The 72,089-nt window shown below is 37.0% G+C and overlaps 2 protein-coding genes and 1 pseudogene across 2 annotated transcripts; 1 reads left to right on the top strand and 2 right to left on the bottom strand.

The window, feature by feature from the left end:
- The first annotated feature begins 5 nt into the window (after positions 1-5).
- LOC149937629 (large subunit ribosomal RNA) lies at positions 6-1,058 on the top strand (annotated as a pseudogene).
- Positions 1,059-45,259: 44,201 nt separating this feature from the next.
- On the bottom strand, positions 45,260-50,524 carry LOC149937628 (uncharacterized). The gene is made up of 10 exons (XM_090153884.1): positions 50,498-50,524; positions 49,909-49,942; positions 47,268-47,457; positions 47,061-47,201; positions 46,748-46,990; positions 46,331-46,684; positions 46,166-46,243; positions 45,798-46,000; positions 45,521-45,680; positions 45,260-45,438 (listed from the first exon to the last, which is right to left on the bottom strand). The coding sequence occupies exons 3-10, from the start codon at positions 47,455-47,457 to the stop codon at positions 45,260-45,262; spliced, it is 1,548 nt and encodes a 515-aa protein (XP_090010010.1). The 5' UTR covers positions 49,909-49,942; positions 50,498-50,524.
- A 1,747-nt stretch (positions 50,525-52,271) lies between these two features.
- Positions 52,272-58,223, bottom strand: LOC149937627 (methyl farnesoate epoxidase-like). Its single transcript, XM_090153883.1, has 4 exons — positions 58,100-58,223; positions 54,346-54,601; positions 52,352-52,542; positions 52,272-52,303 (listed from the first exon to the last, which is right to left on the bottom strand). The coding sequence occupies exons 1-4, from the start codon at positions 58,221-58,223 to the stop codon at positions 52,272-52,274; spliced, it is 603 nt and encodes a 200-aa protein (XP_090010009.1).
- Between the last annotated feature and the right edge of the window lie 13,866 nt (positions 58,224-72,089).

Below are 72,089 nucleotides of genomic sequence, written 5' to 3'. Positions count from 1 at the left end.
ATGTAAATAAATAATTATAGAATTAAAGCTTGACTCTAGTCTGAATCTGTGAAGAGACATGAGAGGTGTATCATAAGAGGGATGTCGCTTGCGGCCGCCGGTGAAATACCACTACTTTCATCGTTTCTTTACTTACTCGGTGAAGCGGAGAGTGAACCGAAAGGTTCACCTTTCTAGCTTTAAGCTCCGGCTTCTCGCAGTTTGACGAGATCCGCTCCGAGGACAGACTGAGTGTAAGGCGGGGAGTTTGGCTGGGGTGGTACATCTGTCAAAAGGTAACGCACGTGTCCTAAGGCGAGCTCAGCTAGGACAGAAACCTCGCGTAGAGCAAAAGGGTAAACGCTGGCTTGATCTTGATTTTCAGTATGAATACGAACCGCGAAAGCGGGGCCTATTGATCCTTTTGACTTTAAGAGTTTTAAGCAAGGTACCAGAAAAGTTACCACGGGGATAACTGGCTTATGGCGGCCAAGCGTTCATAGCGACGTCGCTTTTTGATCCTTCGATGTTGGCTCTTCCTATCATTGCGAAGCAGAATACGCCAAGCGTTGGATTGTTCACCCACTAATAGGGAACGTGAGCTGGGTTTAGACCGTCGTGAGACAGGTTAGTTTTACCCTACTGTTGACATGTCGTTGCAATAGTAATCCTGCTCAGTACGAGAGGAACCGCAGGATCCGACACTTGGTACATGTGTTTGGTCGAGCGGCCAGTGGTGAAAAGCTACCATCCGTAGGATTATGACTGAACGCCTCTAAGTCCGAATCCTGTCTAGTCGCTGCAATGATATCGTTCGTGCCTTTAGCGTTTGTTGGCTACGTTAGTCGAGATGCGTTTCGGCGCGGTCTCGGCGTGGTCTCGGCGAAAAAGCCTCCTTAAAATAAGCATTGCAAAGCTTACAGAGTTTCGCGGCTTTGGCTTATTGATTTTTATCTTCGGAGAAACGTTATGGCACCAAATCATCCGTAGACGACTTAGGTACTGGTTGGGGTGTTGTACTTAATAGAGCAGCCACCATACTGCGATTTATTGAACCTCATCCTCTGACTGGAGGGTTTGTCGCCGCGAATGGAGGTATCGAATCTTAACCTTTTTAAACCGAATTCGGCTACGGGGAAGAGCTAACTTGTATTTAATGCGGACTTGTTTCAGTATAAGTGTTTTAATATTTAAGTTAGGTTATGTTATGTTATGAGCTATTTCAAGTGCCAGAGTCAATTTGGTTTTTTGTAAAGTTTAAAAGGACCTCGATTGAGGTTTTAAAAACTAAATTATTGAACAAGCCAAAGCCGCGAAACTCTGCAGGCTTTGCAATGCTTATTTTTAAACTAAATTCGGCTACGGGGAGGAGTTAACTTGTATTTAATGCGCACTTGTTTCACTGTACCTAGCCAAAAAATATTTACTACTATTCACTTATTTAACCACATATCGTGTACTGTATATGTATTCGGGGTAACACTTCTTTATTTATTTTGTTTCTTTTATTTCGACTTGAGAAACGAAACATAATTTTTTTTGAAAATAAAAGCTCTCGAGAACATATAAAACATAATTTAAATCACTAAAAGTATTTAATATTTACCAAATAGGAGATTACTGCTCTCACGTATTTATTTCACTGTTCTGTAATTCAAAGGAAAAATTTTACAAACTAAATATACCTACGAGCAAAGGACTGTAATTTTTTTAAACCGAAGCTCATGTTATGAATATGATACGAGTGTAAAAAAGTATTTAACATAATAAACCATAAGTTATTGTGTTTTTCTGGTAGACCCAATTTTTTAAATTATGTTTTAGTATAAAACTATTAATTGTAGATATAATATATGCAAATTCGACGAAAATATAATATAATATTTACAGAAAGGTAACTAAGGATGACCTGATAGCATTCTTACATCGATTTAATTGTTATGTTAAAAGATTGTTAGTAAATCAATTTTTAGGTGCACGCACATATCCGTTTTAGTATAAAACTATTAATTGTAGCTATAATATATGCAAATTCGCCGAAAATATAAGGCACTTATTAAAAGGAACTTTTTATCATATCAAAAAGTCTTTAATAAAGGTCTTATTTATAATTTAGATTTGTTTTTAAAGAAAAACCGGTCAAATTTCGAAAATTACGTTATCAAATAGATCCTGAATAAAGAGGTATATGATAAGCTTCACTATTTAAATAAGTGCCATAAAAAAAGATGTCTATATGGTAAAATTTCTTAAATGATAGGAGCATTTCCCTTTATTTTATTGAAAATCCAATGAAACGCATATGTGCGTAAGACATTAAAAATGTTTAAAATAGTTATTATCCCTTTAAAACTCACTTATTTTCTTAGCTATATTACTATTGTAGAGAATAAATAACACACTAATCAATAATAAATATATTTAATGCAATTTTCACATGGTTTGTGAATTACGAAAATATCTAATATTTCGATTCGAATCAAGTTCCGTTTCTTGTAAAGTGAATCGCTCTGAAATCTAAAAATAATTGATTTTTACTTTGGTTTTAACCTTGCTTATTCGTTAGAAAATATAATTTAATGAAACTACACAATACCATTGCATTAGAGATGACCTTCGTTAATGTTTTCAATTATTTAAAACGTTATTAATTAGTTTTAACACTTTCAAATATCGCTCGAATTATGAACGCACTTGTGCGTTTTTCCTCAAAAAAAAATTTATTTATTATAAATATTTTAAAATTTACAGAAAGGTAACTAAGGATTATCAATTTTTAGGTGAACGCACATATCCGTTTTAGTATTAAACTATTAATTGTAGCAAATTCGCCGAAAATATAAGGCGCTCATTAAAAGGAACTTTTTATCATTTCAAAAAGTCTTTATTTAGTGTCATATTTATAATTTAGATCTGTTTTTAAAGAAAAACCGGGTGAAATTTCAACAATTACGTCATCAAACATATCCTGAATAAAGAGGTATATGATAAGCTTCACTATTTAAATAAGTGCCATAACTAAATTTTCTTAAATGATATGAGCATTTTACGTTGCGATAATGTAACAATCTCTATATGGTTCGGTGGTTGGAAGAGTCTTTTTATTTGGCGAATCGCGGCCGACTGAAAAACCGCGTTTCCTATTTTAATTAATAATTGACACTTTGCACTATAAATCTAACTATAACTCGGTTTAATCTGGTTTAAATAACTCAACTCTCAATATTTTAAAAAACTCAATTTCATCGACCGTTTCACTCCTTTCAAAACAAATTATCAACTGATAAAATAGAATTTTCAAATACTCTTTTTGAGCGTGGAGTGAAAACGTTTCACGCACAAACTTAAACAATTATTCCGCGCAATTTCGACAAATACATTACTATTCAAAAGTATACGATACATAACAATAAATATTAGTACGTGATACATTTACACAACTATTCAATACAGTTCAAATATATAGTAATTCTTTTACAATGTTTTACATCTTAAATGTTTATATATATATTAACGTTTCAAATATTTTTATTTTGGATATATTTATTATAGCGAAATTCGCAACCTTCCCCCGCGAAATACAGTGTTAAGAGCGTGTATTCCTCTTTTTAATTTGGCACTATTTCATTAAACATCTAGTTCCAAGGCATAAAGCAATTGAATCGGTCTTCTAATGCTAATACCGTTGTTCGTTCTCAAGATACACGAACGCACCTTGTTATCGCGTCTCTTGATCGTCTCTGTTACAACGCCCATGCGCCACATGTGCTTGGGGCTTTCTGGTCGTGGATTAACATGACGTCTCCTGGTTTCACTACGGCTTCGGTCTTAACTATTTTACTACAATGGGCGGATTTTAGCTCCATAAAATATTCATTTTTCCAACGACGCCACAGTCGTTCCTGTAAATAAATTCGTTATTTATTCTCTTTATTATGTCGCTTTTGCAAGTGCTTTGTTCTCTCGTGGTCGCTCTTCGTTGGTAGGAATGCTGGTTATTCTTCTTCCGATTAACAAATGCGCGGGTGTTAGAGGAGTGGGTTCGTTCACGTCAGAAAATTCGTAAATAAGCAGTATCGAATTGACCGCGGCTTCGATTTCGGTCAGCACGGTCTCCATCTCTTGAAAATTGAGGAGGGAGCGGCCTAGTGTTTTTCGTAGCGCAGTTTTAGTTGAGCGCACCATACGCTCCCAAAATCATCCCCACCACGCTGCCTTCTCCGCAATAAATTTCCAGTTTATTCCTTTTTTACCAAAGAAGGCCATACGTTCGTCCGATTTTAGGGTTTTTCACAATAATTTTAAGTACGCATTTGCCTTGGTAAAGTTAGTTGCATTATCCGTGAATACGTCGGTTGGCAAACCTTCTCGATACCATTCTGCGGAATGCCCATATGAACTCTTCGGCATTTAACAATAGCACAAACTCTAGGTTAATCGCTCTGCTCACGGACTAGAGTGGTCCCGCAAAGTCGATTCCGACCGAATGGAAGGCTGGTAATTCTCTCCCTAGGGAGAGGACCACTGGAACGTTCCAGTGGTTTACTTTTAAACTTCTTACACAAACTACATTTTTTCAGTTGCGATCGTATCAATTGCCTTCCGGCAGTAATCCAAAATCTTGACCTCAGTTGGGTGAATGTAGCTTGTACTCCTCTGTGATATGCTCGCTCGTGGCTTTCTAACATTAACAATTCGGCAAATCTCTGTTTTTTACCATAAATTATCGGAGATTTTTCTTCGTATGTCATGTCCGGATGTTTTCTAATCTGCCTTCAGCGCGCACAAATCCTTCTTCGTCGAGAAATGGTTTCAAGGTAGCAATGTTAGAATGTTTCTTAATTAACATTGGTATTTCCGATCTCGTAGCTGGGTTATTGTTCTCGGTGTTTTCTCTTAGCTCTACAATCTCCTTCTCGTAATCTTCAAGTTTAATTGCCTTAATCCAAATTTCTTCCGCATTACGGAGTTCTTCAGCGCTGAGTGGTCCTGTTCGAATATTTTTCATGACGCGATCGATATAAGCAGTGACTGCTAGAAGTTTGTACATTGTACTCTAGCTGGTTGTATCAACTAAATCTTGAATCTTCTTTTTCTCTTCAACTCTCACTCTGACAACCGTCTTTTTTAGTTCTGATTCAATGTCATTTAATTCCGTGCCCGTTGGAGTGGCGACATTACTGGGCCAATACGTTATATCCAATTTCAACAAGGTCGGTCCGTTCCACCATAAATTACTCTACATAATTCCGGAGGCTGAAATTCCTCTTGTCGGAAGGTCAGCGGTGTTTTAAGTGCCTGGGCACTGCGACCAATAATTTTTTTTAATTTATTGATGCTATATTAAATATTTATTTGGTTACAAGTATTTTTATGGGGCGCCAAACCGGAAAAAACTAAATGAACTAAATATACACTTTTATAACCAAAACTCGCGTATTAAGAACGATATTTGTCATTTATTCAGAATGAGACTCGCGTATCGAGAACGAGATTATTCATTTATCCAGAACGAAATTTTTCATATACCCAGAACGAGATTTTCCATATTCCCAGAACGAGATTTTCCATTTATTCAGAACGAGATTTACCTTTAGTTTTTCGGCTTATGCGATCGTGAGTTTCCCTTCAACGAAAAAGCTCGTAATGATGGCTTAGGCGGCTTCTTTCTGTTGACGGACCCGGCGTTGTTTCTTTCGGTACGTTACCTTTAGATTTTCGGCTTACGCGATCGTGAGTTTCCCTTCAACGACGAAGCTCGTAATGATGGCTTAGGCGGCATCTTTCCGTTGACGGACCCGGCGTTGATTATTTCGGTACGTTACCTTTAGTTTTTCGGCTTATGCGATCGTGAGTTTGCCTTCAACGACGAAGCTCGTAATGATGGCTTAGGCGTCATCTTTCCGTTGACGGACCCGGCGTTTATTCTTTCGGTACGTTACCTTTAGTTTTTCGGCTTATGCCATCGTGAGTTTCCCTTCAACGACGAAGCTCGTAATGATGGCTTAGGCGTCATCTTTCCGTTGACGGATCCGGCGTTGATTCTTTCGGTACGTTACCTTTAGTTTTTCGGCTTATGCGATCGTGAGTTTCCCTTCAACGAAAAAGCTCGTAATGATGGCTTAGGCGGCTTCTTTCCGTTGACGGACCCGGCGTTGTTTCTTTCGGTACGTTACCTTTAGTTTTTCGGCTTATGCGATCGTGAGTTTCCCTACAACGATGAAGCTCATAATGATGGCTTAGGCGGCATCTTTCCGTTGACGGACCCGGCGTTGATTCTTTCGGTACGTTACCTTTAGATTTTCGGCTTACGCGATCGTGAGTTTCCCTTCAACGACGAAGCTCGTAATGATGGCTTAGGCGGCATCTTTCCGTTGACGGACCCGGCGTTGATTATTTCGGTACGTTACCTTTAGTTTTTCGGCTTATGCGATCGTGAGTTTGCCTTCAACGACGAAGCTCGTAATGATGGCTTAGGCGTCATCTTTCCGTTGACGGACCCGGCGTTTATTCTTTCGGTACGTTACCTTTAGTTTTTCGGCTTATGCCATCGTGAGTTTCCCTTCAACGACGAAGCTCGTAATGATGGCTTAGGCGTCATCTTTCCGTTGACGGATCCGGCGTTGATTCTTTCGGTACGTTACCTTTAGTTTTTCGGCTTATGCGATCGTGAGTTTCCCTTCAACGAAAAAGCTCGTAATGATGGCTTAGGCGGCTTCTTTCCGTTGACGGACCCGGCGTTGTTTCTTTCGGTACGTTACCTTTAGTTTTTCGGCTTATGCGATCGTGAGTTTCCCTACAACGATGAAGCTCATAATGATGGCTTAGGCGGCATCTTTCCGTTGACGGACCCGGCGTTGATTCTTTCGGTACGTTACCTTTAATTTTTTCGACTTATGCCATCGTGAGTTTCCCTTCAACGACGAAGCTCGTAATGATGGCTTAGGCGTCATCTTTCCGTTGACGGACCCGGCGTTTATTCTTTCGGTACGTTACCTTTAGTTTTTCGGCTTATGCCATCGTGAGTTTCCCTTCAACGACGAAGCTCGTAATGATGGCTTAGGCGTCATCTTTCCGTTGACGGATCCGGCGTTGATTCTTTCGGTACGTTACCTTTAGTTTTTCGGCTTATGCGATCGTGAGTTTCCCTTCAACGACGAAGTTCGTAATGATGGCTTAGGCGGCATCTTTCCGTTGACGGACCCGGCGTTGATTCTTTCGGTACGTTACCTTTAGTTTTTCGGCTTATGCGATCGTGAGTTTGCCTTCAACGACGAAGGTCGTGATGATGGCTTAGGCGGCATCTTTCCGTTGACGGACCGGGCGTTGATTATTTCGGTACGTTACCTTTAGTTTTTCGGATTATGCGATCTGAGTTTCCCCCCAGTAAGTCGGTTATCCCCGGGTTTCCAACCCCGACCCGACTCAGGGTTTTTTAGTCGGGTTTTCCTAATCCCCCAAAAAAAATAGAATAAACGCCCAATTCGCACTACTTGGTCCGTTTCACGTGGGGGGTAAGTGAATTCATCCCGGCAAATGAGCTCCGAACTAAGGAGAACGATAGTTGGAGTAACTGAGACGGAGAGAGGAAACGAGCTTCTAGGACGTCCGTTTCTCTGAGCGTGTTAACTTGCGTCTTCAACTTTTCCGGTGCAGACAATGAACGAAGAGGTGATCTTCGTTTCCATATGTAATGTAGCGGGTCGCTTTTATTCCAATAAATGATTTTTAATTGGAATTATGTGATTAAATAACATTTGTGTTTTCTTAACAAAATTATATAAAATTTAAATTTTAATTATTTGATTAAATAACATTTGTGTTTTAGTAACAAAATTAGATAGAATTTGAACTGAGGGAAATAACCTTGTGCGAACGGCGGTTGTACCTCTTACTTGAGCAACGGACGGGAATAAAACAAAGAATGTGAACGGAAATCCGTCTCACTGGACGGGGTGAACTCACCCCCTTTGTGAAACGGATCAAGTAGTTCGAATAATGTTTAGCTTCACTCAAAACGGGGAAGGAGGGGGCAAGCCAGCTTGTTCTCTCAGCGACTTCTCTAGTTCGAAATTACAAAGTTCTCGTCGTTTTGGGTTTTAAATTTACTTTTAAATAGTCGGCCGTTGAAGTGACTACTCTCGTCCCGGCGTCCGCGACTCCGCCCGTTTGCGGTTACGGTTATAGGCTGTTGCTTCAATTTCGCTGTCAAAGTCAGTTAAGCGACTTTTCTTTTCATTTTGAAAACCAGACTCTACCGAACGACCAAACAAAACTGCAAAATGTATACATTGTAGAAAGACCGTTTTAGTGTCCCATTCCAGATCTGACAGGTTTTGGAAATGATAACGTCTTAGATATCACTTTTGTAGTTAGAAAACGCTTAAAAATAAAAATTCCAAAAAACCCCGGACCGACTGAATAACGTGCATCCTGATTTACGTGGAAAATTTACTAAAACCTGAATAGCGTGGAAAAGATTCCTTTTGGCGTTGCTAGAAGTCGCCCTTAACTGAATTTTGAAGGCGTCGTTCTCCATATAACTAAGTTGGTTGAATCGTAACCATAATTTCACTTGCTGATTTCTTCAGTGTAACATTAAATATTTCTTCCGCTCAGGGTGTGCTTGTGGTTATGATCCGGCCGATGCAGACCACTACTTATGGACTTGCCCTCTTACTGAGGGATTTATCGATCGCCCTAGCTTCAAAAATAGTAAATCCGAATTATTCTTGTCTCCGTCCAATCGTTCAAAATTAACCGATTTAATGAAATTTATAACTTATAATTTTAATATTTTGAGGGATAACTGAAAAAACTTTTTGGGGGCGTGCGCTCAAAATTTTCAACTTGCCTTCCTTTTTAGTTTTAACGTTCATTCTTGTTTATTTATTAAAAAAAAAAAAATGTTTTGGGGGGCGTGCGATCAAAAATTTTCAACCTGCCTTCCTATTTAGTTTTAATGTTTGCTTTAAAAAAAAATAAATAAATAAAAAAAAAAAAATGTTCCATCTGACATTTCAATACAAACTTTGAGACTTTGAGATCTCCTCCTCGAGACCTTATGACCTCACTTCCTTCATTTTCGCGCTATATAAAAATATATATATATCATCATCAACACACAACCTTCTAGTTCTTCACATCAACACCAACTTTTTCGAGACCCTTATTTCAAAATCTCTTCATCTTTTCGCGCTATAAAAAAAAAAAACAATTAAAAACCACCTACCTTTGTGCTCCAAGTTTCGAGACCTCCTCACCATCATCATCAACACACAATCTTCTAGATTTTCACATCAATACTAAATTCTTCAAGACCCTTAATTCACAATCTTTTCAACTTTTTCGCGCTATACAAAAAAAAAAGACCTACCTTGTGCTCCAAGTTTCGAGACCTCCTCACCATCATCACCGACACACAACCCTCTAGATCTTCACATCACCACTGAATTCTTCAAGACCCTTAATTCAAATCTTTTCAACTTTTTCGCGCTATACAAAAAAAAAAAAAAAAATCACCTATCTTTGTGTTACAAGTTCTCAAGACCTCACCATCATCATCAACACACAACTTTCTAGATCCTCACTTCAACACCAATTTCTTCAAGACCCTTCATTCAAAATCTCTTCACCTTTCTCGCGCTAAAAAAAAAAAAAAATTAATAAACCACCTACCTTTGTGCTCCAAGTTTTGAAACCTCACCATCATCATCAACACATAACCTTCTAGATCCTCACTTCAAGACCCTTAATTCAAATCTTTTCAACTTTTTCGCGCTATACAAAAAAAAATAATCACCTACCTTGTGCTCCAAGCTCCGAGACCTCCTCACCATCATCATCGACACACAACCCTCTAGATCTTCACATCAACACTAATTTCTTCAAGACCCTTAATTCAAATCTTTTCAACTTTTTCGCGCTATACAAAAAAAAAAAAAAAAAATTCACCTACCTTGTGCTCCAAGCTCCGAGACCTCCTCACCATCATCATCGACACACAACCCTCTAGATCTTCACATCAACACTAAATTCTTCAAGACCCTTAATTCAAATCTTTTCAACTTTTTCGCGCTATAAAAAATCACCTACCTTGTGCTCCAAGCTCCGAGACCTCCTCACCATCATCATCGACACACAACCCTCTAGATCTTCACATCAACACTAAATTCTTCAAGACCCTTAATTCAAATCTTTTCAACTTTTTCGCGCTATACAAAAAAAAAAATCACCTATCTTTGTGCTACAAGTTTTCAAGACCTCACCACCATCATCAACACACAACTTTCTAGATCCTCACTTCAACACCAATTTCTTCAAGACCCTTCATTCAAAATCTCTTCACCTTTCTCGCGCTAAAGAAAAAATAAAAAATAAATAAATAATAAACCACCTACCTTTGTGCTACGAGTTTCGAGACCTCGCCATCATCATCAACTCATAACCTTCTAGATCCTCACTTCAACACCATTTTCTTCAATACCCTTCATTCAAAATCCCTTCACCTTCCTCGCGCAAAAAAAAAAAAAAAATTATAAACCACCTACCTTTGTGCTCCAAGTTTCGAAACCTCACCATCATCATCAACACACAACTCTCTAGATTCTCACTACAACACCAATTTCTTCAAGACCCTTCATTCGAAACCTTTTCTTCGAGACCTTCATTTCTGAACCTCTTCATTACCTAAATTCAAAAAAAAACAAAAAAAAAACCGACTACCTTTGTACTCCAAGCTCCGGGACCTCCTCACCATCAACATCAACACACAATCTTCTAGATCTTCACCAGTTTCTTCAAAAATTACTTCGAAATCCTCAACTTTTTCGCGCTAAAAAAAAATAAAAAATTAATTACAAATGTGCCCCAAGCTTCGAGACCTCTAGACCTCTAGAGCTCTCCACCATCATTATCAACTCGCTAACTTCTAGATCTTCACATCAACATCAATTTCTTCAAGACTTTCATTTCAAAATCTCTTCAACTTTTTCTTTCTACTTCAAGCTTCGAGACTAATTCACCATCATCATTCACACTGGATCTTCACATAAACACCATTTCTTCGAGACCTTCACTTATGTATCTCTTCATTTCCACGCTCTTAAAAAAAAAAAAAAAACTCTTTAAGCATCGAGATCTCTTCATCATCAACACTATATCTTTTTGATCTTCACATCATCCCTAAATTCGACGAGACCTTCTCCAAAACTTCATCTTCTTCATCACCTTAACGCTCCAAACGGATAGGAATAACAGTCAATCTCTCTTCAACTTTCGAGTTCTATTCAGCATTAAAACTTTATCTCATCATATTAATCTCCTTTCTTTCTCTCATGTTATTTAAAAAAAAAAAAAAAAACAATTTGTACAACATCACTTATTTTCTAATAAACTCACCGGTGGCTGTGGGTTTCCTTCCGCCTGTGTTTCGCCTCTTCTGTCTTTTCGTGGGGTCTGGCTGTGTCGGGGTCGGCTGGGGCTTTTTTCCCCGCTGTCCTTGCCGGTTGGTTCTCTTGTCAATGTGTTTCGCTAATCCTAAAATTTTAATTTTAATTCTTTGCTCTGCAGTTTTCTTTACATTTCCCTTTTCGTATTTAATAGCTACTTCTTTATTCCAACCCCCGGTATGTTTTTATTTAACGGTACGGGGGTATACAAATCTTTAGTGCATGCTGATTTCTTCAGTGTAACATTAAATATTTCTTCCGCTCTTTTCTCGACTTTTTAAGAGGCTGTTATTTTCTAAGACGATGTTCGCGGTGGTGGTGATCACTTCACGCCGCCTCCTCCGACTTCGGTCAGGAAGGGGCTGGTAACTGGGCGTCGGCTCAGGCTACCGGAGTGGGTTCAGGCAAACTGGCCGCCTTGAAGGATTGGGTAGCCTGCTGTGGGTCTCCGTATGAGGCGCAGAGGTCCTGTTTCCCGGCTTTTTGGGGCTACAACGGGTGTCCGGTGCCAACTGTGCCGGGTAACGTGGCCCTCTGTGTACCTGCCGTTCCCCTTTGTAGCTCTTTCTGTAGGGTATGGTTTTCTACATACGAGGGTAGTGTGTTGGATGGAGTTGCTAACGCATTCCCACTGCTGTGTGCGAAGTGAGGGGTTGGTCGTCCCATTGTTGCACCTTTTGCTGGGTTGAGTAGCTTGCGTCGAAGGTGAGACCGTCAGCGGTAGGGTTCTCTACCTGCCTTGGCTGTTCTGTCACCTGTCCGGGCTGTGGACGCTGGCGTAAGGTATTATGATGATACACTATAAAAAAAAATTGTTCTAATTTGAACAAACCGCCGTTCAGAAGGTTGTCCCTGTAACCGAACGCTTTGTCGTTCGCCGTGGATCATTTTCTCGTTCGACTTGGAATGCTTTATCGTTATCCAATACAGAGAGTACATAAAGTTATTGCTTTCAGCATTATAGCTCATGTCTCCTGCCGGCGGTTCATAATGTTATATTAATAAAAGTAACCTTACCTAACCCATTGCCCACTGAAAAGGATAATCAGGCCTGAAACTAGATTATTTGAATTTAGTTCCAACCTCAACTACAACCAGCTTAAAACATCTATCACGAAAGTGATATGCGTAAAATAAATAAAACCTTTTCATAGCGCAAAAGATATAACATTCTATTCTCAAGTGAAGGGCCGGGAACTAGTAACACCGATTTTAGAATTTATTTTTATGCTGAAAACGTCAAACCAAATTGCAGTATATTACGAAATATTTTCTTTACATTTTATTTCCAGAACTTGGGAAATTACATTTCCGAACGAATTTCGTCTACCTTGTCAATCAAATAAAACTATACTTAAAAAAACGGTGCGTGTCCTATAAATTCGGACCTTTCACAACCCTTTTTCGTTTAACACTTCGTTAGGACACGGAGGTTATTTATATCGTTATTTGTGTTATGTTTCTTTTCAATAGGTGGGGTAGTTTCTGAGAAACAGCGTTACAGACCTAACTCCAGCGTTTGAGTCGCTAGTGAAGGAGCTACGCTCCAACAATGAAATTGAATCTTCGGTAAATTTCCAAACACACTCACCCTGTAAATAAATTACTACGAGTAATAGTTTAATCATTCAGTACACTAACTTAAAACAACAATAATGTACGAAAAACTACCTATAACAAAGCACACTCTAAACCACTCATTTATTACTTTATGGAAGTTATATTTGTTTGTTACTTTTGTACATATGACTTTTTCCGCAAAATAGTGTCACACTTATTTGTTACTACATGTACCTGAAACCAATACAAAGAAATCCATATAGGATTGTGTGTAAAACCTGTTCTAAAATATCTTGAACACACCGTTCTCGGTTACATACCTTTAGAACGCTATCGTTCATTTTTGAACAGCCTGTTCTAAGTTGAACGTCTTCTGAACGAATTTTATTAACCGTGTAGACCTCCGGCGGCTGCGGTTAGACGGAACGGCTAGCTGCGGCTGCGGCGGTTTGGATCACCGGTATATAAATTCCGACCACAATGCTGCGGCTGGACGGCAACGGCTGATTGCGGGTGCGGCTGGCGGCAGCTTGGAGCACCTGTATATAAATTCTGACCACATGGTTGCAGCTGGACGAACGGCTGGCGTCGGCTGCGACTGGACGGGAACGGCTGCCGGCGTCAGAACTCGTTGTAGAAGCGGGCGGCTTATTAGACTTGGAGTCGGACTCGTTCTCCCTCCCAAATGTTTTTTTTTTATAAATCTGATTAGGAATTTGAGAAAGTTCTAGGTCGGAAGCTATAGCGTCGCGGCTGGACGGGAACGGTTGGCAGCGGTTGCGACTGGACGGAAAGGCTAGCTACGGCTGCGGCTTAACGGAACGGCTGGCGGCAGCTGTGACTGGATGGAACGGCTGACTGTGGTTGCGGCTGGTGGCGTCAGAACTCGTTGTAGAAGCGGCTTATTAGACTCGGAGTTGGATTCGTTCTCCCTCCCAAATATTTTTTTTTTATAAATCTAATCAGGAATTTGAGGAAAGTTCGAGGTTGGATGTTATAGCGCCGTGGCTGGACCGGAACGGTTGGCGGCTGGACGGGACCGGCTGACGGCGTCAAGACAGGGACATTCGACGGCGACAAACTCGTTGTAATTATTTTTTGTTTTCTTGTATACTTTTGGTAATAGTGTTTATATCATAGATAAAAACTAGCCCACGTTGTTTAATAGTAATTCAAATTCAAATTAACTTTTAACCTAAATAAATTTCGAGCGATACATAATAATTAAATATAATTGCCAATTTTACAATTTTTGAAAAACAAATAAAAACTAAAGATGGACCTAATAGTCATTCAGGGAAGGTGTGCAGTGTCGAAGCGGCATTACCTTGTTGAACCGCGATGGCGAAGCGCTGAATTAAGTAGGAAACTGAGTGACGGATCGAATCCTACGACCTATAGTGTTGGTCAGTTCCAAACCGAAGGAGCCAAGAGTTTCGATGGCCACTGCTTTAAACATATAGCGTTACTCAAGCGCCAATTATTTGGATCTCTTCTTCGTTTCAGCCTGGGTAGCGGCCTGGAAAGGGGCTGTTGAAAAATTCAGATTCCCACTGATTTAGATGGAGTCCGTATAAAATTATCTTAGTATTCATTAATTCTTTAAGAATATGTATTGGTAATTTATATTCCCTTTTATAACATATCTAAAACGAATTGAATTTAATAAAACTTGGGCACGGAAAGTCAAGAAAACTCGACGACATCTAACAAGTGCTGAATGTATGAAGTATTTTGAAGAATAAAAACTTCAAATAGAAACGTTTGCCCGAGAAAAGGAAGTGTAAAAATATTAAGGCCGGAGAAACCGTGAGCGAAAATTTTGAAGAAGAAAACCGTTAAATCTAAGCGTGGAAAACGATGCGCTACATGTGATTTACTTCACGAGTACGAGGAAAACGAACGATGAAGGATTAAAGTGCAAGAATTGTTTAGACTGGATTTGTTTCACTTGTTTGAAACCATGTGAAGGAAACTGTGAATAACTGCCTAATTAAAAAAATATGGTTTTTTATAAAATAACACTATAAACAATTATTTTTAATTTCTAAATATTAAGATTCTGTTTTTAATTGATTCTATGATCTGCATAAATTAAATTTATTATGTATCGCTCGAAATTGATATGGGGTTAAATGTTAATTTTAATTACTCTTAAACCACATGTGCTAGTTTTTATCTATTAGGGGTTGGTTAGCGCTTTCGCCTCGCAGCAAGAGGAGCCGGGTTCGATCCCAGCTTGTGGCACTGGGTGAAAACTCGGAACTACTCCTTCTGCGTTGAGTTTGCAAGTTCTCTCCCCACTGGTTAAAGGGGTTTTCCCCCAAGTTCTTCGATTTCCCCTTCCATAAAAACTTGTAGAGGTTAACGGTTATAGTTAGTGTAGGGAGCTGTTGGCTCGCGTGGCATGTAGGGCTTGCCACCACCCTCCTACGCATTGTAACCCGGCCACCTGTTTAAAGGCATTATAAGTCGCTAGATGACTTGGGTATTAGCCTAGCTTATTATTATTATTATAAACACAAATGGCAAAAGTATACAAGAAAACAAAATTAGTACGAGTTCTGACGCTGTACACTCTGTTTAAAAAGTCTCCAGCAGGTGATATTTTTGCGCTCTTTTTAATTCTGCTAGAAAACTGTAATAGATCGATGAAACCAATTGCAACTATTATTTATTTTCCAATATCTTTCGTTATTTATCGGTTTCGTCCGCCAAAAATTGGTAGTTTTTGCATGTACCGTCAAAGCTCATTTTTGACAACTTTTTAAATATTGGTTCTACGGCACTAACTCGCGTGTTTTTGAATTAACAATTGTCGATTCATATTTAGAGAGTGAAAAACCTTTCCCTCTACAACCAACGGTTGAGAAGTTATCGCGTTTACAAACTTTCATCGAAATTGGGAAACACCTAAAATGCATCAAACGATTATTAATAACGCAACTTCGACAGCGATCCAACAACATATTTAATTAAAGGCTATTTGATAACCGCCGCCAACCGTTCCCGTCCAGCCACGACGCTATAACTTCCGACCTCGAACTTTGTCAAATTCCTAATCAGATTTATAAAAAAAAATATTTGGGAGGGAGAACGAGTCCGACTCCAAGTCTAATAAGCCGCTTCTACAACGAGTTCTGACGCCGGCAGCCGTTCCCGTCCAGCCGCGGCCCGCCGTTCTGTCTAGTCGCAGCCGACGCCAGCCGTTCGTCCAGCTGCACCCATGTGGTCAGAATTTATATACAGGTGCTCCAAGCTGCCGCCAGCCGCACCCGCAATCAGCCGCACCCGCAATCAGCCGTTGCCGTCCAGCCGCAGCATTGTGGTCGGAATTTATATACCGGTGATCCAAACCGCCGCAGCCGCAGCTAGCCGTTCCGTCTAACCGCAGCCGCCGGAGGTCTACACTGTTAAAAAAATTCGTTCAAAAGACGTTCAACAATGAACGATAGCGTTCTAAAGGTATGTAACCGAGAACGGTGTGTTCAAGATATTTTAGAACAGGTTTTACACACAATCCTATATGGATTTCTTTGTATTGGTTTCAGGTACATGTATTAACATATAAGGGTGACACTTTCATGTATGACCAAAAGTAACAAATAAGTGTGACACTATTTTGGGGAAAACGTCATATGTACAAAAGTAACAAACAAATATAACTTCCATAAAGTAATAAATGAGTGGTTTAGAGTGTGCTTTGTTATAGGTAGTTTTTCGTACATTATTGTTGTTTTAAGTTAGTGTACTGAATGATTAAACTATTACTCGTAGTAATTTATTTACAGGGTGAGTGTGTTTGGAAATTTACCGAAGATTCAATTTCATTGTTGGAGCGTAGCTCCTTCACTAGCGACTCAAACGCTGGAGTTAGGTCTGTAACGCTGTTTCTCAGAAACTACCCCACCTATTGAAAAGAAACATAACACAAATAACGATATAAATAACCTCCGTGTCCTAACGAAGTGTTAAACGAAAAAGGGTTGTGAAAGGTCCGAATTTATAGGACACGCACCGTTTTTTTTAAGTATAGTTTTATTTGATTGACAAGGTAGACGAAATTCGTTCGGAAATGTAATTTCCCGAGTTCTGGAAATAAAATGTAAAGAAAATATTTCGTAATATACTGCAATTTGGTTTGACGTTTTCAGCATAAAAATAAATTCTAAAATCGGTGTTACTAGTTCCCGGCCCTTCACTTGAGAATAGAATGTTATATCTTTTGCGCTATGAAAAGGTTTTATTTATTTTACGCATATCACTTTCGTGATAGATGTTTTAAGCTGGTTGTAGTTGAGGTTGGAACTAAATTCAAATAATCTAGTTTCAGGCCTGATTATCCTTTTCAGTGGGCAATGGGTTAGGTAAGGTTACTTTTATTAATATAACCTTATGAACCGCCGGCAGGAGACATGAGCTATAATGCTGAAAGCAATAACTTTATGTACTCTCTGTATTGGATAACGATAAAGCATTCCAAGTCGAAAGAGAAAATGATCCACGGCGAACGACAAAGCGTTCGGTTACAGGGACAACCTTCTGAACGGCGGTTTGTTCAAATTAGAACAATTTTTTTTTTATAGTGTATCATCATAATACCTTACGCCAGCGTCCACAGCCCGGACAGGTGACAGAACAGCCAAGGCAGGTAGAGAACCCTACCGCTGACGGTCTCACCTTCGACGCAAGCTACTCAACCCAGCAAAAGGTGCAACAATGGGACGACCAACCCCTCACTTCGCACACAGCAGTGGGAATGCGTTAGCAACTCCATCCAACACACTACCCTCGTATGTAGAAAACCATACCCTACAGAAAGAGCTACAAAGGGGAACGGCAGGTACACAGAGGGCCACGTTACCCGGCACAGTTGGCACCGGACACCCGTTGTAGCCCCAAAAAGCCGGGAAACAGGACCTCTGCGCCTCATACGGAGACCCACAGCAGGCTACCCAATCCTTCAAGGCGGCCAGTTTGCCTGAACCCTCTCCGGTAGCCTGAGCCGACGCCCAGTTACCAGCCCCTTCCTGACCGAAGTCGGAGGAGGCGGCGTGAAGTGATCACCACCACCGCGAACATCGTCTTAGAAAATAACAGCCTCTTAAAAAGTCGAGAAAAGAGAGGAAGAAATATTAAATGTTACACTGAAGAAATCAGCATGTTGTCAGAATTTATAGCCCGGTGTACCGGTAAAGAGAACCACACCACCGGAGGCCTATCATCAGAATGCCCTACGCCAGCGTCCACAAGCCCGGACAGGTGACAAAACCAGCATGGGTAGCAGAACCCCACTACTGATGGTCGCACCCTCGACGCAAGCCGCTCAACCCAGCAGAAGGTGCAACAATGGGACGACCAGCCCGCCACTTCGCACACAGCAGTGGGATAGAGAACGGATGCTCTAGCAACTCCGGCCGACACCCCACCTACAAAGGCAGGGAGCCAAGCCCTTTGGAGAGAGCTCCTAAAGGGGAACGGCGGGCACACAGCAGCCCGCATAACCCGGCACAGCTGGCACCGGAGATCCCGGTGGGAGCCCAAAAGGCCGGGAGATGGGTCCGCCGTGCCCTCATACGGAGGCCCGCAGCCCCACAGCAGGCTACTCAATCCGCCGAGGCGGCCAGTTCGCCCGGCCCCTCTCCATTAGCCTGGGCCGAAGCCCAGTATCCAGCCCACACCTGACCGAAGTCGGAGGTCGGAGATAGGACCCTTTGGACGGAGCTAACATCTCCCAGTGCGCCACCGCCCTCACGGGTTACAAGAGCCGGACCCCGACGCCCCGGTAAAGCCACCAGTTATTGCACACTCCGACCCCTTGAGGGCCTGAAGAAATCAGCAAGTGAAATTATGGTTACGATTCAACCAACTTGGTTATATGGAGAACGACGCCTTCAAAATTCAGTTAAGGGCGACTTCTAGCAACGCCAAAAGGAATCTTTTCCACGCTATTCAGGTTTTAGTAAATTTTCCACGTAAATCAGGATGCACGTTATTCAGTCGGTCCGGGGTTTTTTTGGAAGTTTTATTTTTAAGCGTTTTCTAACTACAAAAGTGACAACCTCATTCAAAAGTAGCACATTTTTATTTATTTTCTAAAATATCTAAGACGTTATCATTTCCAAAATAATCACAACAACCTGTCAGATCTGGAATGGGACACTAAAACGGTCTTTCTACAATGTATACATTTTGCAGTTTTGTTTGGTCGTTAGGTAGAGTCTGGTTTTCAAAATGAAAAGAAAAGTCGCTTAACTGACTTTGACAGCGAAATTGAAGCAACAGCCTATAACCGTAACCGCAAACGGGCTGAGTCGCGGACGCCGGGACGAGAGTAGTCACTTCAACGGCCGACTATTTAAAAGTAAATTTAAAACCCAAAACGACGCGAACTTTGTTATTTCGAACTAGAGAAGTCGCTGAGAGAACAAGCTGGCTTGCCCCCTCCTTCCCCGTTTTGAGTGAAGCTCAACATTATTCGAACTACTTGATCCGTTTCACAAAGGGGGTGAGTTCACCCCGTCCAGTGAGACGGATTTCCGTTCACATTCTTTGTTTTATTCCCGTCCGTTGCTCAAGTAAGAGGTACAACCGCCGTTCGCACAAGGTTATTTCCCTCAGTTCAAATTCTATCTAATTTTGTTACTAAAACACAAATGTTATTTAATCACATAATTCCAATTAAAAATCATTGAAAAAAAAGCGACCCGCTACATCACATATGGAAACGAAGATCACCTCTTCGTTCATTGTCTGCACCGGAAAAGTTGAAGACGCAAGTTAACACGCTCAGAGAAACGGACGTCCTAGAAGCTCGTTTCCTCTCTCCGTCTCAGTGACTCCAACTATCGTTCTCCCTATTTCGGAGCTCATTTGCCGGGATGAATTCACTCCCCCCCCACGTGAAACGGACCAAGTAGTGCGAATTGGGCGTTTATTCTATTTTTTTTTGGGTTTTGGAAAACCCGACTAAAAAACCCTGAGTCGGGTCGGGGTTGGAAACCCGGGGATAACCGACTTACTGGGGGGAAACTCAGATTGCATAAGCTGAAAGACTAAAGGTAACGTACCGAAATAATCAACGCCGGGTCCGTCAACGGAAAGATGCCGCCTAAGCCATCATCACGAGCTTTGTCGTTGTTCGGGAAACTCACGATCGCATAAGCCGAAAAACTAAAGGTAACGTACCGAAAAAATCAACGCCGGGTCCGTCAACGGAAAGAAGACGCCTAAGCCATCATTACGAGCTTCGTCGTTGAAGGCAAACTCACGATGGCATAAGCCGAAAAACTAAAGGTAACGTACCGAAAGAATCAACGCCGGGTCCGTCAACGGAAAGATGCCGCCTAAGCCATCATTACGAGCTTCGTCGTTGTAGGGAAACTCACGATCGCATAAGCCGAAAAACTAAAGGTAACGTACCGAAATAATCAACGCCGGGTCCGTCAACGGAAAGATGCCGCCTAAGCCATCATTACGAGCTTCGTCGTTGAAGGCAAACTCAGATTGCATAAGCCTAAAAACTAAAGGTAACGTACCGAAATAATCAACGCCGGGTCCGTCAACGGAAAGATGCCGCCTAAGCCATCATTACGAGCTTCGTCGTTGAAGGCAAACTCAGATTGCATAAGCCTAAAAACTAAAGGTAACGTACCGAAATAATCAACGCCGGGTCCGTCAACGGAAAGATGCCGCCTAAGCCATCATTACGAGCTTCGTCGTTGTAGGGAAACTCACGATCGCATAAGCCGAAAAACTTAAGGTAACGTACCGAAAGAATCAACGCCGGGTCCGTCAACGGAAAGATGCCGCCTAAGCCATCATTACGAGCTTCGTCGTTGAAGGCAAACTCACGATCGCATAAGCCGAAAAACTAAAGGTAACGTACCGAAATAATCAACGCCGGGTCCGTCAACGGAAAGATGCCGCCTAAGCCATCATTACGAGCTTCGTCGTTGAAGGCAAACTCAGATTGCATAAGCCTAAAAACTAAAGGTAACGTACCGAAATAATCAACGCCGGGTCCGTCAGCGGAAAGATGCCGCCTAAGCCATCATCACGAGCTTTGTCGTTGAAGGGAAACTCACGATCGCATAAGCCGAAAACTAAAGGTAACGTCCCGAAAGAACCAACGCCGGGTCCGTCAACGGAAAGATGCCGCCTAAACCATCATTACGAGCTTCGTCGTTGAAGGGAAACTCACGATCGCGTAAGCCGAAAAACTAAAGGTAACGTACGGAAAGATGCCGCCTAAGCCATCATTACGAGCTTTTTCGTTGAAGGGAAACTCACGATCGCATAAGCCGAAAAACTAAAGGTAAATCTCGTTCTGGGTATATGAAAAATCTCGTTCCGGATAAATGCAATTTCTCGTTCTGGGAATATGAAAATTCTCGTTCCGGGTATATGAAAATTTCGTTCCGGATAAATGAAAAATCTCGTTCTGGATAAATGAAAAATCTCGTTCTGGATAAATGAAAAATCTCGTTCTGGATTCGCGAGTCTCATTCTGAATAAATGACAAATCTCGTTCTTTATACGCGAGTTTTGGTTATAAAAGTGTATATTTAGTTCATTTAGTTTTTTCCGGTTTGGCGCCCCATATATTTTATACATCTCCCCACTGGTCACATGAGCAACATTGCTCGTGCGTGACCGGGGAATATGAAATTAAATTTTAGATTTAGTTTCTTAAATAGTCCCTTTTTAAACAAATTCGAATAATTTTTATTATTATTTCCAAACCCTCTATATGAATCTTAAAGGTACCACCCCATCCTATAATTCCATAGGATATAACAGATTGTACAATTGAGTAGTAAACAGTTTTTAGCCATTTCAAAGATAAAAAGTTTCGCATTTCATAGAATCTTGGTATACACATTCTCATTTTTTGAATCAAATTGTTCAAATGTATGTCCCATTTCAAGTGTTCATCAATTATAACACCTAAGTATTTAATATTGGAAACTCGTTCCAATTTTATACATTCAATACTACAGTTATAACAATTTTCAGTAAAATGAATTCTGAGATTTAGATCTGGCATTAAAGAACATCTACTCGAAAAACATATATTTTGTTTTTTCCACATTTAAGGTCAAAAGATTATCATTGAGGAAGCCATATAGTTTTGTTATAGCTTTCTGGGCTATTTCAAATACACTTTTCCAAGAGTCAGACCAAAATAGTAAAGTAGTGTCGTCAGCAAAAGACACTATCTTACCGTTAATATTAAGAGAACACATGTTATTTATATAAATTAAAAATAAAACAGGACCTAATACAGTCCCTTGGGGAATACCAAAAGTTAATAGTTCAGTTTCACTTAGTACATCGTTAATTTTAACCACAGTTTTTCGATGTAATAGATAACTTTTAAGCCACAGTAATATTAAACCTCTAGCTCCAGCAGATTCCAACTTAATAAATAATTTTTCATGTGACACGGTATCAAAAGATTTTTTAAGGTCTAAAAATATTGCAAGAGATTTTTATTTTTATCAACAGATGTAAATAATTCTTTTGTTACTTCAAATATTGCGTCATTTGTATTTTTCTTCTCTCTAAACCCATATTGATTCCTGGAAAAGTAATTCGATTCTTCTAAAAAAATAGTAATTGCTTGTTAATTAGTTTTTCGATTATTTTAGATATGTTGCTTAGCAAGGATATTGGCCTATAATTAGTTAAGTCTTTTTTACAGCCTGATTTGAATATTAGAACAATAATTGTTGTTTTAAATATTTCAGGGAACGTTCCAGTTGATATTGAGAGGTTTATTATATGAGCTAGACGTATTAGGATATATAAGTTCCTTTAAGGTTTTTACACTGATACTATCGTGACCTTTCGAATTTTTAATTCATTTATAGTAACTTCTACATCTTTTGGTACTATCGGGACCAAAAATAGACTTTTGTAATTTTTTTTAACATTGTGTTTATATGTATTTTTATAATTCTTATCTTTTAATTTTTTAGCTAAAGTGGGACCTACCGAAGCAAAATATCTATTGAAACCATTTTCTACTTGTTTAGCATTTTTTGTTATATTTAAATTTTTAATTACGTTATTATTAACTTTAATCTCGTTGATCGGTTCGTAAATTTTGCTTTTTTTAGTTACTTCATTTATAACCTACCAAACATTTTTTGGGTCATTATTATTTTGTTGGATTTTATCTTTAAAATAATTATACTTAGTTATCCTAATCAGAGAATATAGTCTATTTCTATATAATTTTGCAAATTGTTTAAGGTCTGAATTAAAGGGTTCATTTTTAATTTCTTAGCCATACTATCTCTTTTCCTTATTGAATTAATTAAAGATAGGGTTGTCCAGGGTTTTAACTTCTGCTTTTAATGGGAAAATGACGTAACAGTTTTTATAGTGGCGGAATAAATATACTTTTTTTAAGATTACAACAAATTCAGCTGATGCCAACTTGGCGTCTGTTTTTATCAATACATTTTACCAGGTTTCATTTTCTATATTTCTTTTCAAGATATTTGTAGGATGTACCCCCATCTTTGGCACTTTTCAATGTAGAGGTACACGTGGGGGTCGGCACCGGAAGTCCCCGCTTCCTTCAACCTTCCGGCAGGTGGCGCGGGTGGGTCGACACTCGGGTCATTGACCTCCGCAGAGTGGCGCGCGCTGATTGGCGCGTTAACTACGCGACGTGGATACTGCGCGCTGATTGGCTGGCGCGGCGCGTGTACTGCGCGCTGATTGGCTGACTCGAAATTATTCAAAATGGCGCTGATTGGTTGGCGTTTTGGCGCGAAAAGGGGTCAGTACTCCTTTAAAGAAATTCCCAGGCTCGCTATACTCGGGCATTGTTAAGGCGGTGACAGGTTTGATTGATTACGAGCAGGTGTTTATCGAGGAATGCGCCGTTGCTAGGTTACCCAGTACGCTGTTAGAGGAAATTCTAGATTTGTATTCGGGACGATTTCGTTGTATACGTAAATTTCGAAGAAAAACTGCCTACGGTAAATAGCCACGATATTCCTTTAAAATTTCTTTCGAAAAAAAAAACGATTAATGAGTTTCGTTAATTGGAAGGTACCAAGTGTACATAAATCAGACTTGGCCGCGCAAGGGTTTTATTCGTTACCAGACAGCGTTTCGGTCAAGTGCGCCTTCTGTCCGCTAGTCATAACCGATTGGAAAAGCGTAGCCCTCATTCGACACTTGGAAAAGATACCGCTTTGCCCTTTCATGAAAGGAGAATCTGTAGGAAACGAAACGAATCTCGAGTAGGGATGACGGTAGCTTGCTTGGTAGGACGAACAACTTTGTAAATAGCAAATTAAAATAGTCACGAGTTCGAATCCCCTCCAAATAAGAGACCGTCATTCTTTTTATAAAAATTGACGACTTTTACGTAACTCTACCGAGTAACGCCTCTAGCGACCTCTATCCGGCGAATACTCAGTCAAACTTTAAAGTAAACTTGGGTCGTTCTATAACACTACCGGACAAATTTGTTGTTGGCGTGTCGGAAGTAATTTTGCCTCCCAACTGGGAAAATATCACGGATAAAACTAATAATTTTCAATTAAAAACGGTGGCAGCTGATTATTATAAAAAACGACCTTACATTTATAAAATCTCATTAAAAGTCGCTAAATTGGAAGCCGAAAAAGACACTGCCGGATTTGTCATCAAATATAGTCTGGTTAAAAAATTTGTACGCGCTATTAACGAAGGAATAAGGGAAAATGGACTGGACGCCTACATTTCGTTCAAAATCTGGGAAAAACCCGATGGACTTTATTGGATTTACGATCCGACAATACATAATCCGGCTGACCCGACCAAGAAAAAGAAGACCAATTTCGAGTTATTTATTCGTGACGGACCTTTGAACGAACTTTTATGTTTCGAGAGCAAGGATGACACGGGATATCAATCGGGGGTATATCAGCCGTCAAAACCGGTAACCCCCTATACGAGGAGCATAATTTTAAATCATCTAAATTATATTGAAATCAAAGAAAATCATCTACGCGATATGACTTTTACACGCAACGTAGAAGTTGACTGTAATATTCCGATTGGAACTTATTTAAGTATTCAAGCATAATTAGACGCCATGTCAAACACTATCCCTGATCACGTGAGAAACCTTGTTCATTTCGGTATAAACCCCAATGGCACAATCCATGTAGGAGCGGATCACGGGGCTGTGACTATTTTCTTCAAATCGAGTAAGAAAGGCTTAGGCGAATTATTAGGATTTACCGATTTCGATTTTGACCTGGTTGGTCACGACAGTACTTATCCGGCCGATTTATCTAGAGGCGCGAGTACGTTTTATCTATATTCGAATTTAATATATCTCCAGTATACCGGAGATACTTTCGCTCCTCTCATGAAAATTATACCGTTAGCGAGCAATGATCAGCCTAGTAATAAGTCTATTATAAACGACAAAATAGACTATTACCCGGTTAAAGCAAGAGGGCTAGAGTTGATCGAGATAGACTTAAAAACTGATTTTGGAGAAAATTTGATATTTAACGCGGGGAAGACGGTCGTTCGACTTCATTTCAAGAAAGATGTCAGAGAGTGACAGTTATTACCGTTACTATAAGTCTCAATATGGGGGACGAGTGTTTGCCGGCCCCGTGTAACAGAGAGGGCGTGGTTTGGGTGGAATATTTAAGAAATTAATGAGATATATTACACCGATGGTAATACCTTTACGCAGCGAAGCGCTATGTCTCGGAAAGCGTATGTTCGGTGATTTGGAAACCGGTGTAGATCCGCAATTGGCTATCCGCAACAATTTACGATTAGCCGGAAGCAATTTGTTACATAAAGCCGCTGACAGAATGAGTAAGCCCCAGTCAGGCAGTGGAACTCGTAAGAGACGCGCGCCTCCTAGACAACGGAAAAAGAAAACGAAAAAATCAAGGACGAAAGACGATTTTTTGGGATAAGAAACAATGGCGCTTCGAGAAGGCATGCTAAGTTCGTTAGACTTGTTCGAACGACCCGTGTTAAATACCAACATATTAGCTACAACCGAAATACGATATCTACCCACGAATAACATAACCGACAATGGCCCTCTCGAATTTTTTATTCCGGCATCTGATGACTTATACATTGATTTATCCAAAACTATGCTCAAACTAAAAATGAAACTCGTGCATTTCGACGTCGTGAATGTCTCTTCTTCCGTATAGGGTCAGCGATTTTGCAAATGAGGAACCAGAATTTTTGGTCAAGCAAGTGTGACCGGTGGCCTGGCTATGGCGAATTTCTAATTTATCACCCTCAATTAGGTAAACGGCGTCTAGGTCCTTGACGTCTTCTAAGGCTGCTTTAAGCTGGGGTCCTGATTCTAGTTTAACGCATACACCCTGTTTAGTCGGTTGCGGAAGACTGGATGCTACGTGCGTGGCGTAACGCCTTATATCTATCTATATATATTTTTTGGTCAAAGGTCGTTATCTTAACGCCCAAATCTCCGAGCTCAGAGAATTCTAATACAATATCGTGCCAAGTGGTATTCTTTGTGAATTTTTCTATGTCTTGGTTAGCCCCTTTCCCTGCGAATAATTGTCGAGGTTTATTTTTTTTAATTACTTTGCCGACTTTTGATTTTCTAGCGTATACTTCGGTAACTGTCACGCGATTATTTTGTTCCTCCCCCCTTACCTAGCGAGTATAAAAGAAATCGCGCAACGGTCAATTTCGCAGACGCGACGAACACCGCCCTCACTCTCCCCGACGACCAATCAGCAAGATGGTAATTATGTTTTTGAAATTTTTAAGCGAGATTAGTTTTTAATCTCTATTTGTCTTAGGCAGCCCGAGACGACATTAAGCTCGATTATGACACTCCCCCAACAGCACCAGTCTTCACTCGATAAACACCTGCTCGTAATCAATCAAACCTGTCACCACTTTAACAATGCCCGAGTATAGCGAGCCTGGGAATTCCTTTAAAGGAGTACTGACCCCTTTTCGCGCCAAAACGCCAACCAATCAGCGCCATTTTGAATAATTTCGAGTCAGCCAATTAGCGCGCAGTACACGCGCGTAGTAACCATGTGGTTCCCGCGCCGCGTAGTTACCGCGCCAGCCAATCAGCGTGCAGTATCCGCGTCGCGTAGTTAACGCGCCAATCAGCGCGCGCCACTCTGCGGAGGTCAATGACCCGAGTGTCGACCCCCCCGCGCCACCTGCCGGAAGGGGGAAGGAAGCGGGGACTTCCGGTGCCGACCCCCACGTGTACCTCTACATTGAAAAGTGCCAAAGATGGGGGTACATCCTACTGATATTATAATTTATAGTTTTTATGGTTTTAACAATTTTATTTTTTTATAGTAGTATGGCTTTGATTAATTTGGATTACAATGAAGATAGCATAGTGGTCTGTAATTACAAAATTTAAAATAACAAAATTTAAAATAATAATGTAATATTAGTCTCTAGAATATAGGAATTTATATTATTATTATCATTTAAAAAAAATATGATCAATACATGTTTTCGAGACACTTCGCGTTATGTTATTTATACATGAGACCAAACCATATTCCTGTAATATAGACAAATAATCGGAAACGTTTATATCATTATTGTTCAAAATGTCTAAATTAATATCGCCAATCCATATAATTTTTTAGCGCGTGGTGTTTTTAATAGTTGCAGATTAGGGTTTTTTAAAAATTCATTTACATTATAGCTAGGTGATAGGTAACAATAATTTAATAAATTTCATTTTTTGGTAACTTGATAATGATCACTTCCACAGTTGCATCTGACATAATTGAATAACTCTTAGTAAATGAGAGACCACGTTTGATATAAATAATAATTCCATCATTTCTATTTTTATATTTAATAGAGCAAATTGAGTCATATCGCTCTAACGCATATATTTCCTTGTCTATAATTTCGAAAGTTTCTGTTAAGACAATAACATCGAAGGAAAAATCCAACGACTCTAAAAAAACCAAAAATTCATCAAATTTTTTTTATACTGCGGATATTCAAATGAAATATCTTACAAAGATTTTTATCAGCGTTTTCAATAACTTGAAAATTTCTCGTTACAATTTGAGTATTTATGTTAGAATTAAAAAATTCATGTGAGTTTTCAAACATACAAGAAAAAAAGGAAAACAAATAAGTAAAGTAAAATATATTAAATTGATGCAAGGTCATTTAGTGATTGAATTTTATAGCGTTTAAGTTGTCATCTTTACGTAAAAATATACGTCCATCTTTGATCCATACATATTTATAATTTTTGGACTTGGCAATTTGTTTAGTCTCGTACAAATTCTTTTTATTCATTGGGGTTAGTTGTTCGTTAATATACACATTATTATTTTATAGGGAACTATTTATATCACTTGCTATTATTTGTTTTTTTTTATTTTAAATGTATAATCCAATTATCTCGAATTCGTTTATTATTAAATTTAACTCGGATAATCGAAAATTTTCTGTTTCCCTTAGGTAGTCTATAAATATCTATAATGGTTTTACTATCAAATACTATGCCTATTTCATTTGCAACATTTTTTATTATATCGTCTAAATCTTCGTTTTTAGTTTGATCAATTAGTTCTAAATTTAATTCTAGATTATGTTGTTTAAGTTCATTAAAATTCAAATCATGTTCAAGTAGTTTCGCTTCTAGTTGCTGGTTTTTTAATTTCAAATCTTTATTATCATTTTTTATTAAATTTATTTCCTGACAAACCCCATTTAGTTTAACTCCAAAATCGTCAATTTTTCGCGAACAGAAATTGATTGATGTCTCAATATCGTCTATTTTATTTAATTTCGCTTCAATTTCTGTTATCTTATTAACCTTTGTTTGTATCTCATCCAATGTATTTAATTTATTCATAATGTAGCTTACGTTTCGCATCAAGGTCTGTAGATCCGTAGCTGTTGGTTCTTCAGAAGCAGTATTAGCATTCGCCAAATTTTTGCAAGTTTCACATTTCCACACTGATTTACGAGCACCTAATTTTCTTAGATTCTCTTCTGTTTTAACAGAAGTACAAGTTACGTGGTAGTATTTATTACAAGATGTACATTCAATAGTATCTTTTGCGTTTGTTAAATTCGTTCGACATTTATGACATATTGACATAATGATTAGAGACGTGATTAGAGAGCGTAAAAATTTTCGACTGTTCTCCCCGCTTCTCCTTATCTCGGCTGTTCTATTTGAAACGAACGGTTTCTACGATTTCTCCTCTCCCTTTATTCAGTGCATCGCAATCATAGAGTCCGTCCACATGTGAGTTTTGATTTTCTCTGAAAATACGTCCTTGGTGTAGTTTGTAAGTTCAGCACCTAGAAGACACGCCATAAGCTCAAGTCTCGGAAGTGGACATATGTTTTTTAAAGGCGTGACTCTTGACCAGTGACACACCTATTGGATTCGAAACTGTGATGTAACGGACATATACCACAGCCGCGTACGCTTTGGTACTACTGTCGCAGAAACAGTGTAGTTCTTCCTAAATTCTTTCCTCGTTGAATTGGCTAAAATAACATATCTGTACTTTAATTTCTCGCAAGTCACCCATTTCCAAATGTCCTACATAAGTATTTTGGCTCGAATCACAAAGGGTGCTAGAATTCCGATTGGATCAAATATTTTGGCTATCGCACTAAGCACGTTTCGCTTTGTTTTCTTCACTTCACTCGTGACTTCTTGAATGTTAGATAAGTCAAAACCAAATTGATCCTCGTTAGGTTCCCATTGTAATCCGAGTATTTTCACTTCGTTCTCATTGGATATATTATTTTCGGTTGAAACACCAGTTTATTCTCAAGCGTCCATGAGCTCCTTCGAATTCGAACACCATTTTGTCAGTTTATTCCGGCCTGCTTCATTACTTCCTGGGCGTTTTTAGCGAGCTCGTACGCGTTTTTCACGTTTCTGGAACCTGAGAGCAAATCATCCACATAGAGGTCTCTACTGAGAGCGACTATTTCTGGTCATTTCACGTCATATTTCTTTAAATGGGTTTTAATGGTTGCGGCTAGAAGGAACGGCGAACTAGTGACACCGAAGGGTACTCTCGTCATACGCATTACCTCAAAATCTCCAATTTTGGGTGAGTTATTCTATTCTTTCGTTCACAAAATTCTCACCGCGTCTCGATCTTCCGAGAACAGTTCGACCTGTAGAAACGCCTTCACCAAATCCGCTACCACCACTATTTCGTGAATTCTGAACCCAAGCAGTAACTTCAACATATCACGGATGAGATTTGGATCGATTACCAGACAGTCGTTTAAAGACGGAACATTTCGAATATAGGAAGACGCGTCAAAAACAACTCCCAATTTGTTGTTGCGCTCGATTATCTCGTGACTCCGTGGTGTGGCATGTATTACGTGCCAGGAACGAACTTTTGTTCTTTCACCGTTTCGATGATCCCCAAATTCCGTTGTTCTTCATTTATTTCTCGGTAATCTTGATAATACTTAGGTTTTTGTTTAAACTTGTCGGTAAGATAATTCATACCCTTTACTGCTGTTCTCAGGTTATTTGGCAAATTTGTTTTCTCTGTAATCCATGGTTACCTTACTTGATACCTCTCGCTCTGAAATGTTGTGTTTTCTTCGAATAGTTTCATGACCTCATCGATTTGTGGCTCGTTATCTCGCTCGTTGTTTATACCCATCGACTCTAGCTCCCAAAATGATTGCATTACATCTGAGACTCTTTTCTCTTGAACGCTTATTTTTAGGGTATTTATCTCAAACCGATTAATTTCTATGTTGGAAAGTTTTTGTGGTCCTTGCAAGACCCATCCAAATTTTGTTGGTAAGGCGACTAAACCTTCTGTGAGGACTTCTGCCTTCATCTGCGGGATCGCAATTTCCCAGTACAGATCGCTTCCTATCATAATATGTATAGTTCTTCCACTTTTTTCTGATTCCGTAAACCTCTATTCTTCATGAAGACCTCTATTTCTTTAATAATAATAATAACCAGCTAGGCTAATACCCAAGGCACCACCTTAGGCCTAAGTCATCGAGCGACTTTTAAAGCCTTTAATTCAGGTGGCCGGGTTACAATGCGTAGGAGGGTGCTGGCAAGCCCTGCAAGCCAACAGCTCCCTACACTAACTATTACCGTTAACCTCAACAAGTTTTTATGGAAGGGGAAACCGAAGATTTTGTTGGAAAACCCATTAAACCAGTGGGGAGAGAACTTGCAAACTCAACGCAGTTGGCAGTAGTCGCCGCTTGACACAAGTAAGGAACTTCTATGGCTTCGATAGTCACGGTACCTCGTCCCGTCTTTGCGTTCTCTATAGTTAGCCTGACTCGTCTTATCTACACTCTCGCTCCGATTTTATCTCCAAAAGTATGCATGGTCAAAATTGAAGTACCAAAGACTGGCAAGTTAAGTTCTTTCACTAGATCTTAATGTATGAAGGTAGCTTCACTGCCATCATCCAGCAGACATCTAACTTGCATTTGGACACTTGAGGCGTTTGAGGGATTTCGAACTACTGCTTGGGCGGTTTTCATTAGAATTTCACTCTGACAATGTAACCAGCTCACTTCTACGCTCTTCGGAACAGTGTACTTAATATTATTGTTTCTTTTTTGAGTACTTTCTTCCATATTACTTATTCTTGATGAGCAGTATGTTTTTCACACACGACCATGTTGTGACGTCGGCATCCGCACAAGCTGCCATTTCTGGAATTCGACGGAAAATTTCTAGCTCATAATTACGTCGAATACAAATGAAACAACGACCTTTGCGTTTCATCTTTTCTCGCTTCTCTACTAAAGTAAAATTCCTGCAGTTGGTCGAAGCGAGGGACTCCTTTTCGCAGAATATGCAGAACTTATTCCTTTGATCAACTTGAGTTGAGAACGCGGAAGTTGAAGACACGTGTCCTTTGTAGCGATCGTTCTTGTTTTCGTACCTTGACGTTTTTGTTTCCGTCAACGACTCTGATTTTTCGATTCCACCACTTTGACCCATCATAAATGCACGTTCACGACTTTCTAACTCCTTGCGCAAGAACTCGATGAAATTTTCTACATTCCACTCAGCATCTACGGATCGCGCGCGACTGAATTCTCTCTCAAATCGTGGGACACAAACAGGTATCGTTCGAAGATGTATTTACTCCCATCAATTTTAAATTCCTAACATTAACATCGCAAGCTTCTAACAACTGGCGTAAGGCCAAGAATGTATTTATTTCTACTCAGGGAGAATGAATATGTCGAGACTATCGACAGACACGTTGAGGCCCTAACGTCGTCACTTTAAGGGGGAGGGGGGGGGAAAGGAGGTGGTCTTATTTTTGTGTCCTCGCAGCAGCGTTTATCGCGTCGAAAAACGTAACTTTTAAGAACCAATGAGATTGCAGTATTACCTGATTTTATTAAAGTTTCGGAGCATACCGGGGGCCCCAACGGGTGGAATTGGAGAAACGCTAAAAATAATCTCGACATATACATTCTCACTGAGTATAAATAAATACATTCTTGGTAAGGCCTTTAAATTCTTGGAATTTGTAACCGCTTCAATTTTAATAAGAGTCTTTAGGTGTTTTTGAATAAGTTAATCCTTTCATCCGTACGTTCTTTGTAAGAAATCCACCATTTCGTCGTAAGCCTCGTCCGATCCGTCGTAACCGGTTACTGCGCTTCTAGCTTCACCCACCAAATACGACACTAGTTAGTTGTATTTTTCTACCTTTTGTAAATCCGTGTCATGTACAGCTGCTTTGAATCTGCTCCAGAAGAAATGGAATTTCGTCACGTCACCGTCGAACGTAGGCATCTCTAGTTTCGGTACAGTTGTCACTGATGTTGTCTGTTTCTTCGCTGTTGCTAACTTTCGGTTGGCTTTGTTTCTGACCAAGATGATTCGGTCCATAAATTTGCGAGCGTCCATAACTTCTCGCTGGGTATCCTCTACTCCTACTAGACGGCTGATCTTCTTGTCCAGGTCCTTTAGCTCTGCTTCCCTCGAACTCAATAGGCTCAGGTTATCCTCGATGTCTTCGGTGTGCAGATACATCGCCCTTGATAAATCGTTCAACACGCTCAATATCTCCATCGTACTTTCCCTCAATGTCTCTCTCATCGAATTCAGTTTCGTAAATTCCTCAGTTTGTTTCGTTCTTCTTGCCAGCTCCGCCAAATTCATATCGTCGTCCGAGTCGAGGTCGTTCATTTTTTATTCAACTTGCTGGTGGAATCTTCAACTTAATGGTTGACACACAGTTCTCTAGATCTTTTTTTACCAAACCAAAACCCAAGTCCCGGGTTTCGACCAAATGTTACGGTTGCGATAATGTAACAATTTCTATATGGTTCGGTGGTTGGAAGAGTCTTTTTATTTGGCGAATCGCGGCCGACTGAAAAACCGCGTTTCCTATTTTAATTAATAATTGACACTTTGCACTATACATCTAACTATAACTCGGTTTAATCTGGTTTAAATAACTTAACTCTCAATATATTAAAAACTCAATTTGATCGACCGTCTCACTCCTTTCAAAACAAATTCTAAACTGAAAAAATATTTTTTAAATCTTCTTTGTGCGCGTGGAGTGAAAACATTTCACGCACAAAAAAATTATTCCGCGCAATTTCGTCAAATACATTACTTATCAAAAGTATACGATATATAACAATAAATATTAGCACGTGATACATTTACACAACTATTCAATACAGTTCAAATATATAGTAATTCTTTTACAATGTTTTGCATCTTAAATTTGTATATATATATTAACGTTTCAAATATTTTTATTTTGGATATATTTATTATAGCGAAATTCTCGACACGGGGCTTTTCTCGCTCTTGGGACAGGAAACTGACAAAACACTCTAACTTGGTATTAAAGGAATTATTGGGGAGCATCGGTTTAACATGGTTTAAGGGGTTCTAGACTCAATCTTTTAACCTGTCTGGGATTAGCGTATATTCTTAAACGTAGTTTTTTCGTTTCAGGGAATAGTAAGGGGGGGTTTTCAAGGAAATTTTCGACGGTACGGTGTCGCTGTTCTTTCACCTCTTTTGGGTTGTGCATTATGCATCTTTAATTGGGACATCGGCAGGGTTGGCAAAATCAAATAAATCAATTTTTATTGATTTTTTGATTTTAATTATATAAAACTTTGAAATTTTAATTAAGTATCATAATTTTACCTAAAGCCACTTTGTTTTAATTTTTAAAGACTTAATCTATATATATGCATGATGAATTTTTTAAATTTAAGTTAATAATCATATAGAAGTTTTTATTTTTTAAAACCAACTTTGGTACTTTAAAAAAAATTCGACAAAATCTCCACCCACAGGTAGAATCCAATGCAACATTAGGAGGAAGTACAAGAAAGATTATATTTAAACCTTAATTCTAGCAATTGGCCAGGTTTTTCTTTTTCAAAAATACTATATAAAAATTGATTTAAATCAACGATTTTTTTTTAAAAAATCTTTGATAAAAATCGCGATTTAAATCGTGATTTAAATCAGGTTGATTTAAATCGGCCAACCCTGGACATCGGGGACTACGTTCTTGGGATATCGCGGCCTAAGCCCGGACTGGGTTGGGGATCTCTTCTACTTCCGATTCTGTTCGAACTCTTCCGGTCAAAAAGTCTTGCTGTTTCCTTTGCGAAAAGTCGGGTGACGAAAGTGTAGGCTTGGTACTGGATTTTACTTGTAATTATGGTTTCTTGGGGGTTTTGAAGGCGGCGCTATTTTCTATTGGAGGGGTCTCTGTTTCTACTCATTTGGACGATTTTCTCGTTTTCGTCCTTGGCAACGAAGTTTGAGGGATTTTTCCAGAGGCGAATATGATCTTTCACACTGTAAGGCAGGGGTTAGGTCGGCCGCTACATAGTTTGTGTGGTTTCATTTGTGGATAAAAAGGGGTGAATTCGGACGATCTTTCCTGTTGGAACTGTCGACTCATGGTTCAATCTGACCTTCTGGGCGCCGGATTGTCTATCTTGGGGAAACTAACACTAAGGTGGGACAATGAATAGAATAGATTCACTTAATTACGGGTTTAAAATAAACTTTTCAATTTTATGGATGTTTTAATTTAATTTTAATATTTAGAATTTTAAATTATATCTATTTTCTGGGATTTATCTGGGGCTTTCCATTGAAAATCCTATTTACTCTCAACCAACTCTTAGCTTTCGCCTCTTATTAAGAAACGAATCTTGTCTCCCCGATCAGTTATAACGAAATTTTAAAGGGGGTATTCGATGACAAGTAATCGTTTAAACTTTTAATGTTCTCGAAAATCGGGGCATTTCTCATGGTTTGGGGGAAACGTTTTTTCACCAGTAGGTTGCAGATAAAAAGTTCCAATGAAATATGAGGTCAGGAAAAAACAAGTTGGTCGTAGGAGGCAATAGCTTTTTATTCCATTCATTTTTACCAAAAATTGGCCAAAATGTTGGAATTAACCATTACATATTACAAAAAACTAATTAGTTTACAAATGTGCCTCAATTTTTACACTGTCAGCTGCGATATATATCTGGGCACGGAAAACAAGTTTCGGAAAGAGTCTTCGATCATTTATCACACGAATTTCTTGCACGGTGGCCACAAACGTAAGGTAACGTGGTTTTCTTATAAAGGCCCACAAGAAAAAGTTCAGAATTGTTAAGTTCGGCGATCTAGGAGGCCACCGAACGTGTACTTCGATACGATGGACGGGGACTTGATGCGGTGGTGCTTGGCAGAGCTAGTTCTGGAACTGGCAGCGGGAACGAGTCAGGAACAGTTGGCGTCAACGGTTCGTTAACGATCAGCGGTACGTGTTCGTTGGTGCTCTAGAGTTCTTGTAGCATTCTTGGAGCTATGTGAGCTGGTCTGCAACTACGGCTGGTCTGCTCTTCCTCGTCTAGCGTCTTCATATTTATAAGCAGAGTTTGGCCCTCGGAGAGACTGTTGTTCCACAATACACTTGTGGGAGGGGAGGGGAGACAGCGTGATCGTCCGGGAAAACGTCGCTTCACAATCCTCTCGTTACAATATGCAACCTTGGATTAATAAAAGAAGTTAACGCTTCCTGGATATGACACTTACTCCAAACACGCGGCTCACAAAAGCCAATGGGCGACCCCAGCGCGCCTAGTGCGATATTTAAGAAGCGCAACGGACAAACAAAGAGCACGTGCATACGCGAATAAACACGTTTTGAGAAAGGCTTAGGGAAAGGTAATAGTTTAACGTTTTCCATATAAGCACGGTCAGCGTATCTTGAATCACTTTTCCATTTAGGTGTTTCACACCCATTAACAAAAAAATTGATTGAATAATAAATAAAACCTTAATATTTGCTTTCATTTCAAAAAACTAAGAGCAAGGGATTTCAAACCCTTGGCTTTTCAAAGTACCAATCGCTTGCTTACAATATTGGCTCCTGATTTGCTAAAGACTCGCGCATGCGTCGCGAAAACCGGAAAGGTAACATTTTAAAGGATGTCATCCAAACCCCCTTTTTTCGTCCCCTTCTTTCACTGGCTTATGTGAGCCAAAGGCTAGAGTGTCATATCCAGGAAGCGTTAGCTTCTATTATTAATCCAAGATGCAATGAAGTATTCAAGGCCAACGTCTTCCAAGTCAATGTCTTCCAAGTCAATATTGTTTCGGCATCGTCCACGAAACCTCTGATTGATGTTTCCGAAATTTTTCAGAATTTTATTAAGTCCCTGGGTACAGTTGTGTGACTGTACCTAAAGTTGGGAAAACGATTTCTTAATGGGAATATAACCATTGGATTTGGTGTGGAACATCAATGTTGGCAGCTCTGGCCGCCCTTACCTTTGGCTTTAAAAATGTTTCGCGCCAATGTACACGTAAATTTGAAAAGTAAAAGAGGTCTTCCATTAAAATTGCTTTGAAGGTTATATTCCCTTTACCTACACCGAGAAATAGCTTAAGTATACGGGTGCGCTGCTCCACGAGGCATACTTAACTTGAATTGATAATTTATTAAATTGTAAATTTTTAAAGAATACACGTAAGTAAAAACACATCGATTTAGGTCGTTTAAAAATGTTAAAATAAACGGAATTTAAAGAACATTCCTAATACGTCCATTTAAATGTGTTACATAGAACCTAACATTTGAACTATTTAAGCTAACACGTTTCATGATATTTTAATTGTTGCGTTATTGATTTTATTGGAAATCCATAACGGAACTCAAATCGATTTGGTTTTTTTTTCTGTAAAAATGATGAGGGGTCTTAAATTGCATTGTTAAATAGCTTTAGTTTTAATAAAAGTGAAAAAATTACTGATTATTGGAAGATAATAAAATGTTAACCGTGGTCTCTAGGTGTTTGATCTTTAACCGTTGGCATAATAGCTTTATCTAAAACTTGCACTTGAGTAAGTCATGCATGAATTTTTTATATGCTGGTTGTGCAAATCGGTCAAATTGTTTCTGAGATATTCTTTAGCAATGGCGTTATTTTCCTGATAGCGGATAATCATTCCCGAATCGAATCGTGTGCACCTAGTTTACACACAATCTTAAGGGATAAATGTGTGTTGTACGATGCCGATGCCGCCGAAATTAACATAATGCTTTAAACATAAGGTTAAGAATTGTCTTTGATATGTCAATCGATAAAAAAATCAGATCCTCAATTTTCATTTTGCCACTAGAGGGCCCACAATTCGGTTAGTTGCTCATTTAATAATTTTAGTATCTTTTTGACTTAAAATTTTCATAACTTTTTAAATTAGGACCAACTTGGTTGGAAATTATGTTTTTAGCTAGACTTGATCATTTATGAACTACGTTTTCGGTTTCATTATGAAAATTTAAATTTAGGTGAGATTTCTGGCCACTTCATGGGACCTTAAAACCAGCGTACGCGCATGGTGCTTTCTTTTCGCCTGTTCTTGGACTAAAGGTTTACTCTTTTTAAATCCTAAAACATTTTAATCGCCTGTTCCGGGGATGAGAATTACTCCACCCCATAAACTCTTCGCTTGTTCCGGAGTATAAGGGTTAATTTTTTTAGTCGGGACTTGTGAAAAGGTCACAGGCAGCCATTTTTGGAAAACGTTTTTACTCCGACCGAAACTATTCGCCACTACAAAATCGCAGTAAAATGACGTCATAGCTTTACTTCTGTTAACATACTCGGTTTCTTTAAACTTAATTTAAATAACCGCGTTTATTTCCAAATACTTGTTATTCAAAAAATTAGTTTTGTCTCAAAATTAATTTAAATATCGGTGTTCCAAGTTTCGCTACCCTCATTCTAAAACCAGGTAATTCGAAACATTCAATTTCCATAAAATTTATTTACCGAGTACAAGATGATTGGAAATTGGTTCAAATTAACATTTTAATTTAATATGTAAAATACATTTAAAACATCGGGGGATTGTTTGTTATTGAATAATCATGGAATCTTGTTTTTCATACCCTTGTGATAATTTTACCATCTCAAAAGATAAACTGTGGGGACATCCAATTATGGGCGGAGCCATAGGTAGAGCCTGGACTACAAGGGTCCGCTTGAAATTTGCTTTTGGAGAAATGACTAATTTTGTGAAAATTAAATATTTTAATTGATAACTAATATTATCTGTCCGTTCGCCTTTCTGGTGCTAACCATAACAAAAATTCCTTTCAAAAATTACTTAAAGTCACGAATATTTCGAAAATTAGTTATATTGAAATGTTTGGTTACACTGTCATTTGCATGGATTTTTCTCCTTATTTAACAATAAACAATTAAAAAATAAACAAGAACTCGACGGGTAATTTCAATAAATAATACTATGGGTATATTAAGGTTAAATTAATTAATAACCAAAATATACAAGGTGTCCTAAATTGCTCTGACAAGGCGTGCTCCTCAAAAACCATTTTAGATTAGTTTTTAAACAAATTTGACTGGAAAGTATAGCAAGAAACTTTTCGGTGATATATTTGAAGAGCATTCTTGAAAATGTACAAAATGTCCGTCGTAGAAGGCAACAGGGTTTTACTGGAGCTTAAATTGTTTTAAAAATTAAGGCATATCAAGGTTTCACATAATACTTTTGTTTATTCAATTAGTGAGATAAATTTCAAATGGTCTAACTTCGACCTACTGCTAGTTACACAAAACATGTTTCTTTTGACTAATTTGTACAAAGGTTAATTTTTGATTTAGTACTTAATTCAACGTTATCAAAATTGCAAACCACTCTCGGAAGTTATTTCAACAATGCCCTATTCCGTTAAGAAACGTGCTTTAATGGTAGAATGCACACCCCTAACAAATATCGTCGTCGTAATACGGTTATGTGAGCTGTTCGAGATTTACAGAAACGCGATAGCTGTCCGCTAAAACACCAAAGAAGACGACGCTTTCCTAACGTTCTTCGTTGCTTATCCTCCAGGACGTATTAGAAGTGCAAGTGTATAACAATGTTTGTCAAGTAGACACGTCTCTAGGACCATTCACAGACATATCAAGCACTTCATGACGGAGATATGGATCGTAGGTTTGACTTTTGTAACTAGATAAACAACATATCAATAGAAACCCTAATTTTGTTGGATGTTCTTCTAGTGACCGATGAGTGTTCGTTTTTAAGCGATAGACCATTTAACAAATAAATCATGCACAGTTGTGTTGATAAGAATGGTCAGTGGGGATTTCCTCACTTCAAAGATTTGCAATTTCTGTTGAATTAGGGACTTTGAGGAATTTTGAAGAGGAAACGGGCTCTCATTAATAAACAGGGTAGTCGTTTTTGATGTTTAACGAGGACTGTGACGACAATAAAAAATACAAAGTTTTGTTATATTTCGCTTGTTTTATCTTTGTTGTATTTTACAACTTATCTATTATTTAGTAAATTTTGTGGTAACAAGGTTTGTGACATGAGGAAAAAACATACGGGTCTATAAAAAGAACTATGAAACTTAAAAACGATTTCCGCAATTTTTTTTATCATCACTTACCTTATATTTCATTATTTTTTGTGGATCTGCGTCATAACATTAATTTTTGTTTTAACGGCAACTCATTGGAAATATAAAATATAACAGCGAATAATCCACGCTACAATCATTTTTTTTGGAAAGGCGAATTCTTCGGTTGTTTCAATTTGGCTGAAAGCGGGGGACGGTTCCACCTCCTCTATGCTTGTTGGAACGTTAAACGCCATATGAGCGAGCATTTCTTTGTCAAACCTAATTATCCCTTTGGCGTGTTTGACAGAACAAATGGCTTAATTTTCTTATTATCTATTTCACTACTAGGCAAATCACTTAAAAATAGAAATCAGTAATTCGAGGACCACAATTATTAATACTAAGCAGTTTGTAAAGTTGACTGATGAAATACTTACTTGTCAATTACGTGGCTAATAGTCTGTTAAGCATTTTCAATTAAAGAGAGCACCAATAGACCTTTAATATATCTCTTTTAGAAATTAAAACCTGGGTCAAAAGTTACAATATTTATATCGAATAAGGTTTGGTTATTTACAAAAGATTTTTCTCAATTTAGTTAAAAAAAAATTATTTGTTCATTTGCGACTAAAGCATGAAACACATTTTAATATCTTGAATTACGCCTAGTTGAAAGCTGAAAATTGAAAAAGAATGAATACTAATTCGATAAACGAAATTAAGGAAAAACACTTTCCAGCAGTTTGATATAACCCATTTAAAACACGAAAAAACAGGTAAGTAGCGTAATTAAGAAATCGCTCTCGTCATGAATTATATATATATATGGTTACTGTCCAAAATTTATCGAACGTTGGATAAAAGACGTAAGAGATAAGTGAGTGTGTATACCGATAGGGGGCACCTGCGGGTGGGTGAAACGGGCCCCTGTAGGGGCCCAATTTTGCGTACATTTACTGCAGGTCAAAAGGTCAATAGCTGAGGGCACCCCATTTTAGGGTCAAAAGGTTAGCTGATTTACGATGTTACCCTCATTTTAGGTCAATAGGTTATCTGCCCCTATTCCGCAGGTGGTGTGGACTGACACGATGTTATGCAAACAGCCGTCAAAACCGATCCGTCAAAGTTAATGTCTGGCCCCTGTCTTTCGAGTTGGTAATAAATAGGGTTTCCGCCGACAAACACTTTCGGGCCCTAAGGGTACTGTAAAATAGCGGGCGGTCATCGAAAAAAGTGTTTTGGAAAAAAAGAGAAGAGTGTATACAAATTATAAGGCTTTATTTATACATTCAAAGTTACAGAACATTAAGCGGATGAAAAAAAAAACGCTTAAAGATAAAACAATTTATGGTTTGTAGATACCATAGTAAACAAATGGTTGTCATTAATTTTATCAGAGTTTTAGCATAAATTTTAGGTACTCGATCCTGGCATAGACGAATGTTCGCGTGTCGAAAGTTAGGTAACAGTGAATTTTAAATAAATCCCTCTGTAAATTAACTTGACCTTCTTTTAGGTTTCAGGTAGACGTGGACTAAAGGTACACTAGAATATTGAAATTTTCATTACAGGTAACATTCATATTATTTTTATTTTCTAGGTATATGTTTTTCTCAGGTATCAACTGCTGGCATGTCAGACGAGGACGAAAAAGACCAGGACAGGTATGTATATCATATTTTTCAGTTAATGGTTACTTAATAGTAATTTTTCGTTTTGCTTTCAAGGTTCAGACAGACTTGGACTGAATGGACTGACAGACTGACCGGTCAACTGTGGTAATATTAAATTTTGATTAAAGGTAACTTGCACTAATTTGTTTTATTTTCCAGGTATGGGGTTTATTTAGACGAGGATGGAACTGACGGACATGTATGTATCGATAATATTTCATTTTCAGGTAATGGTGACTTAATAGTAATTTTGTACAATACTTTCAAGGTCCAGATAGACATGGACTGAAAGACTGACCAGTAATAGTCGACTTTGGTAATATAATTTTTTTATTACAAGTGACACTCAAGTTTTATTACTTTCTAGGTATGGTTTTTTCAGGTATCAACTGCCATGCCGGCAGGACGAAACAGACCAGGACACGTATATATATAATATTTTTTCATGTAATGGCGACTTAATAGTATTAGATAAACGTGGACTGAATTGATTGACCGACTGACCAGTCGACTGTAGTAATAATATATTTTAAATAAAGGTAGCTTACACTTTAAATATTTTACTTTTCTAGGTATGGGTTTTTCAGAAGAGGACGGAACTGACGGACAGGTATGTATAAATAATATTTTATGACTGACTAACATGTATGTATTGATTATATATTTTTTCACGTAAGGGTGACTTAATAGAAACTTTTATGGTAGTTTTAAATATATTTACAATGGCAATAGGGCTAAATATGTTTACGCGCAAAATCAAATAATAGGTTAAAATAAAAGAAACAGTAGATAATTAAGCATTTTTATTCATATGTTGATATTAAGGGTACAGAATCGTTACAATTAGTTGAATGTTATTCGGTTTATGGGCTTTCTTCTTGTCAAATTTGTATGGAAGCGAATTCTAGAAATCTAATGATAAAAACGTTATTTGAAACAACTAAAAAAAAGTTTTTTTAGCCAAATTGTAGATCTCGACAATTATCCGCTTATGGCATTATCAATAAGAACATTGACATTGTCCTTCCGCATTCTAAACTGATTGAGAAATTATCTATCGGGCATTTGAAAAGCATCTCGACGCGTTCAAATTTCAATAGCTGCAGCAGCAGCGACAAAAACCGCCATTTTGAAGAATAAAATGACGACAAAAATAGCTTCGATAGGGCTTAAAATAAGACGAAACTAGGTAGCAAAACCCGAGCTGTACTGAACAGAATTGATCTAGCTCCATTGAGGTACAATCTTCCCTTTTGGAGCGGTCAATCCTAAGGATGAGAGGATCAGAGTCAACGCTACTCGTGACTCTGGAATCAGGAAATGAAAATCTAACCTATGTGTTAGATTGATAGACATAACCGAAAAGTTGTGGTGGTAGGAATCGAGAGGCGTGTTACATGTGATTAACAGTAAAATCGAATTCCAGCACTTATCACGGCCTAGGCTTATCAGACTTTTCGTCGAGATTTAAATCTTTTTTAAACTAACCGATTTGTTCGCCTGGGATAACAAAGTTCGGTGTTTACCTGAACTAGTTTCATCTTGATAGTGTAGAAAATGTGTCTGTGATACGCCAATGACGAGTCACTTAACACATGGCATTCAGAGATGAGAGCTGTTACATTTTCTGAACACAACATTAGATCAATGAACTCGCTTCTGTTACAATTAATCAAAGTTGGTTCATTGTTCCTATTGAAAATATGAAGTTTGGTATTAACCACTTATTGCATATGATTGTGGCCCAGTTGACAGGATTAGCGTTTGCATCACAACCAAATATGAGTTTCTTTACCAACTTTTCACAGCTGTTGAATAATTTGTTCATCTCCTGTAAAGGAAGTGGCAGAACATCATCGTTAAGGAAGTTAGTGAATGCCGCTGTGAATTTCTCATTCCCGTCAGTAATAGTGGTAGATTGAAAGCGGACGGGCATGAATATTCTTGCGAACCAATAGACAAGCTCTAAGTGAAGTAGACTTAGTCATTATAGACATTGCCTGCAGTACTAGTACTAAGACCAAGGATTTTTTCATTGGCAATCCTGGGTTCCTGAATCAGAAAAACGCCAATTTGTTCCTTAGCAAGATTACGACAGAGTACAGTGAAGGCTGTCGTACGGTGGTGAAGATTTATCTGTACCACCCTTATGCTCATAATGATCAACCTATTTTGTTGTCTGAATGGCGTTTCCGCCTTTTGAAGCGGTGAGTGAGGGACTAAAGTTGGGTGTCGCCTGGGTCCCCGAGTAGATCGTTAGTTAAACCGTATTTTTCGTTTTCCCGGTACCATTCAGCGTCCATCACGATAGCTTACTCCTTGGCTTAAAGAACACGCAGAACCTTGATTATGCACCGTGGAAAGTGAGCTCTTCACCTTTTACTTTATCCCGCCAAGGTTGAAGAAACTTTGGCATATTAGCAAATTGAAGCGTAAGTCATAGCAGCAAATGCCGATACTTTATCAATTGGAGAACAATCTTTCAAGACCAATCTGAAAACTGCCGGCAAATTGATGGGTCAGCCCTTAAAAGCGTTCTTATTAATTAACTTTACCAGAAACCAAACAATTTTTAAATCCCCTCTTCTCTTTTGAAATGAATCCTTTGACAATTATGGTGTATAGGAAGAAATGTTAAAATACAACGAAATTCTACAACTGCACAAGATAAATTGATTTAAAAGTAAAATTAAATTTATCTTGTGCACTCCTATACTACTGTGCAAGTCGCTAGACAATTAAATAATCATGATGTTGTAAGGGTTCTGGTGTTTAACCAATTTCAAGTTAGCCTCCCTCTTCTTCGCGAGATTTGTGCCCAATATGATTCGTCATTTCTCCATGATTCACTGTCTTAATAATAATAATCTGGTTTTCTTTTATTATTATTCGAATTTGCTTGAATCTCAATTTATATATGAAACCTATCATGACCGATAATTTATCGTTACTAAAAAATTAACGCAACATATAATGACCGATAATTTATCATACGTAAAACATCAACGCTCAATTTCCTTTATATTTATTATTTAATAATTCCGAAAAACAAAGTGTTGACGGGTGTGTTATAAGTGTAAAAAGGTGTAAAATCAATATTTAGCCTCCCTTGTAGCCTAATGCAGCTGGCCCAGCAGTTGTGATTATAGTGTTGGCCAAAGGTGTTGGTGAACCAGCAACTGAACAATCGAAATGTCCTATTTGGCCAGCAGCTGGTTTACGAATCGGGGCCCTTTCCGTTTTTAAAAAAACCAGCATGTGGCCAACTTTAGGTTTTTTTGCCATATTAAAGATTTATAGTTACCAACACCAAAGTTAACACTGTCCCAACAATTCCACCCTCTCGCCAACTACAAAACCACCCCCTCGCCAACTACAAAACCACCCCCTCGCTAACTACAAAACCACCCCCTCGCCAACTACAAAACCACCCTTTCGCCAACTAAATGTAGTCACTTAACCAGCACAATACCTTACCTAATTCCCCAAATTTTAATTTAATTATTCGGTATAATGAATAACAAAATATTAAAATTCATTTTTTATTCGATATAAAACAGTAATTTTTGGCACAGCAATTTCAAATATATACAATCGTCTCCAAAAAAAAGAGATTCGTCAAATAGGTAATTTGTAATTAACAGTTTTTCTACTCGTCTGATAATTCAGCTTCTGGTTTATCAACGCTTGCGTCTCTAGCTTCTTGGCTACTCTTTTTCTTTCTTTGCTCTCTTCCTCCTTCTCTGTCCCCTGAGTATCTGATCCACTTCTTCATAACTGTTTCAATATCATAAATTCTTGACCCTTTAACGTTACGTTGAACAGCTTCTGTAAATACATAAAGTTTTCAAACTCGTGAGAAAACTACATAGCAAGAATACAGTTTTTTTTAAAGAAAAATATAATTTACCTATTATGAAATTTTTCGTTTTTAAAACTTGAAATGCGTGTTTTCCGTTCAAGCCAATCCAGTTGAACTTTAAAATCAAAGAATGCGAAAATACTCTCTTCAATATTCCACGGCATGTATCACCAATTTTGCGACCACCGATAGCTGATAACTTTCTCACCTAACAATGAATAAATCGTCAATTTAAAACAGATTTTTATCCAAGCCCCATTGCAAAAATAGAAAATCACGGGGCTGCGTTTTTGTATACCCTGTTTAAACTGGACTATTAACTTACCACTCTTTTTCTGATATCCTCATCATCCAGAAACATCTCCAACTTTTTCAAATCTTGAATGCTTTCAAGAGGTAGGCTTGGTGAACCATCAATTTCCGTATCGTCCAGGGTATAATTAGCCAATTGCTCTTGCGAGTTTATGATTTTATCCAATTTCACGTGTATGTCAGATAGCATTAACATTACAGATTTTTCGTATTTATCTAAAAATTAAGAAAGTTAAGTATTGTATATGAAAATTTAGTTTTCCTTTAAACTGTTAGACTACTTATGCGAAAAGTAGTTAATTAAAAAAATTTAATCTTAAAATTTTTTAACATCGTTTCTGCACTTATTTTTCAGTAGGTTATTTTACCATTTCACTATACCTTTAAATATACCATTGGAAAGGCTTGAATGGTGCCGCCTAGATAGAGATTGTTGATATTTATCCACACTTCCCGTTTCTTGAAAATAAACTATATAAGACAGTAAACCGAACAACTACGTAGTTGGCCTATAAAATAAAAACAATCAGTAAAAACTAATGTTACCTTCCATATAGCGATTTTGGTGGTTTCCGATTGAAGAATATTCAGATCCAAAAGAATGTTGCATAAATGTTTCGTCTCTTATTTGTGGCCGTATTGTAGAAAATTCAGAGTTGATGGAGTTTGGACTGGAGTTAACTTCCTCTACGGGTTGATTTGTAGAAAATGAACGGCGATAACTTGAATCAGAATTCTCCTTTCTATGTTGTGGAATAGGACTTGGTGAAAATTGAGAGCAATGAGAGCTTTGACTTCTTGAAGTTTCCTTCCTACCATGTGAAATGCTACTTGACGTAGATCGTGACTTTGTTTTCTTGTTTGGTTTAACAATTGATCGAGATTGTTGATTAGCGATTCCTGATTTTTCCAATTGAGGGCTTTTACTGGTTTTGTCAAACGTTTTCTTTTAGAGTAAAGCGCTAGATCCTTCCTTGGTGTTAAGTTGGTTTTCCAAATGTTGGTTACTTTGATATACCGCTGATAAAACAGGTGTCTTGTCCATCGATTTTTTTGATGTAATTGTACTACGCTGTTCATTGGAATGTAATTGACTCGCATCTATTGCTGGTTGTGATTCATTGAGCATCAACGGTAAAGGCGGTGGTGAGGGTAATTTAACCATTTTACGATTTTTTCCACGTTTTGTTTTACCATTTTCATCTTCTACTCCAAAATTTGTAAGCCATTAGTTTACGAAAAATACTTTACAGGTTAATAAAATTACGATAATTACCAGAAGTAGAATCAGGGCCTGAAGAGATATCCATTTGTTTTTGCCGTTTATTTCTTCGTCCTCTTCCATATTCCTTTTCGCTGGCCAAGTCGGAGGTCAGTTCCGCATTTTTTAATTGCTCCCTGGCTCTTGTGTAAATCACTGCAATCACAGAAAAATGGTTCAGCATTATTGTTGTAGTTACAGAATCTAAAAATGTAGTCCTACTTGATTTATATAAAATCTTCCCACTGTAAATGGTCCAATGTTCGTCGTATGAAGCACACTTTGTAATTAAACTTGTTACTTCATTATGTAAAGACGATGGTGGCCAGTAGCATGAAGTTTCATCGGGACACCATTTTAATGGAACTACTTCAACAGTTCCTTCGTTTTCGAAACTAAACACTACAAACATCTGAAAAAAAACAATACAAAATATCTAAACTTGAAAACTAAGGTTAAAAGGAAAATTATAGTTTTGTTCACTAGGGCTCCCACCAAAATCTGAAGAAAAATAACCAACTTTTTAAATTCTAACCGAATAAATTAAAATTTTCCAAATATTCCCATTCCATACTTTATTATTAATAAATTTTAAGTCAAAGTAAAATAGTCAATATAATTAGTTGACTAAATAAAAACTATTTTTATTTTATTTATTTAAAATCTATGAAGCATTGGAACAATTTTAACTAAAGAATTTTCATTGTTTTCGAAAATGAAACACTTGCTTTCTATTGAAGAGAGAGGATAAGTTTTAGCTAATTTTGAAATTTTACCAACAAAAAGGCCTAAAATAGAAGACCGAAGAGGGTAATCAAAAATATCAGCATAAGGTTTACACAAATTTCCAACAACCATTATGTCATTAATGCCAAACTGATAAATATGTCTAACCTTTATTACGTCACCAGAAGTCATTTTAAAGCAATTATCACCCGATTTAAGAGATATACAAAATGAAGTGGTTTGAATTTTCTTAAAAGATTGAGCATTTTTTGGTACTAGAGGGCTGTTATTTTTAAACGGTTTCTTTATGACTAATTGGTTGATTTTTTCTTTACTTGGAAGCAGTTGGTTTTCATATACTCTTTTAAACAGTTGCTGAAGGGGCTTATTGGGAGATCGCATTTTCTTTTTAAGCTTTTGCAAATGATTTTCAAAAGGAAATGCACTAAAATTGTCTAACGGACCAAATTTTTTCACATCATGTGCTAGATGCGTTAAGGAATGAACATTGAGGACTACAAACTCTTTCCCATAAAAGTCTGGACTTGATAAAACAAATTTTTCTAAAAGTTGGCCAGCGAAGTTACACAGAGTTTTGCTAAAAACTGGTGATGCCAAAATGTAGATTGCGCAAAAAAGCAATCTAAAATGGTTAAGAACATCTTTAGATAGAATATCCTCGCCTAGGATTGGACCGGTGTACAACAAAAACTGCCGTAGCTCTGTGGCCTTCCACCTATCTATATATTTTAACGCTCTAGGTTTCCTAGCAAATTCACTTGGAATGTATTTTCTAATATTTTCCAGCTTGTTGGAGAATTCGGTTATCATCTGGCTGCTTAACCTTACTACAAATTTCCCTTTTTTAACCCAGGCTGTTAAAATTCTTCTCATAACCCCTAAGCACACCAGATGCATGTAGTCCAGGGGAAATTGGTTAACCATATCCATATCCAAATTTTCTAGAGGGGAAGGGGGTCCAATAAGGTGATGCTCTTCATTAATTTGATTTCGAAAAGATTCATTTTTCCGTAAAGTTACTGGCTCATCGGAATCTAGCTCTAAAAAAACTGTGCGACGGTTGTAATGAAAACCCTTAATGGTACATTTATCGCAAGAATGGTAACCAGTGTGCCCTTTAACATTTTTTACGAAGGTCCTAGCTGGTGTGTCTAATATAAAAGGACCATCTGATCGGCAGTTAAATATTTTCCCACCGTATTGAAAACCATTACTGCACAAAGCTGTTAGTTCATTTAAAAAAGGCTCCAAGAATTCAGTTAAGGATGCAGGCTTGCTGTTTCCACAAAATATTCCCACCGGAAAAACCTCCCCAATTATCCCTTCCGAAAAACTATAAACTGAGGCCAAAATAGGCCAAAGGCATTTGTTTGAACTTTTAAATAGAGGCACCCCATCAATATTTATGGCAAAAGAAATATCGTCATCGTAATTAGGTCGCGAATTTAAAAAGTTTTTAATACCTTGGGTAAAACCAATATGCCAATATTCCCCACCTGCAATTAGTGTTATTCCTATAGCATCTCTTTGGGTATGCAAAAGTGTTCGCGAATCTTTCGGTAAGGTGTCATGTCCATGAACCCGTAGAATACATAACAAACTATTAAGCTTAACAGTGTCTATGTTATGGGTCAATGCCCAGCTCCTAATATCTTCGGAAATATCACGTACATCATGTTCCGACGAACTAGTATCGCTATAACTTGATAAATTGCTATTAATCCTCTCGATATTATCACTTGAACTATCAGTTATGTTCTCATCAGAATCACTGTTATTTAGACATTGTGCATCTAAGAAATGCATCCCATTTTGATTAATTTCAACCTGACCTGAATCGCAAATTGCCTCATCACTACAAGGGCCTAATACACCATCTTTATTTAAGTCAAAATCCACTACACCTCTAGCGTCTAATAAATCACATTCTTCTGACACTCGTTCCATAACGGTATTTAAATAATTGGTTCTTTTTCTTCGCTTTTGTCTATTACTTAAATCAGAAACGTCTCTATCATAGTTCATACCAACTCTCTTAACTTTACTATTAGCCATAATTAACTAATATTATGATTAAATTAGAGTAGCAAACAGTAAAAAAGGTTAATTACATTACCGTGTTAAATTATAGCACCAATCAATCAAGTAACCTAAATAGAGAAACAATAAGAATTCCATTTAAAATTCAGCCTAAAAGTAAGATAGTATAAAAAATGAAAACTAATTATATATAAGACTTAAATATCTTTAAGGGAAATGTCCACTTCAATAGAATATAAACTAAATTAAAAGTGTTTGAATATACAAAAAATATTTAAAGTTAGGGAATTTAATATTGACTAAAACGTAAAAAAAGAACTGGACTTAACTCCGTATTCTTTTTTTAGTTTTTGAATGGGGGTGGATATCGTATCTCGTAACTATAGGAAATGGTGGATAACTCGTCGACAGCATAATTAAAAATTAAATTTATTTTCATTGAAATAGAAAACACTTGAAGTTCTTGATATTTTTGGGTATATTCAAACACGTTTATTTTAAAATCTATCGTTTTATTAAAATATTTGAGTATTTAAAATTACATAATTTTCCACAATATCTCAAACTCCCAAAATATTTAACTTACTACAAATTTAAAGTTAAAAAGTAGTAGTTTTCAATTAAATACTATAATATTTAACATTGAAAAATATATTTAGGCTTACCTTAATCATAGAACGGAAAATGGCGATGATAAACCCGAGGTCCACCTTTGTTCGGAGACGAGGTAAAAGAAACTGACCGCTTGAACGGTCCCAGCCACGAATCTCGCGTTACCACGAGGCTTTGGAATTTTCTCGACCTTTGTTACTGGCACCCGCCCCCTCCCACTCTAGGTACAATGTACGCCTGTTGGCTAGGAATAAACCCCATCTGTATACATCAACTTTTTATAACTCTTAAAATGTTTTATTTATTTAAAACATTTATATTTTTTTAAGGCGGACAAAATATCTTTAAGTGCAGAGTTTTTTTAAAGTAATAAACAGGAATTACGAAAATAAATTGATATATTTAAGTAAAGTGCTGTTTTGGAGTCGGGTAGGAGTTGGTTTCCAATACTCCTTAAAATTGTTAGGATTATTTAAATTGGAAATTATTGTTCATTAATGTTTAGTTTATGCAGAATAAATATGAGGGTTCATAGTTTTTAGGTCGCTAAGATTGAAATTTGTCCCCAATAAATGCGTGTGTATCAAGTTGGGCGTTATTTGGTTTTGAAGTTGGCTTTAGGTTTCTTTTAGTCGGGCCTGAGTTGGCTTACGACTTTTAACCAACTACGACACCATACCGACCGCGCGACTACTAGCCAACACAAAACCAAATGGCTTGTGCTACAAGGGCTTCTTTAAAGGAGTCTAAAAGGTGTTCATAACCCCAGAAATAGGTGTAAAAGTGTGCAATACCTTAATCACACCTCCATTTATGGTAGAATCAAGTTGTAAAAGGATACATCATATTTTTTTTAAATAACAAAATAGACCCAAATCAATTGTATGTTTAATTGTATTGTACTTTATATATACGGTATTAATACAATGGGTTGTATTTTAACCCAATTAATTGTGTAAATTAACTTCGTGACGGTAACCCATTAGCAGTGTATTGCTATCCTTAAAATAATAAGCGATCTGTGACATTTGAACTTTAAAAGTGTTATCCAGCATCCATTTTTTATATTATAGAAAATTACAAATTTCAGAAAACTTATTAAACATCCTAAGTTGATTTTATTTGTAATTACAGTGAAATTACAAAGCATACGTAAAAATTCTAATTATTTTTAATTTTAAAATAAATTTGGTAATTACGATTTGAATTAACGGTTTCCAATAAAATAAGTTCATTTTCTTACGTTAAATACTAAACTATTATGTAACAATGCAAAAAGCGACACGGGTTCCTTAGGCTTCTCATTATTTGGGAATTGAATTTTAAAGTTCTGAGAAAATGCGCTTAAGTAGAAATATCCGAATAGTTGAGCTAAAGGTTCTCCAGAACAATATCTTTTTCCTATTAAAATACAGGTAAATGCTAATTAATAATTTAATTAATAGAAGCCATGAATCATAAAATTATATTTTAATCTATAAACCAGCCATTAAATTGGTGGCGGCGAAAGCGTAGGCTCTATCCCGAGTGACAACTCAAAAAGTAAAAACTTGAGAAGAGGCGGTAGATGGTTAATTTATTGGCGCTTTTAATTATTGTGAGCTGTTGGCTCACGTTGCATGTAACCCGTCTACCTAAATTAATGGTTTTAAAAGATGCTTGATGACTTTGGCCTAACGTGATTAGCCTTGTTAGCTGATTGTTGTTTGTTATGAACCGTTTATTGTTAAATGAAGCCAGCCTTCCTTGAGAAGCCTTTAACTTTAAGATCAAATGTAACAATAAACATTATGAACATCCCAAAGACACTACTTTGGAAAAGTGTATTTATTCACTACTCCTGGCCGCCAATTTATCAGCTTTAAACAGTGAACCTTTATTTATCCAAGTATTTGGGCTTCACTTACCAAATCCGAAAAGGAGAACTCTATCAGAAAGGTGATTTATTTGGCCAGTTTCTTCCGATATGAATCTTTCCGGTCTGAACACTTCGGGATCTCCCCATATTTCCCGGCTTCGGTGAGTCGAAGTACACATAAGCGTAACGTGAGTATCCTTTGGTAGGTCGTACTCTCCTATATTTCCATCTTTCAGAGCCCTGCGTTGGTTATTTAAATACACAAGTTTTTTAAAGCGGTTCAAAGGCGTCAATAAAGGATTTTTCAGTGCATAAAAGCTCTTGCGCTCGAGTCTTTTAACGAATAAATGGTTTTCTCTTTCCTAAACATACGTCGTTTAATAAAAGTTTGTCTACCGTTGCAGATGTAACGCTAACCCTTAGGTTGAATTTTTAAATGTTATCAAAGATGATTTGATTTTTCTCAGACACTTTGGAAACATATGTCGTGGTATTTGTTGATTCCCAAAATTTTGTAGTGTATTTAATTTCGCGGTTTAATTTTTTTTATATCCATTACATTTGTTGATAATCTTTGCATAAATAGTTATTAATAATAAAAACTACCCATTTTTTCTATAAACTTAAAACGTCTTTAACTCCTTTTAAAAATTAGCTTCACTATGAAATAGTAAGCGATATTCGCGAAAAAATAGTTTGAAAACATTAAAATAAATTTGTAGGCTTGGAGCCACTTTTGAATTAAAAAGTAAAATATTTCATCGGGAAAAGTGGTGTTCCCTAGGTTTTATTAAAATTTAATATAAAATAATCTTTTAAACATTGTTCTATTTTTCAAGTTACTAGTGAGAAAATAAACTGGGAATATAGTTGTAGGAGAAACGCAAAACTCTTTAAAACGGGGACCTTATCGCGTTTGAAGGGTTGAGCGACGAACACAAGAGCAGCTGGCTTGCACGTTCTACAACGGCTCGCAACCTCACACCAAAGCGCATGAGGAAAGAAAAAAAAACACAAAAGCTTCTTATCTTAAAAAATTTATCTTTCAACAAAAATAGAGGCTTACGCTATTTATTAATTTCCATGTATTTTCAGAAAATTAAGTACAACGGCTAGACTATTTTCTTTTAACAAACTCAAAATTAAATTAAACTCTATAATTTTTTACGCACTAACGATAGCAGTAACAATGGTCTGAATAACCTTTTCTGTTATCAAGTTTCACTGAAACTACGGTGATTTTTTCAATAAATTATATCTTAGTAACCATGAAGTCAAAATTCACCAAAACTTTTTCATGCACTAGAGGGCGTTAGTTTTTAAAACGAGCTTGATTCACCTGAACTAGAAAGCCTAACATTTATAGTGTTTACAGTGCTCTTCTACCTTAAGGAAATTATGCAAACCAATGCGGATAACTATATGTTTTTGGGAAAACTTTGTGAAAAGAAAGTTAATCTAAGCGGACGAAACTCAGTGCTATGTACAAACAAATTAAGGGGTTAAGTACAAGTGTAAAAATTATTTATTTCACGGACTATTGTATCAAAATTGTGTTAACTTAATTGATCGTTCTTTAACTTTTGAACTGCTCAAACGAATGAAATATAAACCGTACCTCACTCGGCATACCATGCCATTGATATTTTTTCAGAATTCGACGTTAAATGCAATTATCTTTTCAATTTGTCACGTGATTATCGAACAGTCCCATTTGCTGAAAAGTTAGAATTTATTATGCAAAGTAGTAGTTACAAATTTTCTGACTCTTTTTGCGATATATTTCGTCATTGAATTTGGCTTAGTAGAGACGATCGCAATTTCCGAATTCGAGGAGTTGCGCTAAACGATTAGTTGAATAATTTACCATATGATAAATATTTGAGAAATACGTGATTTCCCAAATAAACGCAACCAAAAATTGTTTCCTTAAATGCACGTTTTTTTAAGATAATCTGGAAATATCCAACTCGGATTTATGCTCTAGTATACTAGCGCTCAAAAATAGTTTGTGGTTGTATCATACATTAAGGTTATACATACATGAAAGTATCCTGTAAAGGAAAAATGTCGTAGTAGCGGTAAGCTTCCAGAATGAAGGCCTCGATTAGTCTTAAATTCTGTTTGTCGCTCCATTCTGGAAATCTGGATTTACCCAATGCAAAAAGGACTTGTTCGTGAATTTTCTCTTGCTCGTCTGGGTGAAGAGCCATCGCTAGAAGCAAAACTCCGATATGGCTCGCAACTGCCATTCCTGTTGTAGTTAATGATTGTAAAAAGTTATCAACCTTGATTTCCCCTATTTAAAAGAAATTGAAAAAAATACGCATATTAATTTTTTTATTATTTAAAAAATAAGTTCACATTAATTTCCTATCAAGATTAAGTTTCTTCTCTTACCGATTACGTAAACAGGCTCTAATATTTTTAAACACATGCGGGTGAAAATTTGGGACTGTGAAATGGTGTCGCCAAAGCGCGACTAGGACTTTTGCGAAAACGTTATTCGTGTTGGTCTTCCTTTGATATGGTAAGAGAGTAAAATAACCTATAGGATTAATTCGTATGTGAAAAGACTGCTCAGAAAACATATTTTAGGAAAAAGTTCAAATCTTGTCTAAAATGCAGTGTAGGATGCTTTTATAAATATTTATCAATATCGATACCCAACATATTAATCGGATTCTATTCACGATTTTTGTTTCATTTTTGGCCTCTTATCCTGCCTGTGCTAACTGGGGGAGAAACCATTTTTTGAAATGCTCCCGTGTGAAAACTTTGCCTAAATTAAAGCTATATTATTATTAATTTGACTTTATTTTAAATATTTTTCTCGAAATTAACATACACATACGCGCCGGATTTTAAATTGTTTTTCAAATATCAGGCAATGGAAATGTATCATTCAATACATTTTTAGAATATTAGAAGCTATTTAAAAAAAATGAGTTTGTGGCACAGCTCTCATTCGAATTCTAAATAACAGAAGTGAAACCATGTGGCTACCGAGAATTAAACTGAAGTGAGCTACAATGCTAATGCAGAGCAACTTTTATCCCGCTTAAGGGGAAGTCCGAGGTAAGTTCAGAAAAACATGGTTTTTTCTTGAACTAGTTACAGAACAATTAAAACTGATAAAAATAAACGGTTTGCGGCGTTTTGAAGTAAAAGGTTTGAAGTATTTCAGGAATCAATTTCATAAAGCTAATACTAAAAATGAATTAATTACAAATGACTAAACGTAACTTTCTTTTTGTCACAATAACTCAAATACTGCTGGTCGGATTACTATGGTTGAAACTTCGAAAAGAAGAGAAACCAACAGGGTATTTACTGAATCTTTATCAAAGTTTTCATATAAATTTTACTATTAAAAAGTAATGTTTTTCTGTAACCCCACCGCTTTTTCGTGGTTAATATCGACAGATCAAAGATGTCGCTACCGTTGAATATTCCGAAAATATAGGTCTTTCGAAGACTTCGAAGTTCATGTCGTCAATCACCTTGCCGACAAAAGAAAGTACGATTTTCCCGAAATCTGAAAATTGGAGGGGGTACGCGCTAATTTTCGGTATTCGCAGCAGGGAGTCCCGCGGGCCATCAAACCACCCTCTGGTAGAAATACCCGTAGGCTAAGTAAGGAATTCTTTATTATAACAAAAGAAAATCCCTTTTCAGTCGATTTCCCCGAAATAGATGATTTTTTTTCCACAACTCCGTGGCCACAGCAGAAGTAACTAGGCGCCAAGCTTCGCTAAATAGCTGTTGGACTAAACAAGGGAGGGGTATAGCTAAACAAATTGAAACGAGATATTTTGGCGCGTGATATCACACCAAAACTTATTCTGTAGAGAAAAGTAGATTTTTTGTCATTCTTGATCCGTTATTGTTTAAAAAAATTGAGATAGAATATTTTGTCTTTGGACTAAATTATAGCTATTGGTATGAACGGACTAGGTTTGTTTTCATTATATTTATATTTCTGGTTTACTTGATATATCGTGGTCACTTTTGTGTATTTCAAACAATATTGGTAAAAATATGTGGATTTAAAATTTAAACGATTTCAGTAAAATCAAGAACGTATTTATGTATAAGAACGTTGAACGATCAAATTGGCGCCTGGTGACATGATTCAATCGGTTACAGAATAACTCCGCCCAAAAAATCGCGTGCGGCGCGCGCTAAAGGTTAAAACCGTTTCTAGTTTAAGCGCGCGCTGCACGCGGATTTTAGGGCGGAGTTATTCTGAAACCGATTGCATCATGGCCCAAGCGATGCCTTTTGTTCAACGTTCTTATACATATATACGTTCTTGGTAAAATATGAAACAACCGTTTTTTAATATACCTTTTTGTTAAAATATATTTATACCCTAATTCGGGTGTAAAATGAACCATAATTTAAAACCTGGTCTAATATTTAAATTAAGATAAAGCTTACAAATTATTCGGTCAAGTTTAATTCTTAAATAATTAGCTTGGAATTGTGTTTTTTTTAGAAATAGTGATAGAAAGTTGTTTATTTAATCTGCATTAATTATATTAAAACTTTATTAATATGGTTTCAATAACATTAACAGCCCCTTGAGACGTAGAATAAAATCATAATCTTAAATATTTCCTATATTTTAGTTATTTTATTAATGTCATTTTTTTAAAACTTGACCCGTGTCGAGAATAAACACTGAGGGCCCGTGTAAAAACGGCTTATACTACAATATAATATGCGAGAAGGCTCCCATGAAAGTTCCTTGAGTAGTATCTTTTGTCTACTTACAACAAAGAATATAAAGCTTACAATCCCCAAACTCCACATGCGGTCTTTCTCCCTTCCACGCTAAAAGCCTCTACGTCGCTCTGGCTAGTCGATAAAGATCGACTATATTGTCACCCACCTGTCAATCAATAGTTCAAGTTGTAAATTCCAAATTTTCGCGCGTAAAATTTGACCTAAAATATATTTCGGCAACACTGCCAAGAGACGAGTTTTAACGCCATCTAGTATTTTTTTCTCGAAACACAAAACCTCTTACTTCCCCCTTAAATAAATGTTGCAAAACAGTAAGGGTTGTGGATGAGCTTTACCGTTCCTTCAAGGTACAATGCGCAGCGATTTAGCTCATTAAAAAAATAGCTGTGGAAATTAAAATTCAAACTAATGTTTAAACAGTGAAAACAATTCGAAAATTGCGGTTTTACTGCAAGGACGCCTAACGTTTAAAAATCGATGATGTTTTCTTGGAAACAGATTTTCTTGCATCTCATAACCAGAATTATGGTAGACGATCAACTATTTTAAAGCTATGACCCTGTAAAATATGCCATAACTCCAAACTAAATTTGATAACAAATAATTCAATAATTAATTATATAGCAGCAAAATCGATCTTTAAATTTTTAAATGGAAAGCTATGTCGACAAAGAAATGACTAATAATTCACAGAATGATCAAGTAGACTAGAATAAAAAATTATAAGTAAGAATTTAACAAAACAAGAAATATCATTTTGTTATAACATTGAGAATTTATTTTTATAATTACGCAGGAATTAAGATAATTATTAGTTTCATTTAAATCCTACCCGAGGTGATATGATTTTTCCCAGTCACTCTGGTATGGAACAATACGCAGAGGTATTCCTTGATTTAAATGAAATTTCTAATTATATCGTTTTGTTATGTTTAAATTTGTTTTAACAGTTTTGGGGAAAACTCTTGCCAACTCCAATTTGGATCCAGTCATACTGTATTAAAATACTTCAATGAGGTATTTATAGTTTTGAATGTTTACGTACTGCTATTGTTTTTCAACTTGTTAGTGATCATCTCCCGAATTTGGAGGTCCATGAGATCTCTCACGCATCCGTCAACATATGTCTTTTCGTGTTTCTCAAGTTCTTTTCTAGAAGCAAATGACATGTATTATAATAAGTCATAATCACCCCATTAAAATAAACCGAATAGATTTTTTGACGTTGCAATGACATAAAATATCACTTATTCCAACTTTAACCTACATTTTTTTAACACAACAATAAACATGTATATTTTCAAGCTGTAAATCAGAAAAAAATATCGCTAAAAATTGCTCAAATTTTAAGTCTTAAATGGGTTAAAACTTAACTGGTGGGCCCCCAATAACTAAAATTAGTTTCGGGATATGAAAGGCCTATAATTTCTTTTATTTTGGGATCCCCCACCGATTTGGGCTGAAACGAAAACGCGAAAGCCTAATTTAGACTTGTAGTATAATACAACAAATAAACAAAAGTATTAAGTCACTCTTGATTTTTTAGGGGTGCATATTTTCTTGGACCCCCGGTCGAAAAACAGCCTAATCCGTCCCTGCCTGCACCCAGTGCGGGTAAGGGAACGAAAGTATAACTAATTAATCGTCATGTTTGAGGTCTTATTTATCAAGCCCAAACATTTAAAAAATTAGGAAAATTTAAATTGTTGCCCTTAAATGTTAAAATGTGGCTTAGTTCTCGTTATATTGTTATAGACGTGTTTGGTATTTTAATTTAATATAAACGCAAATTACTTGTATATTTAGAGAATAAAAATTAAATGATATTATAAGACCGTTTTTTAATACAGTTTTATTTTAAATAAAATTAATCAGTTTAATGTTTTTGCCCTTTTTAAGTTTATATGTTTTGAAATTTTCAAGGGCAATTAAAATTTTTCCCAATATCTTAAAGCAATTTTTAAATTCTGCCAAAAATATTTCGCCAAACACAAAAACCCAGGGGATAATTTTACATTTTGATCTTTAAAATGTGAAACTTATTAGTTGGGATAAATAAACGGGTTATTTCAACATTTTTTTTAAGCTTTTAAATTGGGGAAAAGCATTATGACGACTGTTGGGTTATTTGAAATTTAACAAACCATTGAAGTCGTGTCTGTGTGACACAAGTTTGGATTATTATTTGGGTCAAATTTGTTATATTTATGGTTGTTCAATGTTCTACTCACCTTTTTATTTCTTTATTGCATTTTTATATACCGTTTTTCAAAATTAATACAAATTAGCTGGACCTTTGACTAGAAATTTAGAAAATACCAATTTATAGGGTACTTTCAACTGTAACTAAATATACTGCCATCTTTCAAGCATCCAAAGTAATCGTGGTTTATAGAAAAAACGGCACCTTTATTAAGTTGCAAAATAAAGTCTATACAACGATAACTTTAAAACATTACAACAATTTGAACCAAGAGGGTAGAAATTTTATTTATCTGGAAAAATATTATTGGTTTATTTAATCTGGTTAAGAACTTGAACAAATTAAAATTAATTTAATTATAAACCATTATTCTTTATCTCCAGGGTTGCAGTGAGACATGTTAAAGCTTTAGCTCGCGAATTCGCTTTTTAGGTACTCTACTGTAATTATAAAGATATTATGCTTATTTAAGATTTGAACGCTGCTAGTTGTTCTACTAGTCCAGTTCAATTTTAGTTCAGTTTAAACTCGTACGTGACACGAGATTGCGCAATGGTTTATATCCGAGCAAAACTATTCAAATCCTTGGTACAACGGTGAAATACTCGCGGTCCCGGAAACACAAATATATAGGAGTAAAGGAGGTGTAAGTGTAAACAATACGAAATACACTGAGGGTCGAAATACTCAAAACCCTGATACTCGGTTGACTCTTAATGAAGATTAATGGATATGAGATCGGGAAACTAATTTTCGTGAAACAGCCATGACATCAACCTCAAAAATTTTTAATAAAATAAGACGATAGTAAAGCGCGAACCAAAATATTGGAAAAATTTCCCTGACCGTGAGCTATTACCGAAGGCTTTAAATCAAAAAGGGTTGTCACAAGAACCTCGTTCTTATTTAAAACAAAAACACGATTTTTATTAATAGTGCGATTCCCTCGAGCCATCCCATTCTAGATGATTTTATAAGGTACGCTAGGGGAGTAACTAATCGCTCGTTCAATAGTTTAACTAGTGCGTCTTCTTTATTTAGTTTCATTTCTTTGTTAATAGCGGCTTATGGATCGGGCAAAGATAACCAGACTCTCTATAAACTAGAGTCCTAGGGTTAATAAAGTTGAAGAACAACGGATTTAGTGGTGTATTGCCAAAGGTGGGTATCATTAAGACAAGTTTTGATTGTTTCGCTATGATTGATTTGGTTAATGTCATTTTTTTAACCCCGCTGATTCGAGTATAGCCATTGTCGCTCGAGACGAAATTCGTTAACCCTAAGAATTTCGAATAAGAAAGTATGACTGGAAATAATTATATTTAATTTAAGATTCTACAAAGATATTGGTTACGCAGTTTTAATAAAAACCCTAAATCAAATGGAATTTATTATGCGATGCATAAGAAGTGACTTACTTCATTTCCTCCGCTAGTGCTCTCTCGGCTTTATGACCAATCCTTATTTTGGAGTTAATTATAGTCAGGATATACTTCAGGTATGGGTAATAATATTGCTCGCTGAGTTCCGAAAGGTAATTGTCAGAAACAGAGATAAATTTCTGATATTTATTCGACTTATCAGAGTTTGTATCGACATTCAAATTGAAAAAAAATTGACAAAAATATTGAAGGATTCATCGACAAGAACATCAAATAATCGAACCGCGCTGCCATCGTGATCGATTAGAAAGTTTATAATTTTTGTAACGTTATCCCTAACTTCGGTTGCCCTGTTAATTTCGCCATCTGTAAATAGTTTTGGCATGGATTGGCTTACAAATCGACGGCATTCTTTCCAAAAGGCAGTGTCATTTGATTCAAAGAAATCTGAAATAAAAAAATATTGATCCAAAATTCTAAATTGATCACGTTTAATGCACGTATATTTCTTGGTTATAATAAATATATGTTCTCACTAAGATGAACAGGTCAGCTTCATTTTTTCAGGTAATATTTTTCGAATGAGTAAAACCAAAAATATTAAACACTGGGAAGTAAGTCTTTCTTTGTTTTTATACTTCATGTTGTTCCTTCCTGGTAAAAAATATATCACTTAAACAAATGCTGGCATATGATAATGTGAAAAAAGGTTTTTGAGCGTTTTTCAATAACAACATACAAGTTGTTAAAAATAAAGATGCCAAATATTTCGGAGCGTGTTCAATGAGTCCCAATAAGTACAAAATATCAAACAAGCCTCGTTCTTAAAGCGCTTCGTTTTAGAGATATGGGTTCACAAAAACTACCCTAAAATCTCGAACACATCCTTTAAACTAACTTTTTTTATAAATCCGTAAAACAATTGTTTTTTATGTTATAAAATTAATATATCAGTAAAGCGATAGAATTTATCACGAGTGACCAAAGTTCAATGTCCCGTTTTGCAAGTTTAAAAGTAAGATAAATTTAACCAGAGATACAACCTTTTTTTAAATATTGATTTTGTTCGAAATAAATTAAGTTGTCAGAATTAAAGATACAAACTCCGACAATCTCCAATATGAATTAAAAATTCCTAATACAGTCTTTAGCTATTATGGCATATTTTATTAATAAAAAATACGTGGATGAACGATTGTGTATACAATAAAAGCATGAGCCCGTGGCACAAATGACCCACATACACGTTTAAAGATCCCAGGCAATTTGCGAACCATCTCACAAGCTGCAATTATGCGTTGTCGCAAATCATTAAGGCTTTGTATATATATTACATGTATCAATTACAACCAGTCTGGGTCAACAAATTGATATGGTTTTAATTTCATCAAATTTCGATTTATAATCTTGGAGATTGTTAGTTTGATAGCCATATAAGCGAAATTAAAAACAGTATTAATCTTCATAAATCGAAATGCATTTCCTTCGCTTGTTTCACCAAATTTAAAATAGCTTTTATTTGAAAACACCATTCAACTTCTTTAGGATTATTTTTCTTATACTCTTAATGGCAATAATAAAGTGTAAATCCCTACAGTTAAAATATCCCCAGAGATTGGTTGAAATTCACGTTAAATTACGTATTGAAAATAGTTACCTTTCTTTCCGGGCGATATGGCCATGTCAATGGGTTTTCCCAAGCAATTTGATCTCGAGGTAATATTTTTGAGAATATTTATGTCACTCACAACAATAATAAGGCGGCTCCCCAAATATAAGCTGAAAAAATTTAGATATTAGGTTAATATAATTGGACCTATAAATGTATGAATACGGTGATGGTCACATATACCAGTTAAACACGATTTGGATCTCAATTTTAAAATAATGAACTTCAGAAACGAAGCGCGTTTCGATAGAAGCCAATTTAACGATTGTAAAATTTTGTCATAAATTTAATGAAATTATTATTTTTACTGAAATGAATTCAATCTCAATTTTGAAATTGTTTTCATACTTAAAGGCCTCGACACGAATCCAAGTTTAGCTGGCAAAGGAAATTCCTCTCCGTCGAATCCGCGACGTTTTTTACAGCGCCATGGGCGTTCGAGGATTCGTAATCAGTCCTTTAATATTTCCAAGTGTAAAACAGGTTAAAAGCATTGTTACGTTACTTCATTTGTCTCAAATTTAAATTCGGCCATGGGTGCTTTGAAATTATATTATCGTTTGGCAAATGTATTTACTCGTTTGGCTCATTGAATTTTAAACGAATTGATGAAATTTGATTATCTAAAATCAACGAAAATGTGATTTGAAGATTTAAACCTGTTTCTGTGGAGAAGAACAAAGCTGTGGCATAAATACAGATGCTGTGATAAGTGCACCTGTTATATTTTAATTTGATTTTGAACAAAAAATTTAAAATAATTAAGGAACCCTGTGTACATTTTAAAAATGTTCATTGATTTACTTCATATGAGCGTTTGCTACCTAAAAACGACTGGAGATAAAGAGGATTTTATTCAGGAATAAGAGCGCTCTGTTTTGAATGAGCTCCTGTAGTATCGGCTAAAATTACATACTAGCCAAGAAGCCCGCCTTACAGGTGGGCCCTCAGCTAGTTGTGTGTTTCGAGGCGCTCAACTCCAGTACGCCCCCAACCCCTTTTTCCCATGGGATAATTTTCATGGCACCCTTTTCCCCATAGTCGATCCTCTGCAGTAAGGCACCCTCCCCTTTTACCCATGCGAGAATTTCCGTGGCACCCTTTACCCCATAGTCGAACAAATTTCAAAATCTCTGACGAAACCACGAAATCAGAGATTTCGAAATACCGTACGCTTTTTTTTGGGAATGTCCAACCCCTCGCTTCCTCCCTTTTTTCCCATTTGATAATAACCGGGGTACCCCCTCCCCATTTTCCCCATGTAATAATTACCGTGGTACCCCCTTTCCGCTTTTCCCATGTGATAATTTCCGTAGTATTCCCCTCCCCCTTTCCAAGGCGAGAATTTCCGTGTTACCCTTTTCGCCGCTAAAATAACTCAAACTCGCAGTCGTTCAAAACCTCCCTGTACCCCTTGTATCCAATGGCTGATGCATAAAGGCCACCGGACTATCGTACGCCGAGAGAGCCACGTGACTTTCAAATCGGAACGAACCCGAAACCCCTCCCCGCTCCCTGTTTCCGAAACACGCAGGCCTTATGATACTACCCCGCACGATCACCCCCTCTGAAATTTCGGGTGTATTTCCTGTTGGGACAAACACGGCCAACTCTCAGGGGCGACAGATTTTGAGCATTATTAGAAACTGACATTTCCGTCACTTTTGAAAATTTGTAATAAAAAAACTAAAAACCAAATCGGAAATCGAAGCCGACTCGATGCGAAAACGCAAATCGTAGGGTACGTAATAAATGCTACGCGATGCTCGCGCCCGTAAAGCGCGCGCAAAAAGCGTCTGAAAATCGAGAAATAAATCTCGAAAACCGGTTGACGAACCTACCTACCTACCTACCACCCAAACAACAACTTTTTATTATATAGAAGAGAGGAGGGCCAATTCCAAAATATGCTTTACACAAATCTGTTTGATTCAGGTACTATTCGTATAGCAATCAGAGATTTTTCTGTATCTATAACTAAAAGTCTTCAAGTTTGTCCACTACCCCCCCCCCTCCCCCCGTGCTTGGAACCCGAGGGAAAAAATGAAAGCCGAGACCAGCCGGGAAACTAGATAAGGGCAACAAAGAGGCGAAAATCCAAAGTCAAGTAAACTAAAATTAAATTACGAGTAAAATTGAATTAGATTAAAGACCATGTCAGGTATTTGGAATAAAACGCGTTGAGTTGGAAATCAGGCCCTTAACATCGAGTTTAAATTTCAAAGCTCTCGAGTTTTAAGGAACAGGACATACAAATAAATAAATAAATAAAAGGACTAACTTTAAGACTTATAGTTATTGTTATCATTAAAATACGATGGATGCAATTTTCTAGTTAACTTGAATTTTGAAAAATAATTCGTTAATAAATTTCAACTAAATATCAGCTAGGCTCATACCCAAGGCCTCATCTAATGCGCAAGTCATCCAGCAACTTAATTCTGGTGGTCGAATAACAATACGCATAACGGTGGTGGCAAGCCCTTCATGCCACGAGAGCCGACAGCTCCCTCCAATTACTCTTTCCGTTGCGTATCATTCTGTTTACCACGTTTAATCGCAAACCAAAAATCTAAGAAGGCCATACCGAAAACTTTAAACAACCAAATTTAATTGCCTTAATATGACAAAGATAACAAGTTGGCAAGCCCAAATATACCTCACCTCGGAAGAATTGTCCCTAGTGGTATTAATTTCTCGAGATAACCCTTAAATATATATCTCCGCAATTTAGAGTTATTTGTTAAAATTGTCATCCCAGTTCTATTCCGCCCGGTATAAAATTTAATTATAATTAAAATAATTGAGACGAAAAGACCAATTTCAATTTATTCAGAATATCATAAGTTAAGTAGTAACAACAGTGAGTTAGACGTACTATAACAATGCACAATATAATTAAACCCTTTTTACAGTACAAGTTTATCAGTTGAATATATTACAAAGCAAATTTTAATGAAAGAAATATCTACAGAGGGTATTATAACGACCGTTCGCTTTTTGGTTTATAATTTTAACGGAATAGGGCCGATTTTAATTAAACGATAGCTTATCGAAATTTTGTGAAAAGAATATTCCCTAAGGCCGCGCGATAAATTTACGAGAATAATTTCCCGTCGCCGTTATATCGAAAATTTAGTTGATTCGGAATTGCCAGAACTTTAATGTTGTGGGCGAGTGATTAGAAAATAAAATGGCAACCAGAATTATGCAAAATTATAAATGTTTATTTTTATTCAGAACAGTCTATGAAACGTTCTAGATTTAACTTTCATCAATAACCCAACAATATATATCCCTCCTACGTTATTGTATAGAACTGGTACTCAAGTGTCCAAGACTAGATTTGTCTTAGTTAATCGTGATTGAAAAATAAACCAAAACACACTTACACTTAAGTAAATATCATAAATTATACCGAGTAATTTTAACTAAATTCCAACTACCTTACTATAAACTCTTGTCTTAATTAACAGCTGAGAGCTGTTCGCTACTAATATCTTACATTCTACTTAATTAGCCTCACAGGTTGAGTTGATAACTTCAAGGGTATAATTAGGTTATTCCAATTCAAAAAATATAAACAATCAATTTTATCTTACAGCTGACTTGAGTTAGTTCACAATTGCTTTAACACTTTCAGTCTTAAACACGCACTGTTCATACACTTGAGTCCATTCGCTCACGTTCCAAACGCGAAACACAATTTAACTCTTTCCTTGACCGAAGACCGAACATACTAATTAAAACCGCAAAGTTACCTCATAACTTTTGACCGACACCAGGACCCCCTCCTGTAGTAGTTCGTCTGACAGCCAAGAACTAAGAAAGACTAAATCTTTCATTTTGACGGCTACGGCTTTATATACGTTTATTTGGTGTTTTTTAGACCCGTCAAGGTTTGACTAAAGTTAGAAAAATTGAAGAGATTATATTTTTTACCCGGTTTGATTGATAGTTCTCCACACGGTGCTGCTATATTTTTACTTTTATATAGTTTCCGCGGGAGTTTTGAATAATTTTCCTTCTAAGCGTTATTAAAAGGTAAAAAACCCGCCTTATCATAATGGTTTCTTTACTTTATATTATCCTAAAGGAAGTCAATGGCTCGGCGGTAAACTATCTGCATTGTAACGATGCGACCCGAGTTCAATTCCTGAACACGATCTTATAAATTAAAATACTCAGATATTTAATTAAATATAATATTAATATAATTCATAAATATTTAATTAAATATAAGATTAATATAATTTATAAATATTTAAAATGATGTAGAATAAATTATAGTACCTAACGTTATAACTTTGGCGAATGTCATTTACAAAGCTGTTTTTTAGAAAAACACCGCAACTTAACAAGCGTTGATGGCTGAGTGGTTAGAGTAAATCTCTTGCACGAGGCAGACCCGGGTTCGATTCCTGGCCGGCGCCAAGAAATCGCAAATTGATATTAAGACGAATACCGTGAGCAATTGGTGGAAACCGTGCCATTGGACGTTGAGAATTGCAGAACCCTCAGCATTCGGTCCGTCCCAAAGTCATTAAGTAGAAGCTGGAGAGAAAACGCCCGTACATACTCAACATCTACAACCATCATAACACAGACACACCACAATCTCTACACCCACAACCGACATAACACGAACTCAACATGCACAACCATCAAAACACAAACACAACAAACTCAACACTCACAACCGTCATAACACGAACTCAACATTCACAACCTACGCATAAACATTACAAACACGTAATACACCAAACCGCCACGACGGTGAGCGAAAAAACGCCATCCAAGCCAAACCGCAAAATAATCCGTTAACGCTCACCGTCACACGGTGGTTTTCCAACACTACGAAAAACTGCGAACGCAGAGATTTCGAGACATTGCGTACATTGATAAACCTTTGCACGGAAAATGCGTACGCGTTCGCACGGCAGACACACAGACAGACACGGTGATTGTATAACCCCTACTAGGCGACTTTGTCCCCTCGGAGGGGAAAAATTAGCCGAAGGTGTAAAGTGGAGTAATGGAATAATCATAATCAGTTAGGCTAATACAAAAGGAACCACCCTGGGCGTAAGCCACTCAGAAAGATTTAAGAAACAACTTAATGGGATCACTCACTCACAACAGGGGAAGGCGAAGACTTCAGAAAAGATCAGGTTTTGAAGCACACTGCAAGTCTGGATTTTATGTTACTCCTATGCCTCCCCCTGTTGTGAGTATGGAATACCTTAAACCACAACGCTTTATAGCATCAGCAAAATACAATCTACTCAACTTCTAGGCGTATTTAATCTATATAATAAAAAATTTCTATCATTAATAGAAGCCTTGAGTACAAAAAAGACACAATTTATAAAATAATATTATAACGAGGGAAAGGCTAGGTGAATTTGAGCCAAATTGAACTCATAAATCCTTACCTGAAAATCTTTCCAAAATTTTCCGATAATTTTTGGTAAGATTTGGCTTTACACTTCATATCTATGAAAAACCAATGACCCACAATCGGCCAACTGAAAGGTCCAGGTGGAATGTTGTATTGTAAATGTCTAATCAGTCTCTGAATCCAACAAATAATTATACAAGTTAATAAAATCACTGACACTGTATAAAGTTGCGTAAGCATATCGCTTAAATTATCAAATGATATAATTTAAGTTAATTGAAATACGTTTTCAATTCGTTATTGAAGACTTCTAAACCTATACGCTAGCTCGAAACACTTTCCGTGTGTACAGTTGTAGTTGTTTCCCGATAAACATACGTGCAACTAACGAGTCGAGGGCATTCCATTAAATAACCTGAAAAATAAACAGCAGCGGTACTATGAGGTAAACGAACCTAGGATCGTAAACCGTGGTTTCGCAGTCGTCAGTTCTGTACAGTTTATTGGGCTTCTAAAAAAGAACCGGAGCTTCTGACGAAAAGTTTAAGATTTATGACGTCGGAACCTAAATAAATTGCTGTGAAATGTTGTTAACCTTTTCCAAAATTTTAAATTTATCAAAAGTTTAATCTAATAATAATAATACTCATCTTGAATAAAACCCAAGGCACCACCCTAAGCCAAAGTCATCTAGCGACTCTTATTGCGTATATGAGGTTGGTTGAAGCCCTTAATGTCACCCGAGCCAGCAGCCCCCTAATCTTACTATTACCGTTTGTGCGTTACACAATCCGAGGGGCAGGTCACTTCCTTGATTAACGACGCACCTCTCAAAAGATTAAATCCGATTGAATCGTGATTATTTTGATTAAATTTAATTTAATCACGATTAAGTTGATTAAATCTGATTCTATGATGTTTAAAATGATAAAATCCTGATTAAAAAATTATATCGTGATTAGTATGATTAAATCGTACTTTAGTTTTCATTTTAATGATAAATTCTCTATTCGACCGATTATATTGATTGAGTCGTGATTTAAGGGATTAAATCTAATTAAAAATGTAAGATCATGATTAGAATGATTATATCTTGATTAACCTGATTTAATAATTTTACTATGATTAAGACGCACCCAAAAAGGAAGTAACCTGCCCCTCGACCCAATCATTCGCGTTCATAGTAATATTCTTTTCACATTTTTCTTTTATTTGAGGTGCTTATTTAAATTATAAAGCTGTGAATGTTATTTTCTTAAATGGTGTATAGCCCCTTGTTAAGGAAGGAAAAAGTGTGCAAAGGGTGTTATGAAGTGAAAGAGGTTTAAACACCATCATTACACCTTTTACACTACACACTTAAGGGTATTTGGTTTTTATTCAGATTTATCTAGGCTTTAGTTGTCAGCCATTTTATTTTCTTCTTACCTAGTCTAAGGTTGACAGTTCGTTTGTTGGCTATAAGGTAAATAAGCTTAAAATTAAATAAAAAATCGGTTTTTAGCATTATTCTTTATTAACACCATGGCAAATATTTTAATACAAATAAATTTAACTAGATATTCAAATTATAATTTATGTTACTAAATGTGTAATGACATAATTTAATCTGAATTATTGAATGATTCAATACGGTAATTACCAAATGCTATTGTTATAATTCCATCTATAACTGTCACAGTACATTTTTTTATAGATATAAAATTTAAATTTCAATGTTTTCCATATATATTTTCCAATAAAAACTATAATAACACCCCCCCGGCGAGTCGCGAAAGGGCGAGTGGGTCCTGTTCCTGGAATTACGTATGGGGTCGCGCGGCTCGAAGTGGTCGCTTTACCCCCCCCCCCCCTGTTAATGAATGGCCCTCGGGATGTTTAAGATAGCCCTTTTTGAGTCGGCTCCGCGCAAAGGATATCGTGCCAATGGATTCTTCTTTTCCAAGAAAGTTCGGGCTTGTCATGACTATTGTCACTATTTTTATTTATAACCTTGTTTTGAACATTTTGAAATTTTTTAAATATGTACCCAAGTCCGAAGCAAAGGGGTACAGCGGCTTTCGGGTATTAGTACCTAAAGTCTTACGCCCTTTAGTCCTTTACTGCTGTCACGACAACAAAACCGCTGGCCACTTAGGCGCCTTTAAAACCAATCAAAGGATTAAATAACTTTATGTGTAGGGAGGGATGAACGCGGACATTAGAAAATACGTTAAATCCTGTTCCGTGTCAGAAAATTAAAAAAAAAACACGTGAAAAGCCGGCCGGGCTAATGAAGTCGCAGCGAATAGGTTATCCGTGGCAGGTCATCTCCATTGACATGAAAGGGCCGTTGCCTAAAAGTAAGCGGGGTAATACTCAAATGTTAGTAGTTACAGACTGTTTAACAAAGTGGGTAGAAATCTTCCCGCTGAAGAGAGCCACTACCCCCCTTATTGCAAATAAGCTTGTGGATGAAGTCTTCACCAGTTTCGGTACCCCATCCCGAGTAATGGGAGCGTATTTGTATCAGATCTCATGCGAGCCGTCTTCGATCAATTAGGTGTCCGTCATAGACTTACATCCATCTACCACCCTCAATCGAATCCGGTGGAGAGGGTCTTAGGAACCATGATACCATGCTACCTTAATAAAAGCCAGCAGGACTGGGTATTAGGGCTGCCTCAATTAGCGATTGCCATTAGGACCGCCGTCCACGAGTCGACGGGTGCCACTCCCGCTTTCCTAAATTTTGGCCGTGAGCTGCAAGCCCTGCATTATCCCATACGAGATGATCTGTATGTGAACGAATTAACGAGCCACAAAGTAGCTAAAATACACGGGATCCGGTTGGCAAGGGTTATTGGAGAAGCGGTGGAAGAAGCGCGGACTAAGATAGCAAAAGCGCAAGCCCGGCAAAAGGTGCGATATGATAAAAAGCACCGCCACACAGTGCGACGAAACGAGAAAAAAGTAGGCGCCGCGAATATCTCCAAACCTGTTTAAGGTAAAAAATTGAAATTTTCAGGTCGCATACAGTGAGTAGGGAATACCTACTATGAAAATTTCGATGACCTTGAACCATGTCTTCAAGGTCATCCAAAAATTATCTCGAAAACCGTAAGAGTTACGAAGATGGTTTCAATTAGAAAATTGTTCCACGGCCTATTCTAGGTCTACATAGCTTTGATTCAATCGGATTTGCACAACAGAAAGTCGATAAAATTAAGATAAAAAATGCAAATTGACTAATAAAATGGCGCTCAATTTTAAATCAAAAGCAAAAAGCTTTAATCACCCTAAATCACGCTCTGAATCTTTCTACATATTTTGCTGGCTGCTAGAAATGTCGCTTGTAGCAAAGAGTATAATGACGGTCGAAAGCAGTAAAGGAAGTTGTAGCAACCGGGGGGGAAGGCACTCAGTGAATTTGCACTTCAAATTTCGGTACCGCAGCGCCACTACGGCAGTTTTTAGTACAATAAATAATAATACCGGAGAAAAATGGCAGTTACGGTGTTGCGGAGGTGCTAAATTTGGCATTTTGGATATTTAATTGTCTAATATCTGTCAATTCAAAAAAGTGACAGTAATTGGTTACTGTTTCGTGATTTTTTTAGTTAGAATTTGTGGATTCGTTGTTTCGGTGTTTATTTTCAAAAATTGAAGAATAAGGCGTTTGTTTTCTAACCTTGCCAAGTCCTAAAGGAATTTTCAAGAATGTTGAACTAAATCAAAATGATTGCCACTTAAAACTGCCGTAGTGGCGCTGCGGTACCGAAATTTGAAGTGCAAATTCACTGAGTGCCCCCCCCCCCCCCCCCCCCGGTTGCTACAACTTCCTTTACTGCTTTCGACCGTCATTATATCTCTAGGTTACGTAGTTTTTATACTCTTTGCTTGTAGTCTCTATCAAGTTCAAATTCTTCTATAGTTGGGTGAAGTAGGATACGCGATAAAGGAAAATCGTATTGGGACGTTTTTCATAATGTTTCTGGGAGACATTGTGATTTAGTGCTTTATCTTTATAATTTTATTTGTGCTACAGAAGAACCCGGATGGATATGGGTTATTGATATTTATAAACCAGAATACTACTAGAATCGAGAAATATGACTACTTGTATAATATTATTTAATAATTTTTTTAAAATCTAAGAATTATTCGTATCTTTACACTTTTTAAGAGCAACTAAGATTTTAGATGTCCATAGACAGAGCAATTTTATTTTTTTTGAAATTGGAAAAAATATTAGATCAATGCGTCAAATAACAGAGACTAAAAATATACATAGATAACCTAGAAGTAATTGGTTTTAATTTATGGTTTTTGTACAAAAGAATTAGTTAGGATGACAAAACATATACAAGTTTTTTTAACGAGTTTAGTCACTTTAACAGG

This window comes from Leiobunum rupestre, chromosome 7 (genome assembly GCF_980474605.1).
Source record: "Leiobunum rupestre chromosome 7, qqLeiRupe1.1.hap1, whole genome shotgun sequence".
NCBI lineage: Eukaryota > Metazoa > Arthropoda > Arachnida > Opiliones > Sclerosomatidae > Leiobunum > Leiobunum rupestre.
This window is presented reverse-complemented; position numbering and strand designations above follow the sequence as displayed.

Coding starts and splice junctions, on each gene's coding strand:
- LOC149937628 (XM_090153884.1), bottom strand. CDS start 47,457: ATGTTTGTAGTGTTTAGTTTCGAAAACGAAGGAACTGTTGAAGTAGTT. Junction 46,001..46,165: donor TTCCAATGGTATATTTAAAG/GTATAGTGAAAT, acceptor CTTAATTTTTAG/ATAAATACGAAAAATCTGTA. Junction 45,439..45,520: donor AACGAAAAATTTCATAATAG/GTAAATTATATT, acceptor ATGTATTTACAG/AAGCTGTTCAACGTAACGTT.
- LOC149937627 (XM_090153883.1), bottom strand. CDS start 58,223: ATGTCATTTGCTTCTAGAAAAGAACTTGAGAAACACGAAAAGACATAT. Junction 52,543..54,345: donor CCTTTACAGGATACTTTCAT/GTATGTATAACC, acceptor TAACCAACGCAG/GGCTCTGAAAGATGGAAATA. Junction 52,304..52,351: donor AGTTCTCCTTTTCGGATTTG/GTAAGTGAAGCC, acceptor CACTGTTTAAAG/CTGATAAATTGGCGGCCAGG.